This window comes from Dipteris shenzhenensis, chromosome 33 (assembly GCF_047967505.1).
Source record: "Dipteris shenzhenensis isolate YYH24624 ecotype China chromosome 33, Dip_SZ_1.0, whole genome shotgun sequence".
Lineage (NCBI taxonomy): Eukaryota > Viridiplantae > Streptophyta > Polypodiopsida > Gleicheniales > Dipteridaceae > Dipteris > Dipteris shenzhenensis.
In genome coordinates, this window is record NC_141628.1 from 41429117 (window position 1) to 41501205 (window position 72089).

Below are 72089 nucleotides of genomic sequence, written 5' to 3' on the forward strand. Positions count from 1 at the left end.
ATTACAGAACACTACAAAATATTCTGTCACTACAAAAAAACACAACTTCTGCCTCACAAGGGTAAATCTGCAAAACTGACGAAAGTGGTATTTGACCACACAATAATTCCTAGTGATGATTTTTCATCAACAGGCAATAAGGATGATTCTGCAACTCCCAATATCTCTGCGCACAGGCATACGATGCAATTTCGTATAGCTCAACACATGGCATCTCTACACTACATCGTGCATCTCAGCACTGCTTCGTGGAGTATAGTCTCTAGCTTCAGCTGCCTGACCACTTATCATCATGCAAGCTTTTGCTGCAGCTTTGCCACCTATCATTGGGCACCACATCCATATAGCTGATCATTAAAATTGAAGGTTGGCTTGGAGAGACCACCATACTAGTTCTTGGTGTAAAAATGAGACACAATCTATCATTCTAAACACTATTGTTGCACTGATCACCTATCATCATGCAGCCTTTTGTGGCAGCCTTTGCTAATGCAAATCATAGGTTGGCTTGGAGAGACCACCACACTAGTTTTTGGCATAATAATGAGATGCAATCTATCATTCTGAGCATCACCTCAATGCAGTCTTTGGCCTGATGACCTGTCATCACCAAAAATTCAAGGTTGTCTTGGAGAGACCACCGTGCTGGTTCTTGGAGTTATAGCTCCATTACCTATTTCTATGTATTACACAAGGAGGTCTATGATGACAAGCACACTAGCAAATAGAAGGAGATCTATGACAGCCATTGCGCTGGTTCTTGGAGTTATATATTTTTGTACCAAGAAAAATGTATTTCCTTGTGCAATCAAGCAAAATTTAATTGATGATATTGTTAAGAGTTCACGCTCAACATCATGTGATCATGTGTGCATAGCACCATCATGTGATCATATGTGCATAGCACTAACCATATAGAGTGCTATAAAGGAAAGGGTTAGATCCCCTAACCCTAACCCTAAATGGGTTTGTATACATTCTATTTTTTCAACTAAATCTAGTGTAGAGTTAGTCATTTGTGGTGTGCTCTCTAGTTGTGCCCTCTCTCCTCATCTCCACTCTTCTCCTCTCCCTTCTTCATATTTTGTCATGATATCAGAGCTTCCTTGCCTTCCACTGAGGCATTGAGATCATTGTGAGAGAGATTGAGTGATTGTGAGTTCTCTTGAGTGTTCTCTGTGTGAGAGTTCACTTCCGGTGAGAGACTCCCATCTACTTTCATAGAATTTCGGTTATACAATTCCGTCCATGTGAGAGAGAGAGACTTCTATTGATTGAGAGGTCTTCAAAGGTTTTGTGAGAAAGATAGGGAGTGTCTTCTTCTTGCTTGAGAGAAAGAGAGTGATTCCTTCATAATACTTTGTTCTTTTCTTCCATGTGAGAAAGAGAGTACCTATTCATTCTGAGAGAAATATTGAGAGAGAGATTTAGATAGATATGCTGTGTGAGAGAGAGCAACTACGTCTCCTACATAGTAGATCTACTACAACAGATCTACTACACTGTAGCCCCATGTGTCTTCTTTGCAACGTCTTCTGATTGCAAAGGAAGCCCAGCACCGCCTTTGCATGCAACGACTCCAATGAAGCTCCATAGCTACCGACCAAAGCTCCAACAGCAAACTATCTACTCAAAGTGCCTTACCTACAGCAACAACAACATACGACACCACAATAGATCCCCAACTATCCTCAACGATTGGCTATTGAGCCTCGACTCCAAGCCTTTAACGGCTGCTCGCACTCAGGTCCTAAAGCAGTTCATCTTTGGCTCCCTACACTTCTACAGTTTCTCCATCCTATGATGACTATGTCGACTTTCAGTGCCTCCAAATGACGCCTCCAACATTGGCATCCTCTAGCTTCTCAACGATCTCCTACAATCGTGCTCTTTCATGCTCAACCTTTGCATGCCATCACTCCATCAACGACCTTTATAAAGAGCTCCTTGCCACCACCAAGCTGGCCAACCGGCTCTAGCTTCAAGCACTGCCTCTCCAAGCCTCATCTTTCGGCTCCTTCATGCCTGCTGATGCCTACGGGCTCCAAGCCATAGCACGGGACATCCACAGGCTCCTTTGCCTACCTTGCAACTCCCAAGCACAACTTGGTAGGGCTCCCGCAATGACCAGTGGCATAGCATCTGCTAATCCACTGTGCTATGCGATCCGATTACTATGATGACTCCAGCCTGCAACGCCGACTATCTCAGTTGCTCAAAGCCCAAAATCTCCAGATGCGCAGCCACCATGATTCCAACGGATGACAGTGAGCAAGGACCTATGGACAATAGGCTCCTCCATCAACGCTGCACACTGACCTCACGTCTAGCCAACATAATCACGAAACTGACGAACGAAATCTCCAAAGATTTCGTCGATACCCAATTGGCTATAAAGGAGACAGATGGCCTTAACCTTATCCTCACCAGGATCACAAAGGGTTGATCACCCTTCTACCACGTGGCAGGTCATCCTCAATCTGCCATGTCACCTAGCTAACATGTGGCAGCAATCAACTACCATGTCAGTAATCTTATCTACCACGTCAACATTACCACATCATCCTGCCAGCTCATCAACCATGTCATCACTGCCATGTCAGTAGGCTACGTCATCTGGTCACGTCATCCTGCCAACTCATCAACCACATCATCATTGCCACATCAACTACCACGTTAGCATAGCCACATCACTTGCCACATCATCAATTCCATGTCATTTGCCACATCACCATTGCCACATCATCTATCGACATCATCATCTGTGCCACCTCAGTAGTGCCACCTCAGCTATCCAGTCAGCACTGACTTCTCTAGGCACACACAGTGCTCCACAATCACTTCATGTGACCACTCCTGCCACCTCAGCACATGGCTCCACTGGCACACCTCTTGCTAGGCATAGTGCCACATCATCACTGCATGTGACCCACAGTGACACATCATCATTGAGCACCATTTGCACTCCTTTTGCCCCTCCACCTAGATCAAGTCGTATCTCTTGATCCAGGAAGAATTTGAGGGCGTTCCAAAAAGAAAAGTCGCTCATTTTTTTGTGCTCTTCATGCTCATCACATCATGCACACATTTCAATGCAAGTTACACTCACATTTGAGCCTCACCCTTGTGACAAAACCACTTTCTTCATGCACATTTGCCTCTACATCGATGCATCTGACCCAACACTTAAAAAGAACAAAAAAAAAGGAATTAGTTGTTGTTCTTTCATCGATCGGTGGTTGGTATAGATCTAGATCAGAGTAGAACCAGATCTCCATAGAGGGAACGCTTTGAATTTCCCCAAGTTGCCAATCGAAGCCATGCCCAAAATTCTCGACTAGTACCTACTCGGAGTCAGTTCCTATGCTCACATACGGTTTCACATCATTACATTACTTGAAACCTTACATTCATTAGTTTAGTGAGAAGACTTCAGAGAGTACAGAGGCATTGCCGATTGTTTTAGTGGGCAAATAGCACTTGATTTCACACACACATGCCACCATTGTAAAGCCTATTCGGCTATCTCATGGCATCGTGCACATCATTTCAGCCTTGTAAAGCCTCTTGGCTATTCTTGGCATCATTGCCACAAGACTTGTAATATAGATCAGATTTTATATATTGTAGTTCTATCTTCACCAATGGCGGCTCAGAGATTTCACTTGGCATAGTCACTATATTTGTAGTTGATTCATACAGAGATTTTCATGACACTTTTGAGTACATTTGTTGCACCATGTTTATGACTAGCAACCTCCTAGCAACCTCAATCGAGAGGCATCTGCTAAGTTAGACAACTTCAATTATGGTACATGGAAATACCAAATGGAGACCATTCTTGTACTTCAGGACAAATGAGAGTATGTCAATGGGTCTACACCTAGACCATTGGCCAATCCAGCCATTAATAGCACTACTCCATCTGTTGTCACAGCACTAGCAACGGGATCTACAGCTACACAAGCAATTTTTGCACTAGTAGCAGATCCTGCCATTGCCCGAGCTCAGGCAAAATGGGATGAGAAAGGCAAGTATGCCTATCATCTGATCAACAAAAATGTGCAAGATGTCATGCTAGGATAGCTGAACACAGTCAAGAAATCGAAAGAAGCATGGGATATGTTTGTAGCTCTCTACGAGTCCAAGAACACATCTAGGATTCTCACTATGAGAAACCAAATCAACCAAAGTTTTTGCAAATAGAAGTGAAACCGGTCATGCTTATGTACTCCACATAAAAGACTACAATAGTCAACTTGCATCGTAGGAGAGAGTATGAACCTCACAAAAATGGTTCAAGTAATCCTGAATGGACTAGGAGAGGGATACGAGAATCTAGTCTAGAGTATTGCCATCCAACGGCAAATTCCAACACTTGACGAGCTTCAATTAGTCCTACTTGGTGAAGAACTCAGAACTCAAGCTATTCAAGCACGTAAAGGTCATTCTAATGATCAGGCATTCACAGCTTCAGACACAAGTAGAGGCAGAGGTAGAGGCATAGGTAGATCATACTAGAAAAGTGGTCATCATCAGCAACAACATCATCAAAAATCGGCATCAGCATCAGTATCATCCTCAGCATCAGAATCAGCAAAGAGAAAATCATTCCAATCGAGGAAGATTTCAAGGACAAGGGAATGCATCCACCAATGTGTCAAACATCCAGTGCAACTACTGTCACAAGTTTGGACACTATGAAAGAGATTGCTGACCGCAAGAAGTAGTATGACCAAGGTGATCAATCTAGCAATAATTGAGGGAATTTTCACGGCAGAGGAAATCGTCGTGGTGGACATTCTAGTCACAGTCAATTTGCAAATGAACATGGAAATATGTTTCTTGCAAGTGAGGACATGCATCAGATTGATACAGCGTACCCAGACACCGATTACAATCCCAAAGAGGATTTCAACTATCAAGTCGACCAAGTGGAACTGGATTCTTGGTACATCGACAGTAGTGCATCATCTCACATGACAAATCATCAGGAATGGTTCACAGAAATGAAGCCATTAGAAGGACACAAAAATGTCATCTACACAGTAGACAATACACCGAATCCGGTTCAAGGGACAGGCATTATCCCTATGAATAATTTCAGTGGTACAAAAGGATTGGTGAAAGATGTGCTCTATGTTCCGAAGCTCAGCAAGAACCTTTTGTCAGTAGGTCAAATGACGAAACACAATTATCGAGTCATCTTCGATGGTGATGAATGCACTATCAAAGATAAATCCAAAAGATGTCAGCTAATAGCAAAAGGTGTCAAGGAAGGAAGCTTATATAGAATGCTAGCTATAGTACCAGATAAGCATGCCATGTCAGCTCAACCACAAAAAATGCCACTATTTGCAAAATGGCACAAGAGATATGGTCATGTCAACTTCAAGTACTTGTTAGATCTCAGGAATCAGAATATGGAAATTGGGATTACAAAGCTATTGTTTCTTGGAAAAGTTTGTGAAGCATGGTGCTTCGGCAAACAAAAGCGAACCAACTTTGACAAAAGTACCTCTCATGCACGAGGTATTCTTGATTTGATACATATAGATGTATGGGGTTATGCCCAGACCCGCAACATCAATGGTTCACTTTACTACTTGACTTTCATCGACAACTACAATAGTAGATATTGTTGGGTCTACTTTTTGAAAGAGAAATCTAAAGCATTTTCTAGATTTCAAGAATTCAAAGCCATGGTAGAAAACCAAACAGACAGAAAGATCAAGGTCATGAGATCAGATAGAGGAGGTGAATACATGTCTTTAGCATTCATGGACTTTTGCAGAACTCACGGCATTTGACGACAGTTCACATGTGTAGATACTCCTCAGTAGAATGCAAGAGCAGAAAGGAAGAATGGGACTTTAGCAGACACTACTAGAGCAATGCTTAGTGAAAAGCATCTTCCGAATTGGTGTTGGGTAGAAGCAATAGCTACAACAAACTATTTGCTTAATCGGCTTCCTACCGAACTCATATAGGGTATGACTCCTTATGAAGCATTCATTGGACACAAGCCACACATTGGGCATCTCCACATATTTGGCTACATAGCCTATGCCCACATACATGATGATCATCACAGGAAATTGGATGCGAAGTCATGCAAATGCATCATGGTTGGCTATAGTGAAGAAAGCAAAGCATATAAATTGTATGGTCCCATCAACCGCAAAGTCATTATCTCCACAGATATAATCTTTGATGAGGAATCAGAATGGAAAACCTCACCTACATAGGAGATAGAAGAATCAACCTCACAATCATCTAAAGAACAGGTTGATGTTGAAGAAGAGCAAGAATTGCCAGAAACACCCCAAGCAGATCAAGAGCAGCTCAGACGGTCTACTAGGGAAAGCGGACCTCAGCCAGATTGACATATGCTCAGAAAGGCAAAGCAATTAACGTGGAAACCACCAACTATGCTCTTATGACTACCATCATGGCTACAGAAGAGCCAGTGTACTTTGAAGATGCAGTAGACAAGCCAAAATGGAAAACTGCTATGAATGAAGAAATGGATGCTTTGTATAAGAATAATACTTGGGAATTATGCAACCTTCCACTAGGAAAGAAGGCCATAGAAAACAAATGGGTATATAAAGTGAAGTACAATCCAGATGGCAGTATTCAAAGATACAAAGCCAGACTAGTTGCAAAAGTATTTGCACAGCAATATGGTCAAGACTATGATGAGACTTATGCTCCAGTAGAGCAAAGATGGATTCCATACGGTTCTTGATATTACTAGTGACACTCAGCAGCTAGAATGTGTATCAGCTTGATGTCAAGAATGCATTTCTCAATGGTTATCTAGATGAGGAAGTCTACATGCAACAACCAGCAGGTTATGTTGAACCAGGAAAGGAGAATAAGGTTTGCCATCTTAAGAAAAGTCTCTACGGCTTAAAGCAAGCACCTAGAAGTTGGTATAGCAGAAATGCTAAATATTTTGCTAATCTGGGATACATGAAATCCAATGCAAATCATACTCTCTACTACAAAGTTCAAGGGGAAGACATTACTATTGCACTTTTGTACGTAGATGATCTAATTGTGATAGAAAACAAGGATAGCTTCATCAAAAAATTGAAACAAGATGTATCTGCAGAGTTCGACATGAAAGATCTTGGACTTATGCACTATTTTCTTGGAATTGAGTTCTGGAGAGATTCAGATAGCACATTCATGAGTCAGCTCAAGTATGTTGACAGTCTCCTGAAGAAGTTTCATATGGCAAATTGCAAGATTGCAGCCACTCCCATGGAATAGAGTTTAAAACTTACTAAAGATTTAGAAAAGACTACAGTCAATGACAGGTACTACAGGTAGCTCATGGGATCTCTTATATATCTAACAATCACACGGCTAGATATTTGTTATGTAGTTAGCTCACGAGCATAGTTTATGGCAAATTCAAAACAGTCTCATTGGAATGCATCCAAAAGACTCTTGAGATACATCAGAGGTACAAGACAATTTGGGATAGAATACAGAGGAAGTCATCCATGGTTGCATGGATATTGTGATAGTGACTATGCCAAAGATCATGAGACTAGGAGATTGACACAGGGATATGCATTTTTCCTTGGTCAAGGTGCTATAGCATATGGCTCAGAAGACTATTGCCAGAAACAAATTACTTTGATGAGTCAAAGCTAACAACAATATATTGTGATAATCAATCGGCTCAAGCATTGGCCAAGAATCCAGTATATCACTCCAGGACAAAGCACATTGATGTCAGAGAACACTTCATCAGAGAAAGAGTGTTACTTGGTGATATCACACTGCAGCATTGTGATAGCAAAGATAATGTTGCAGACATCTTTACCAAACCATGCGGTAGAGAGCTATTCGAGAAACACCGACTAGCTCTTGGTTTGACCATTAAAAGGGGTGGGATGGAATGTAATGCTCAGTCCTTCTTCGATTCCCCAGAATCATCATCTTGATGGAAGGCCTACTTCATGATGTTGATCTTGAGGGAAGGTGTTGAGAGTTCATGCTCAACATCATGTGATCATGTGTGCATAGCACCATCATGTGATCATATGTGCATAGCACTAACCTTATAGAGTGCTATAAAGGAAAGGGTTAGATCCCCGAACCCTAACCCTAAATAGGTTTGTATATATTCTATTTTTTCAAGTAAATCTAGTGTATAGTTAGTCATTTGTGGTGTGCTCTCTAACTGTGCCCTCTCTCCTCATCTCCACTCTTCTCCTCTCCCCTCTTCATATTTTGTCAGATATGGCCCTTGAGAACTCGAGGAGGGGTGTCGAGCAAAGTAATAGAGTGTGTGGAGCAAATTTGCAAAGCAAGGGTGGATGAGAGAAATGTAGTAAAATGCCAAATGCAACAGATCTTATATATTATAAAGTTTGAGCCACCATGGTGGCTGGAGCCAGGGGTTCCATCCATATTAATTGAAAGCCACTGTGGTGGAATCTTAGGGCCACCCCAAACGGGCTGGTAATTATGAAGCAGACACCATGTGGTGGGTGAGCAGGCCACCCTAATGGTTTGTGATTTACTCCTAGCCTAGTGGAATCTTAGCCACGACACACATGGCTCATGAGAGCCACCACCACCAGGCAGTAATTCCCACAAAGGTAAATCATGAAGCCTTATCACCTCTAATCACTCATTACCATGCACTCTAGTACTTTACTGTGAGAATTCGAGCCCGGTGACTCTAGTAATTTTTACTACACTCGTAGTGATCATCTCGGGGGGGTCACTATGTATAAACTCTCTATATCACGTGCGTTCAAGGCTTATTTGTAAATTCCCTTATCCATAGATTTTTCATTAATAAAATGTACCCTTTTTCTATATGAATTTGTAATTTTTTTCTTAAATCATTTTTAATACTCCCTTATGTAAGTTAAATTCTGTAAATTTTAGAAATTAAAAATATCCTTTTGTTGAACTCCCGTGATAGGGTTACATAAGATGAGTGACCCCCCGACGTGATCATGCATGCTTAACACTAGTTTGGTAGAAGGACATAAAAATCTTAGGACACTTTTATGTCATGTTAGCTTAGCAACTTCCTAGAATTATTCAAAAGCATTGATAAGGTATTTTTGGGTTTTTATTATTTTCTATAATAGCTTATATGCTGGAAAAAACATGGAATTATTATGAATTGGAACCTGCATCTATTACTTTGAGTTTTACCTAAAGTTTTAAGGTCAACCTAACACCGACATTTCAAGCTGTTTTCTCAAGTTTTAGATAAAATGTCCATACTTCTTACTTAGGATGAGTTTTCTTAGAGTTTGTAAGTCCTAGAGTCTAAAGATAACTATAACAATATGTTTATATTTCCTTGGAGTTAGATAATCATGTTCATAATGATTTATGGCCTTAAATGTAATTTTAGCGAATGTTGATGGTGATGCAAAAAATAATCTTTTACAAACAAGTTCCAAACTCAACCATACTTTGTATATGTCTTCAATAGGATATTATGGAGTAGCGTGAGTTTTTAGGGGACCTAGTGTCATGTAGAATACCAAATTCAAATCGTATATTGTTTGTTCCTTGTGCTATAATTCACGTTAAATTCAAGATACAATGGTTAAATCATATCATAAGAACCTTTATACGTTTAAATTATACTTATAGAGTGCCTCTAATCATAAATGAGTGATACCAATTAAAAAGAGTTAGATGCAGAACACTTATATACGTGATAATTCAAAACTATAAAGTGAGATTTAATGCGAAACATGTTTTGGTAGTTGATATTAGGAGCACATAATCTTCTTTAGCATTAGCCTTTATTTGTTATGTATATCATAAGAACCTTCATAATTTAAATTATACTTATAGAGTGCCTCTCATCATAAATGAGTGATACCAATTAAAAAACGTTAGATGCAGAACAATTATATACGTGATTATTCAAAACCAAAAAGTGAGGTTTAATGCAAAACTTGTTTTGGTAGTTGATATTAGGAGCACTTAATCTTATTTAGTTTCATCCTTTATTATGATGTAGTGACTTTTCCTTATGTTATAATATTGCTATAGTTAAGATATGATGCTTTGTGGCTATTATATGTAGTATATTTAAAGATGTTTATTTATAAGATGCAACTTATAATGCAACCTACTAGGCTAACCTCTCTTGTTAATTGATAAATTAATCTTGCCAAAATGATTTTTAAACAAAGTTTTGTCAGTCTTAGGTATTTGATATACTTATAAACACTTGTAAAAAATGCTCTCCTTGAAATCAATTCACTGCAAGGCATAGTCCCTTTTCCAATGGAAATACCGACCTTTTTTACATTAAATAGTTTTTTTTAAATGGGCGCAAAGGTCGACATTTACGTCGGTATAAGCATAAAAAAAGAACGGTTGCTATATAAGCATTGTTATGTAGCGACACTAATAAACATCATTATATAGCAACACTGGTAAACGTCGCTATATAGTGACGATTAACAAAAGCTTAAAAAAAACATTAGTGGGGCTAAACAGGGCCACAACAAGCCTTGTTTTGCCCCACTATTGCTTTTTATCTAGTAATTACAAAAGAATTTTTTTTGTTACAAAATTTTCCTTATGGAAAGGGTGATACAAAATCGCTCAAATGAATCGAGCGATAGAAGCATATACATGTCAAAGATATACAACATTGTTTGTTAAAAATTGCCCTTTCGAAAAGGGTGATACAAAATCGTTCAAACGAGCCGATATACAAAAGCATATACATGGCAAAGTATATGCAAACTACTACTAATACTACTAATACTAATGCTCATTTGAATCGTCTTCCTTGTTCTCGTCCTCATCCTCATCGCGCTGGTCTGATCCCTAGCCCTTGTGAGCTGCACCTAATCCCTGGCCCTCGTGAGCTATGCCTGATCCCTTGCCCTCATCGAAGCCGTGTAAGTCTAATCCCTCATCTTCGCCACTCACCTTCACTGATGGGACATTCGAGAGCTTTGATTTTAAAAGTGAAACCATATTAATTGGAAATTAAATTGGAACTTAAAGAATAAAACAATTTAAAAATGTGAGATTACAAGTAGGAGTAGACTTATACTGTGCAAGCAGCCGCCTCAGCCCAATCGACTATCGCTCCCAATGCCTCCTACTCAATAAACCACGGCTTTATTCCTATGCAAAACACATGTCTCGTCTCTGTGTCTGTAGGAAGGTGACCCATCGAATCTTAGTGTGGGCCCAATTTATGAGAGTTAGATAAAGTGCATGCAATATGTAGTAAAACAAATAGAACAATACATTATATGAGAAGAAGTAGACTTACCACGATTACCTCGAATCCCAACCGTCCGCCTGCACCAAAGTGCGAAGTACCTACAGAGTCCAACCATCTCCTTGCAGCCCTCCTTTGGTTGTTGCACACAATTGAGAGTGCGTAACCGCCTAGCCCACATGGGACACTCTTCCACATACACCATGCATGTGGGAGGATGCATTTATTGGGAGAGACCCCCTCTCTTGGCTATAAAAGGAGGGGGCTATTCCTTGATGGAACACGCTCATTCTTGTAAAGCCACCTAGCTAGTACTTTGATTTCCTCCCCCCATCCTTCCTTTCAAATAAAGCATGACTCTCTTCCCTTGATGTCTCCATCTCTACATTCCACCTCCCATCATGTACATGCTCCTCTTCCCCCTCTCCCTTCCCCCTTGTGGCATAGTCCCTCTCTTCATTCCCACCCCTCTTAATCCTTTTTCCCTATAACCTATGTTAATGCTTCTTCCCTCACATTCCCTTTTCCTCTATCGCCCTCGAGCATCGCCATGCCTTGCATCTAGCATCATGCCTCCAATTCTTTTCTAGTTAATAAAATTGGTGTGGCTGCTGGGATCAAAATCTCCACGGCTAGTGGTGTAAAATTCGTTACTCCTACGGCTGGGTGTAGTTCTGTGGTACCTTTTGTGTGTGGTTCTTTGCTTCTGCGCCTCCAATCTACATAATATCTTCTACTCGTAGTTCTCCATCTCTATGGCTGCAGAATTTCTCAGGATCTGTGCCTTTAGCCTACGGTTCTTATGCATCTTCTGGGTTCTTACGCCTTTAGCCTGCAATTCCCGTGCATCTTCTAGGTTCCTGCACAGTGCCACGCATCTTCTGATCAACCGCGTCTGCAAAACTGCTCATGCGCATCTGCAACACCTGCATGCTCCGTGGTTGTAGCTAGCGCATTTGCGCATCGTGAACAGATCACGAATCGTGACTGTTTTATGAGTTCTTGTGTCTTCTGGTGCATCTGCGTGTCGCGGACAGATCGCAACTATTTTCCTAGGTTCCTACATCTTCTGGCGCACCTGCGTGTCGCAGACATACTTTTTGGGCTCCTGCAAAAGATCTCGCGCCCCTATCCTCTTCCTCTTCTTCTCTTTTTCTACTCCTCTCCTCTCCTCTCTTTTTATCAAGGAGTGGGAATTGAACCCAATACCTCCCCATTAAGACTTACCAATGGGCTAGCAAATAGGAAGTGATGAAAGCTTGGGGGAGTCACTCATCATATGTAACCCTATCACGTGAGTTCAACAAAAGGATTTTTTTTATTTCTAAAATTTACAGAAATAAATATACATAAGGGACTATTTAAAATAGTTTTGGAAAAAATTTATAGATTTGTATAGAAAAGGGGTACATTTTATTAATGAAAAATTTACAAATAAGGTATTTTAGAAATAGGCCTTGAACGCACATGTTATAGAGGGTTTGTACATAGTGACCCCCCCGAGTCTATACCAGATGTATAATATAGGATTATGCTTTTATGACTCTCTTTCGTGTGCATGTCTTATACTAACACATTCATGCATGCGTGCAGGACTTGTTACAAGTGGGTACCATGCTTGTCTTGTTTGTGGATTGGGTTTGAAATCTGCTTGCATGATACTCCAAACATATGAGGAAAAATGTTTATGAAGGTCGTGCTCGATACCTTTCACTGGACCATCTTGCACGTGGAGGTCAGCTTGATCCACCACCACCATATTTGAAGGCAAGTGATTGGATTCAGGCTTGTAGGGCAAATGGAGAGGAACCTCCTTGTGGTATGAAGAGGCTATCAATCTTTCACGAGCTTCCTTATTGGGGTCGGTTACAAATCAATCACCTCTTGGATCCCATGCATATCTTCAAGAATGTGGGGTACTATTCGGGCACACTTGGTTGGTTCCAAAGACTTGAGAGGAGTGCGAGAAGACTTGCGTGCTATGAATAGGATGTCTCATTTGTGGCCCCAATTGCGTGCTTTGGGAAAAGTTGTCCTCCCAAAGGCAACTTGGATCCTCTCCATGAGAGAGGAGGTAGCAGCGGTCAAGGCGGACATTGCCTCTTTTCAAACACCCACAGGGTACATGCGTTGCTTGAAGGAGAATTTTCAAAGGACAATAAGCTTAGTGGGCTCAAGTCCCATGATTGGCACAAGGTCTTATAGGTATTCTAAGTTGTAGGATTAGTGTACCGATAATCATGATGCATTAGTGTAATTATGATTATGTTATATTATTGACATGACTTCTTTGTTGCTTTGATTCACCTCTAATCACTCATTACCTTGCACTTTAGTAATTCCCAAACTCAAGCCTCCTCTGTCCCTCTCAACCATTTCTATCCCCTCTTGTAATGGGCCTTGCACAATTGGAAAGCTCCTCACACAACCTTTCGACCCCCTCTACAACACAGTGTGAGAGCCTCTCCTCCCCTGATCTTGAAATCATGACATATGGGAGCTCCTCTCTCACTCTTCAAAAGACCAGTTCAGATACCCTTAAAAAACTTCCCTAGGTTGGTATAGGAGGTGAATGTGGAGGGGAAATAGTATATAAAGGTCAAAAGATTACCATCACTAAAAGCATGATGGAAAATGCTCTAGGAATTTCTAGAGGTAGTTTGCAAGCACACTTCTTCGAGAAGCAGTGGAAGAGATAGGATATTCTAGATGTATAACCCAATGCTGAGATTAGTAAAGATGGTAGAGTCAAGCTTTTTATCTTGCCAATAGACCTCCAAGATGTGCTAAAGAAGACCATTCACTTCTTTCTTGATACGATAGGAACCGTGAAGTTTTGGCAGGTTCAAGTAGTAGTAGAGCAACTGAAATGAGGTGACAAGGATGACATGCTTCGATGGTGGGTGTATTACTTAGAGTCGGCATAGATGGTGAATATTAATTTCCTTGACTATTGTTTTTCCTTCTCCTTTGAGGTACTTATCAAGCTCATGCTATCAGTTTCTTTTGGCAAGACATGATGGAGGCACGAAGATGTATAGAGTGCAAGGACCAAGATGAAGAGGGCCCCTAGAGAAAGGAGGAGTTACTATGGGTGTACAAGTCGGAAGAGTCAAGCAAGTCATGTGTAGTATGAGTGTGCGAAGAGGTCTACCAAAGTTCATCAGACTAGCCTTAAGTACTGGGAGATACTTGCTATAGAGAGGCTAAGAAGATAGTTGGGAGTTTGGAATTTTCTTGAGCCCCAAAATGTCATTGTATTTTGAAAAAGTAAAAATTTTGCAGACATTTCTTGGACTTGTGGACTTTCTCATGGTGCTCATAATACCTGATTTTTGTTGACTTAAATGTTTTAAGTAGCCCGATGGTTGAAATGTGATGGTTAAAGATAACCACTCCAAAGGGGATCATTTTAGTATAGCACTGTGCAACAAATTTTAGGATAGCATGATAGTATTGTAGGCATAGCATGGTAGTAGTGCATGATAAGTGATCGCTAGCATGGTAGTTGGTTGTAGTAGGCTATTAACAACCACCAAGTGGTGGTTTGCTTCTATTATTACAAGATGAATGGATTTGTGGTGGTGTGGATTCGCTATTGGAATCTAGTGTAGTGGTTAGTGGGATATACTAAAAACAAGCATGGTATTTATTGTTTGGGGTTTACAAAGAAGTTTTAATAAGACCAGTGCGGTGATAGTTGGGATAAACTAAAAACAAGCATGGGATTTACAAAAACAATTTAATAAAACTAGCACATTGGTTTTTTGGGATATAGTAAAAAGAAGCATAGTCTCAAAAACATTTTCCATTTTCTAGGACAAGTGGAATATTGTTTCCTTACAATGAGACTACATCTCCTTAGTACTATCTTAGTCGTCCTCGTCCACCACTCCATGACACCCCAAGATGTGCTCATGCGTGTCTAAATCCAATTTGAAGACACTCTTGCCCTTCTTTTGTTATGGCACAAGTTGCATCTGGGACGTAATAGCCCTTACTAAATGAGAGTACACAAATGTTTGTGGACTCTTATGTAGTAGCTCATAATTTCATCCTCTCTTAGATGTTTTTTTGTACCAAAAATCTCTGACTATTACATCCCACTTCTCATAGGTTCTTTCCCAATTATCCTTAATTGTTTCCTCAATCTTGTGCTTAGGTTTTTTGCAATGCAATAGAAAGTATGGGTCATCTTCCTCATTCACCCGAGATGCAACGACAACTGCAAAGTTATCCCCCTCTTCCAGACAGTCAATGAGGTCATCAAAACTCTTTTGTCTCTCCATTTTTTGTCCCTCTATCTGAAGGTAGAGGGAAAACTTCAACTCACTCCCATGTCTTCACAGTTGTAATGTTCTCACAATCGTTAGGATCCCCTATGATGCACGCACTACAGAAACAACAAAGTTTTCATGTTTTAATCAGTCGATTGTTTGAAAAGCCCCATATGTTGTACAGACCACAAATTCCTTTAATTTTCTTGCAATCGTGCCAGCTTCTTCTTTGCACTTCATCCACTTTCACTTCATGGAACATTCTACGTACTATAATATTCTTAAGGCTTTGTTTACTATATTTTGAATGCATGCCTATGGAGAGGTTGGTTGTAAGCCATGTTACAACATCATGGGCATCATTTTGTTTTTCTTGAGGGCACGCTATGGTGTTTAAACAGAGCTTGCTTAATAACAACACCGCATCCATCATGTTCACCCTTGCCATGGCTAGACCCAAACAAATTCCACATCATATCTAGACCGGTCAGGGACTTGAACCTTGAGACAAAGTATAATCCACGGGCTGATTTAAATTGAGAGGCAGCTCTTGGAGAGCAACTATAGAGAACACCTTTTTAGGTGGCAATACTCCATCTATTAGTATGATTGCATACTCCATAGAAGGCACCTATCTTTTTGTTGATGTTCACCTTGATGAAATATTCACCATTACAAGGCTTTACTCTCCTTCTAGGCTTCTTTTGGAATGCTTTCCTTTGAGATACATAATCAATGTTAGAGGAACAACATGATGAAGGCATATTGGGAAGGTCTTACCATTAATGTGGTAGTGTTTAGTCCCTTACAAAGAAGTCTCCTTCCCCAATGGTCCTTCCCCACAAGTATAATTGGTTGGAGAGATCGTTAGATACCCCAAACTCTTAGCATAAAGGAAGTACTTTGATCCTCCAAGATTAGGAGCTATAATCTGCTACTAAATCACTCTCTTGGCTTGTACAAATCAATCTTTGTATTTTTCACTTAATGAAGACAATACTTATTCTCATGTAGAGATTTTCATGTAGACAAGTATGCAAGCTGTGTAAAGTTATATCTAATCAAAGATATTCAACTCTCTTCTTGAAGACTTGGAATTCTTCTTATAATCTTTAGAATTCCGGACTGCTCACAACTCAAATCCATCATATGAAGAATTGTTGACTAAAGACTATTTGACCACTCATATATAAGTTTTGAATCAGTTACAAATGTGGTCAAAGTAATTAGACAGAGACCATATCAGTGGTCAACTAAAGCAAACATATACTAAATTTTTTGATTTTCACAAAAGTCCCAAAACATAAGTTTGATCAATCAACATTTTGATCACAAAACTATCAAAAATGGAGTCCAGCAACAGGCAAGGAATGGAGGGTGTAGTTGAAGCTGAAGAGAAAAGATTTGAGAGGGCTTTCAAATGCAAATGGATGATTGAATACCACAGAGAATCCTCACCCAAGAGAGGCACAATCTTGCGTTAGTTTGTCTATGAGAAGTGCGCCATTCTCGACTGGTTTTTTGCTAATTTCTCCTTTGTTTGTGGACTAGATGCCCTCAAATTTGAATAGAAGCTAGCTCATAAGCTCTCCTAGCCTCCCCTAAGAGAAATGAGAGAGATTTGCCTCTAGCAACTCGCAATTGGCAAAATGGCATAGACTGAGTATTGTGTGCGCACGGGCAGATGAAGTGAGAATTTGTCAATTCCTCCTAGCTAGAGGTTTTCCCTAGCATGGAGATGCTTCATCTCAGAGGATGTAGGAAATGGTTGTGTAATGGAGGAGAATAGTTCTTTGCTACTGCAAATGAGGACTAACGTTACTAGCCCAAAGCCAAGCTCTCTATAGACTACCAGGATCCACCATAGTACCCCTCCTCCGACATCGACCTTAACAGTACCATTCATTAACACCCTCAATATGTGAAACTCAAGTAGCTAGACTCCCCTCTTCAATAAAAGTGATGCTTGCCAAGACTTTTCCAAGCTCAACTTCTATACAGTTTCCACAAAGTCATTTCTACAAAATGGCCCACTGCTGGTTTCCTTTATAAACAGGGATTCACCGACTTGTTCAAACTTTTCTGTTAATTCAATTAGTTTTATTCCATTCTCTAGCTTCACTCTTCTGTCTTTTCACTATGCAAAGGGGTGTTATCAAATCTTCCACACATAGGTCGTTTCCCCTGCAACTCTAGATGGTTGTACATAGTACACTTAAGTCATTATGGCCTTTTTGGCTTCTTGACTCCCTTCTTTAACTTGTTCTTTATTCATTTTATTTCTTTTAATAAACATATTTCTAATCGTTCTCTTGTCCTTGCAGAATTATTCATCGGATAACACACTCCAAATCCAAAACTCTCAATAGCTCACCCCTAATTTCAGCTCCCACCTCCCAAACAATACATTTAAGTCATCATGGCTTTTAGCCTTTTGACTCCTTTCATTTCTCTTTTGTACAATACTATTTTATTACTCTTACCCTGTTAGTTTTTCCCTTTAAAACTCTTCTAACCTAGATTACTGTCATAATTGTCCAAGTCTTCCTTTGCTTGCCTCATGTTACTATAACCACAACTTACCCATATATCTATAAAACCAATTTGTTTCCATACTATTTATGCACCGCACTCAAGTACTTCCATTCATTTTTCATTACTTTAAATCGCACTTCTCAATGCTTGTTTTTCTCTTTGGGTAGACAGTAGGTCATCCCACTAGGTGATGACCTACTATCTCACCTAGTGTGTTGTATCCTACTGGGGCAAAGGTGGGTACACACACACACACACTTACTATCCTATTTTTTCCTATTGAACGTACTAATTACTTTTCTTACCTTTATAATCCCTTGAAAACCCTTTTATACTGCCTTTCCCCCTTTCTCCCTCTCTCTAGATTCTTTCCCTCACTCTCTCTCTACTCTTTTCTCCCCTCTCTTTCTCCTAAACTCCCCTACAACCTATCAATTTACCCCACTCTAGCACCTTTTTTAATTTTCATAGTTCAAATGTCCCTGCTTCCAAACTAGCCTCTGGAGTTTGGCCACACCGTGACAATTCTCTACTATTGCGAATGAGGGCTAGCGTCACAAGCCCACAACCCAACTCTCTATAGACTACCACAATTCACCATAGTACCCCTCCTTGGACCTCGACCTTAATAGTAACCTTCATTAACACCCTCAATACATGAAACTCAGGTAGGCGAACTCCCCTCTTCAATAAAATTGATGCTTGCGAGGACTTATCCAAGCTCAACTTTTATACAGTTTCCACAAAGTCATTTCTACAAAATGGCCCACTGCTAGTTTCCTTTATAAACAGGGATTCACTGACTTGTTCAAACTTTTCCGTTAATGCAATTCGTCCTATTCCATTGTCTAGCTTCACTCTTTTGTCTTTTCACTATGCAAAGGGGTGTTATCAAATCTTCCACACATAGGTCGTTTCCCTTGCAACTTTGGACGGTTGTGCATAGTACACTTAAGTCACTAAGGCCTTTTTAGCTTTTGGACTTCCTTCTTTAACTTGTTCTTTATTCATTTCATTTTTTCTAATAAAAATCTTTCTAATCCTCTCTTGTCCTTGCAAAATTATTCATCAAATGTCACACTCCAAATTCAAAACTCTCAATAGCTCACTCCTGATTTCGGCTCCCACCTCCCAAACAATACATTTAAGTCATCATGGATTTTAGCCTTTTGACTCCTTTCATTTTTCTTTTGTACAATACTATTTTATTACACTTACCCTATCAATTTTCCCCTTTAAAACTCTTCTAACCTAGATTGTTGTCATAATTGTTCACTTCCTTTGCTTGCCTAATGTTACTATAACCACAACTTACCCATATATCTATAAAACCAATTTGCTTCATACTTTTTATGCTCCGCACTCAAGTACTTCCATTCCTTTTCCATTACTTTAAATTGCACTCATCAATACTTGTTTTTCTCTTCTGGTAAACAGTAGGTCATCCCACTAGGTGTTGATGTACTGTCTCACCTAGTGTGTTGTATCCTACTGGGCCAAAGGTGGGTACACACACACACACTTACTGTCCTCTTTTTTCCTCTTGAACATACTAATTATTTTTCTTCACTTTCTAATCCCTTGAAAACCCTTTTATACTGCCTTTCCCCCTTTCTCCTTCTCTCTAGATTTTTTTCCTCACTTTGCCTCCAAAAGTTGAGCTTGGCAAGTAGCACTTTTATTGAAGAGGGGAGTCCGCCTACTTGAGTTTCACGTATTGAGGGTGTTAATGAAGCCTTAATGTTAAGGTCAAGGTTTTAGGAGGGGTACTATGGTGGATCATGGTAGTCTATAGAGAGCTGGGCTATGGGCTATGGGCTAATGACGCTAGTCCTCATTCACAGTAGCAGAGAAAAGGCGGCTTAAATGAAGAAGAAGGTGGAGGGTGGAGAAGAAGGTGATGAGCTGGCATATTGAGTCTAATCATTTGGAATATAGGGAAGAATAGATGCATTGTGGCAAGAGGAGTGAGGACACAAAAGATATTACAATGGATGTTCTATTGATTTGAGAGGGCAATCCCTCTTTTATAGAAATGGAGAGAGGGTGGCCTAAATCAATGGCACCTCTCCTACATCAATGGAGGTAACTCCCAAATCATAGGAACTTCACAATCATAGGCACCACCCCATGTGGGGGCCTTTGCATTACATAATCACCTATGTCATGGCCTATGGCACTAAGTGTGCCTCTCCTACACACACACACACACACAACCATATGAGTGCTAGTGGATGCACACATGCACCTAGCAATCCCTTGATCACACATACCCAACCAATCTTCCCTATCATTTGATTTAATGTAGAAATGGTATGTGCATTGCACTGACCTGGACTCGTGTGAGTCAGCAAGCAAGTGGGCAGTACGCATGGAAGAGTCAAGCAAATGACTGTACTTGATATGCAAAAGAATTATTACTTGATTGTTGTACCAGTGAGCACTTTATATCTCATCTTGTTCTTGAAATAAATAATTTTCAGCAAAATCTATGACAGAGACAATAGTGTCATGGGGAAAATTGGCAAGGCAAGTCCTGAAATGCTTATGGTGCTAGCTAGCCATGAAATTGTCAAGCACATATTTTGGGATGGATTGAACCATGTGACCTATAAGCTTCCTTGGCTAAGTGCTCTTATATGATAGTAGCCATCTCTTTGTATCGAATCCTTCAACACCAGCATTTTCAAATCTCCTCCATTTTAGAGCAACATGTTTGTCTTCCCTCATTTCATTTGGATAGACATTAAATGTCTTCTTCTTTAGCTTCAAACTGCAATGCTTGCATGTTCTATGAATGCATTCAATGCGGTGCCACTCACGGTCTCCCTTTACACAAACCACTAGCTCCCACAGAGACGTTAGGCTACAAAAATTTCCCTCCCTTGCAACACATGATGAGGATCCAGGTGACCTACAGACTGCACATTCATCGAGGAGGCATGGGCATCAATCCCCATGGAGCAATGCTCCAATATGACCAAATCTCAAGTCATTCATAGCTTGTCGAGCCAGGTCAACAACCATTTGGCCAACCAGCCCATGGAATTTGGTGATTGATGAACCTGCTTTGAAAGACCACTGCTATAGATTATAATGAAGGACTTTCCAGCAACATAATGCTTAAATTTCTCAATGCAGAACACCAAAGACAAAGCATGCTTGTCAGCCTCAGAGTAGCATCGTTTAGTTTCGAGCAATTGTCGAGAAGAAAATCGAACAAGATACATGAATCGATCCTCCCCTTGCTGGAGAAGAATACCCGCCAGAGTGTGCTCACCAAACCCAGGATTGATATAGAAAGTCTTTGACCAATCAGGATTGCATAGAATGGGTTCTGAAGCGAGAGCACTCTTGATTTGTACAAACCCATGATCATAATCCTCATCCCAAGAGAAATCAACTCCATCTTGTAATAGCATAGTCATGGGTCGTGTCAAAGCAGCATATTGATCAATGAAGTGGCGATAGTATCCTGCTAGATTGACAAATGAGCATACTTGACGTTTGATTGTTGGTGGGGAGAGCTTGAGGATAGCTTCTACCTTCTCAAGGTCAGGCTTGACACCCTCAGATGAGACAATATGTCCCAGTAACCTCCCTTGAGTGGCTCCAATGGTACATTTATCAGGGTTGAGGCTGCCATTTGCATCATTGACCATTTGGAAGGCCAACCTAACCTTCATGACGTGCTCCTTACATGCCGAGAATATATAGAAATCATCTAAAAGAACCTCCAACAAAACCCCCAAATAAGGAGCAAACATCATTTGCATATATCTTTGAAAGGTAGCAGGAGCATTGGTGAGGCCAAATGGCATTACTTTGAATGCAAATGTCCCCCAAGGTGTGGCAAATGTGGTTTTAAGCACATCATCCTCAGCAATTCTGATTTGATAAAACCCTGAGTAACCATCATAGAAAGTATACATCTCATGACCACTTACCTTCTCAAGAATGAGGTCTTGAAAGGGAAGAGGATGATGGTCCCTCTTGGTGGTTGCATTGAGTTTCTTATAGTTAATGCAGACTCGCCACTTGTTGTTTTTCTTTGGGGTGACTACCATTGGTGAAACCCATTTAGTATTGTGAATCGAAATAATAAATCCAGCTTCTACAAGTTTCTGCAACTCTGAGCACAAAGCATCGGTTTGTAGGGGCCCTAATCTTCGATACTTCTGAGCCACAGGCTTCACATCAGGCTTCAAGTCTATCTTGTGCTCTATGGCAGTCACATGGTGAAGAGGTCAGCAAAATCTTTGAGCATTTCTAGGAACTCATCTTTCTCACTTAGAGTGAGGTCTGAGGAAAGCATAGATTCAAGCTGTTAAATTTTTCGTAGGTGGCGGGGTCGGAGACACCCCCATCATGTAAACTTCCTCCTCTGAGAACTCCTCCCCCCCATTTGATTCTTCCATTGATTCAGACACCGAGGATGAGAGAGTATCACTGTCTTGCTCCTCTTCTTCTTCTGGTTCAGTGGCACCTAGTTGCACTAGGATCTTCTCCTTAGAAGCACCAAAAGACATGTGTCATGTCTTCCAATAGATGACTGCATCACTCTTTCTCAACCATGGTCTCCCGAGTATGGCTGGGTAACTCCTGCCTGTATCTTCGATGTCCACTACATAGAAATTGATGGTGGTGGTCAACCCATTGACAGTGATGGGCAAATCCTCAATGACTCCCAGGGTGGTGAGTCGTCGACCATCTACTACCTTGATTCGAGTGGAGGAACGCCTTGTGCATTTTAAATTCAATTTCTTCATGATTCGGGGCACCATGATATTACATGCAGCTCCCCCATCAACACACACACTTTTGACATGGCAATTATCTATGATGACATCTACTATATGTGGGTGCCGATCAATTTCTTCACAGATAGAAGAGACCTCTCATACCTTTCCCTTTTTCTTGCTCCTCCTTGTTGAGAGCCCTTGCTATAGCTCACGTCTCACCTTAGGGCTTAATGATATTAGTTGAGGGAGCGTGATGCTCAAAGACCGATGAGCAAGGTCTTGGACGACCGAATAGTCCTCTTGCCCTGAGCCGATAGGAAAATCCGAGGGCGATCACTTACTCCTACGAGATCTTTTAGTCTTCTCTATTGGTGGGTCTGCCATCTTAGCATCTGAGGGCTCTGAGAAGGACACCTTCTTCATGAGGCGGCCCGGTCCATGGTTTGGAGAGGGGTCCGAGGTCGTATGACTTCTTTTCCCAAGGTCAAGGATCTATATGTCAGAATTTTTGGTGTCTAATTCACTTAGAAGATTCACCCCTGGAATGTTGGGACATTCCATGCGATAATGACCCTTCTGATGGCACTCGTAGCACACAACATTGGCACGTTCTCTTAGAGGGCGATTGGCTTGATTTTTGATGCCCACCATCTCAAGCCGAAGATCATTCAGGGCCTTGGCTAGGTCATTGACTCCGAGTTCTTTAGCAGGAGGGGCCGGGAGAGTAGGAAGGAGGGGGGCTCATGGGTGAGGCTGGGGAAATCTTCCAGGTGGAGGTTGAGGATATACTCCTTGTTGACGGTAAGCATCTAAGGGAGGACCATACATTTGAGGTGGAGGCGGTGGATACATCCCTGATGAGGGGTGGGGGTATGCCCCTGCGTTAGACCCCCCAGGTTGTTGTTGCAAAAATTGAGGGGGTTACGGATGGACAATCATCTTCTTTGAAGCAGGGTCAGACTGAACTTTATCAAAATTTTGAGCAATCTCATGTGCTAGCACCATAGTTTCTAGATTCTCCCATTTAAGCTTGAGGTGGAATTCATCACTTGCTCCTGCTACAAGGTAGCCCAGCACATGCTGAGTCATTCTAGCTCGAAATATGGCATTTTCCTCCTATGTGTCAATTAAATGGTCCCGGAGCACGGTCGCTCGATCCACATATTGACGCGCTATCTCACCTTCTGACTGCTTCAAGTTTGCCACCTATAGGTACACATTCTCTGGCTCCTCTTCTTTCCCAAAATACTCAATCATCGCTATTGTTAACCTTGGCCAGCTTTGGCGAATGTCGTTGACCTGCTTCTCATACCACACTTGCGCCAACAAACCCTCTAGAAATGTGGAAAGAACCAACAGTCATCTATCTTCAGTAAGAAAGTTGAGAGAAACACAACGGTGCTTGAAGGCCACAAGATACTCATTTGGATTTTCTTCAACCCATCCACAGAACACGGGAATGTTAGCCATGCTTGAAAAATGGAAAAGAGAGAGTCGAAATGAGGCTTATCTATTGGAAAACAATGGAAAGAGGTAGCTTGAACTGAAAATCAGGTGAAGATACATCCACAAAGCACACATAGGCAGGGTAGGGTGTGACTGGTGTATTGTGAAATACTACACAGGAAGAATCTTCAGTATAGAATAGCTCATAGACAATCTTAGAAGGACCAACCCTCATGATATCGCATCCATCTTTACAAGGGAGGGTTAGAGACACGGCGCTGCATGAGGTTGTTCATTAAGGCAAACAAGAATGCCATGACAAATGTCAACAGTTGGAGGGCTTGCAAATCACCTTCAGCTTCTTCCAGTTCTTGTAATCGCCATGCTATTTCTTCAAGGGGTGTGTGGTCTGGCATTCTTCTTTTGAGCAATGTCCTTGAGGACCTTTCTGATGATCTTTTGAAGTCGATAGACTCATATCAAATATGCCCAACACTTAGTTTCATGATGACCAGAACCTTTGCATTCCTTACAAATGATCACCCTCCTTTGTGGCTTGCGGCTTTGTTGGGTCGGTGCTTCCACTCGCTTCATGCGTGATTGAAGTACAAGCTTCACGTGCCAAGAAATCAGCAACTATATTTTGAACTCTCGAGGGATATGCTGAATTTTTACCTCTTCAAATTGTTGGCAGTCTCGGTAGTCCAAGATAGGTAGAAGGAGAGGGTGGGGAGAATTTAATACTTGAGCAAGACGTTCAGTACCAAATAAACTTGCAATCCTTTGTTAATAATTTATCTTTAGAACAAAAAGAATTAATACAACTTGAAGCTCAAAATGAGGCACAAAAGGTTGATTAGATACAAAGGGATTCCTTGGTCGAAACATTACCACCAACCATAGCCGAGCCCTAGAAACCTTTGTAGTGAGATAAGGAAGAAATCATTCAAGACGAGCTTATCCACAGGAATTAATAAGCAGATGCGCCAAATGTCCCCCCAAGCTTGGAAGATACAACCACGTACCTGCGCACTCTCCATATTCTGGGTAGTCATGCATGGTCCACATCAAGATAGCCCTGACCAAAATATCATTGGTATGTCTAGGAGCTCTGGAAAAATCAAATATCTGCACTCCTCTCTATAAGATCTATAACTCCTCTATCAAAGGTGCCATGTACTCCCTCTTCATCCCACATGTATCATAAAAATGTTGAAAGCAATGAGGGAGATACTTTCCACCATTGTCAATCCGTAGGCATTTAAGCATTCTACCCCACTGATTCTCAATCAAAGCCATCTATTTTTGAAATACCTAGAACACATCGCTCTTCCAAGCTATAGCATAAGCCCATACTTTCCTAGTTGCATCATCAACGAATGTCACATAGTATTCAGCCCTGCCTAATGACCATGTAGGAATGGGACCACATACTTTTGAATGCACCAGATCATGCTTTTCAAGCTTTTTCTTGCCCCTTCTTTTATGGGCTGATCTAGTCTACTTCCATAGAGACAATGCTCACAAAATTAAAGGTTAGAAAAACTCAAATGCGGTACATAACCCAAACGGTATAAGAGTTTCATTCCATTTTGGCTCATGTGCCCCAACTAGCAATGCCACAAAGAAGTACTTGGCTACTCGGTTATTGCAACAGCATGATCAGATACCCCTGATACATGTAAGGGATACAGTGTCCCACACTTGACACCTCTTGCCAAAACCAAAGAGCCTTTCTGCATTTTCCAACTCTGAAAGCCAAAGGTGGTCTGAAAAATAGCATCATCTAGCTAACCCACTAAAATGAGACTCTTGGTCAGCTTAGGCACGTCCCACATTTTAAAAAAAAACTGCAATGAAGCACCAGAATCGAAAGTCCGATGCTAGGAATATGCATCATCTAAACTCATTTTTCTCGCTCCTTCCAAGCAGAGTCACGTCACAATTTTGGTCTCTAAAAGAGAGTCCAATAAGAAGAGAATGAGTGGAAGAGAAGAGGGATGAACAAAGCTTTGGGAAAAAGTTTCTTTGAGAGATTTTCGTAGGTGGAAGAGAAACATGAGCAAGAGGAGAGAGAATGACTAATCAAAAGTGGAATGAAGATAGTTTGAAGCCAGCTCCTAGAAAGAGGTGGGAATGGATGTTTGAAACATTTTGGAAGAGAGAGAATAGTGAGAGAGTTGGTTAGTAATTCAAAAATTGGACCAAATGGTTGAGCCAAAAGGAAACTATGAGCATAGTTCTAGTTGGGGTATAGTTTGCCATGGGAGGAAAACAAGGAGGCCTGGCATAGTCAAGGCAGGCCTGCCAAAGGAAAATTTTTATTGTGAAGCACCAATGATATTTTTTGGGATATTTTGAAAAGAAAGTAGAATTTCCCCTAGATTTGGAGACTCGCCTCTATTATAGAGAAGTCCACATGGCATAATCTCCTTCATGGATACCATATTCCCTTATAAAAGCCTCTAATACTTTAGTAATTCTCCAAAGGGCCCCTCTTTGAGTCCATAGTTTTTGTAATGCTTGTTCTTGCTTGCAATTGTAGCATATTAGAACCATCTCTCGACTTAATATCACTTTCAAATGTTCCTTTGATTGTATCAACTTCACAATATCTCGAGCCTCATGCACAGTTTCTTGGAACCATGGCACTTGCTTATGCCAATCTTTCAAGGCAAGATTTAAAGTGTGCGTGTAGCATTCAGATGCATAAAAATTTATAAACTCCCTCTACAATATTCTAACAACCTTCTTAACAACTCTTGGCATTGTCCATGATGACTTACACTAATTTATTAGGGCCTATCTCTCTTATAACCCTTGACACTACACTATCTATATAGGTCCCTGACTTTCATACATGCAAGGGCTCAAATGTCGTGTGGAAAGTCCTCCCTGCATGGTATTGGGTAACTGATTAAAGATATTTTGATGGATGTGGTCTTTGTCTTCTAGATATGCTTTGTCTAATAATGTTGTATGCACTGTGTGGTACAAATGAGAGTTGAATCCCAATCCATAGTTTGCGATGTAGTTCCATGCATCTCTCATATCCTTGTAATCCACCATACTCAATGGATATCATAAAGTAAATTTGATCTGCCAAGAATGTATTGTGCATGCTTGAAATCTTGAATCCATATGCTCTAGATGATTGTGAGTTGCCCAAAACCATGAGTCGCATGTTGGACAGCCTACATGGTTGCCACATGCTGAAAGGAGCACCAAGTGCGAGGGGTACCAATACCCCATGTTAGCCTCCTCTCCTCCCAAAAAATATCGGGAGGGATTGGAGAGGAGGGGCACAATAGTCATTATATTCAAGGCCAATGATGAACATATTTTTGCTTATAGGACTAGACTCCCCAAATGCTACGTGTCGATTGCCTAGGCATTTTTGATTGTGTATTGTCTGATTCAACTTGTAATCTATTTCTACTAGAAACATTGTCATCTCATCTCCCCCTTGTCTCCATGCTTTATTGGTGCACTAGAAGATATTCAAATGCTCACAACTTTAAACTTTAAATTCTCAACTCAAAACTCCTCAATGACAACCACATTCATTGACAATCATGTTCATGGTCCATAAGCTCCCCAAAATGTAAGGAGTGATCTAAGTAGATACCACCCCCATGAGCACAACAAAACTTGCATTCACAAAGAAGCACATGGGGTATGATGTAGAAGACAAAATAAAATTACCGCAACCAATTATAATGCACATTACAAAGTTCACAAAGATGCTCACCCGGGAGGAAGTAGAAGGAGATAGCGCAAATGAAGAATGCCCATGATAACACCATTCAAATATTGAGAAAGAATGAAGGTGGTGGTGGTTGTCAGATGAGAGTGAATGAAGATGGCACCCAAGTGACAAGTGACGACAAAAAGGACATTCTGAACAAGCAAATGTTTGGATCGCTCATTTCTGTGATCATGATAGAAAAGGACATTCAAACAAGCAAATGTTTGGATCGCCCATTTGTACTAAACTCATTGTAAAGGAAAAATTAAATTATTGAAAAGGCCACAGGAGATCCTTCGTACAAAGACTCATCCAGAGCAATATTTGTTGTAAAACTTATGACATGATAATGTAAAATTGCAAGCATAGCTATTGCTATTTTTTGGAGTACAAAAGAGGCTTCCATCATGTCTCATGTGTATATAAACCTTTTAATTTCTTGAATATTCAAGAGTGTTATAGTTTTCTGCATTGAAAGTAAAAAGAGTCTTACAGGTCTCTTATGTATACATTTTTAAAATGTTGTGAATCCTCAATAGCATGGTTTTTCATGGATTTAAACTAATAACTCGGATTTTTTATTTTAAGAATATGATTCTTATAAACAAGAAATACAAATTTAGGATTTAATAGTAGTTTTTGCATTATTTGTACAACATTGTAGAGAGATATTTTGAAATGTCTTATGTGAAAATGATAGTGCCAGAAAGTAAACTTTTGATTCTCGAATGACAGTTTCATAAAGTAAACTTTTCAGTTGGGAAGGATTTTAAGGAATAGTCCAAAAGTAGACATATGAGTCCAAAATTAATGAAATAAGTGTTGCTAATTGTTTTTTCTTAAGAAGCAATTGCATATCCATACTGTGGATAATGTTTCTTAAAAGCTTATTTGCTCAAAAGTACACTGAAATGAAATAATCAAGCGAGAATAATATAAAACCAAAATGTATCATTAAAGTGTACAAATAATTCATACATTTGGTTCATATGCTATATCAGCACCAAAACTATTAATAGTGAAGTTTCCACCAGGTTTGCATATGTTAAGCTTGTTTCATGCCATCATTAGATCTTCCTCATACATTTGAAGAAAAGGCATGCTCAATGAAAGTACAATGTCTACATATGGGCCTTTAATATGGACTGGAACTTGTTTGCTGTTGCATTGAACAATGTCTCCTGTCAAGGTATGGACTTGCATGATCCCTTCTGGGCTCTTGCAAGAGTAGCAAAATGGGTGTAGGGGATCTCTGCTCACATGGTCTCCACAAGTCTCACACATATGCTCCACAAGATCTGCATTGACATTGGTGAAGTACAATATGCCTGATATCTGCAAATTTGAATAGAAATCATTGTGTTATTTTTGTTGTGTGGGTGGAAAACAAAATTTTGTGTTAGAGTAGGCACCTTTGTTCCATAGCCAAGGCAAGAAACTTGACCAAAGAAAGCTTCTTTCAAGCTTTCTTTCGTGGAGCCATCAAGCACCTCTGCCAAAATGGTGAAGTAAAAAACACATATGGTATTCTTAGCCTTCAAGAAAGAAACATTTTTCAAGATGTACATAACCACATTCTCATCATGAAATTCTTGCTCAAGTTGAGTGAGGGTAGGTTTTCTCTCGTTCACAGATGATAGCTACAAAACCAAAGTGTTGGGACATAAGAAAAATTTGCAACATTTACTTTGTAATAGAAAACAATAGAACGAAAATACTATTAACTTACAGCAGCTCTGTCTTCATCTCGTGGTCCATCTGCAATAATTATTTGGTCTGCCATTCCTTCTTCAGTTGCAATTTTGATGATAACAATTGCAAGTGTCCCCATCACACTTGCTATGTTATGCTTGCCAAAGTTAATCATCTCAGCAGCCAAAGACACATATGTGCAAAGGGAATGATCGGGCAACAAGCTAAGATTTCCCTCAAAGGGTTCACCTCATATGATGCATGTAGTAGCATCAAGTAGCAAAGAGAATCTAGATGTCCCACCCTCAGTTGCTCCTCTCAACACAACGCTAGCTCCTTCTATTCCATAAAACTCTCCAACTTGTAAAAAAATTACAAATTGGCTAATGTAAGTCGAAGGAATAAGCAATGTGATAGTGTGCGAGAAAAATCTATCAGTGTGATCCTCTTTCAAGAAAGTTGGGTACTTAGGATTTGCTACTTTGTAAGTTCCATACTTACAAAGCAACTTCCCCTCGAAAACAAATCTTTGAGGATTGCAATCTGATAATTGTGTAATGGTGAGTGATATCAATGAATTCCCTCCCCCCTACAAAGTTCTCCTTAGATGGAATGATTGCTTTTGCATTCAATGGGAAAGAATGAGGTGATAGTCAAAAATTAATTGCAATATTAGGGCCATTGTGATAATTGACCTCATCATTCTCTTCCTTGCACATCAGTTGCTTACTTGCTGCAAAGAAAAATTTGTGACATAATGAGGTGCTATTTGTTGCAATAACACTGTTTAAACTTGAAAAAAGTACTTTTTCTCAATAAATCAAGTTGTTTACATAGTACTTTCAAATGTAATTGATATTGGTATTTATTTAATATTACCTTGAAATTCTAACATGATAATAAAGAATGTTTTAATAGACATTTCAAAGTAATAGAAGAATCAATTCTTACATTAAGATGGAAAGATTAGAACATTTCAAAGTTGTTAAATGATCAATTCTCACATTAACATGCTATTGACTTTTATAATATGTTAATAATGATCATATAACAAAGAAGTTCTCTCAAATGAAATAGCATAATATAAAAAAGAAGATTTCTTCATATGCAATAATAAACAACTCCAAAAATTGTGTTGTAGTCAACAAATTTAGAATTTAATAAACTAGACTTTGGCACAACTAATCTATCACAATAACATCAATAATGTCTTTTTTGGGTGGGGAAGTTTTGTGCTCCTCATGTTTGGATGTTTTTGATGAGGTTTTACATTTCACTTCGAGATTGAAAACTAACGTACCTCTTCTTTTCCCTTTTAGTGTATAATTTTGGGTAGCATGTCAATCACTAAAGCTAACATGTATTCTTATGATATTGGTTTATGAAAATGGGCCGGGAATGTACGGATGAGGAGGACAGGTATGCATACAACAACAACACAAAAACTCTAATGAACCTACTCGAGGAGAGAGGAGAAATTGTACTGTTTCTCAATATAAGCCCTTATTACATTTAGTTTTTTAGAAATGCTCTCAAAGATATATATACTAATCGTGCAAATCATGTGCCGGCTAGTTGAATAGGAAGACAGAGATGAATACTTAAGAGAAGCTCTCCGGTAGGATGCTGAAGCACATGGCATTACATTCTACCCATCTGCCTATTGATGACGGACATACAGAGACAGTGTAGACCTGTATATAGTGTCAATATTTTACCTCATATGATGTAAGAGGACAATTTTATAATGAAGAATTATAAACAATACAATACAATGCCCATTACAGTGTAATACATACCTTTATAAAAGAGCAAACTAGGGCCCTAAAAACATTTTGTCCAAAAAAAAAGCATCAATAAAGCTTCGAGATTTATTACCAGCAACAATATTGGCTCGGTATTGTCCTCGAAAATTGGGTCCCAGACTCGATAGTACCATCAAAAAAAGCATCAAAAGGAACCTAGAAAAAAATCAAGAAATCGTTGATGTGTGTGTCGATATTACCGCTATTACTATTAGCATCAAAAATCTATATATCGATTGAAATTTTGACTTAAATACCGATGCTAATATCGATGCTAATAAAATACTTTTTTCCATGGATATTAGAGTTTGAAAAAAATTTAAACTGTATTTACCATCAAAAAAAGTATAAAAAATGAGCTGAATTCTTGGAGTGAAGTTTAATTCAACTTGGTTTGCAAGCAACAAATTTGTCCCTTTTGTTGGTGGTGTTGGTGTTGCATGTGCATTTAATTGAGTAAAGGAGGTGTCAAGCTTGTAGAGGCCATCCTATTGGCTACAAGAGCATTTAATGCATAAAGAGGAGGGACTATACTTCCCTCTATCATACGAACTGCTTCCTTCTTTTTCTTGGACCTCTTTGCTTGATTGGAGAAGTAGGGGACATGTGTAACCATGCCCTAAAGAGTAGTTTTAATGTGGAGCAGAGAGCAACACATTCCTTGCCAAGGTGTACCACTCAATTCACTTTAGTTGACCAACCCATCAGAACTAAGGAATGAGGATCACTAAGACAAATTAGGGTTAGTGCGCATGATGCCAATGGTGTGCCGCTGGTGAAGGATTTTTTATGTAGCTTGGCACATTTTTCAAGGGTAAGAGAAAGTTCCATTGATGCTCCATTTTGCAATTCCAAAATGGAGAGTGCTCAATTTTGGCACCATTGAAAAGTTGCCTTTTAGTATTACCATGGATTGAAGTGCCTCTAAATGCTTAGGACAAGAATGGGCAAGCCAACCAGCTCTCACATACAGACTCATTGTAGAGCTCCCTCCATGTATTTAGGGCCTTAGCACCTAGATGGGGCTGGCATGGGAATCTTTTTGATGGATTTAGAATGGGAGCAGCCACTTTTTCTCCCATCCTAGACCATGGCCTCTAGACCCTGGCAACTATAATGGGTTGCCCTTTTTTAGGGATGCAAAAACATGGAAGGATGACATGTGTCCTTGTCCCCACGTGATCCCCACCTCTTAAAATTTTGAAATGATGCCATGTCTCTGACATATTGCAAGTATTAGCATCCGAAATGCTACCTAAATGATAGTCTCCTCATGAAGCAAAGAAGAGCCCAACTTTTATGCTTGTCATACCAAAATGGGCAGCATGTCAACGCGCTGTCTACTTCAGTCTCAAAAGCATCAGAATCAGCTTCTTCTTTGCACAACTATGAGGGCCACACGTGAAAGACAAAATCGAGGATTTGTCCTCTTCCGCCCAAACCCGTGCCTAGTTCTTTTTGGCCTACCCTTGGGCGTAGCCCAAGCAACGGCGCTGTTTCTCCAAAGTAGAAAATACAATTTTTCGTGAACTTTTGTGTGCTTATATTTGCATTGGTCCACATAGAGAGCCTGGCTGGAACTCTGCATGCGTGTTTCTGCATGGCGATGAATTGGGATTTGGCGAACTGTCCTCGCTGTTTACGAGACTGTGGCTGCGAACTTTCTCATTCCGTTTTCTGGTTCCATAGTTACATGGTCTCGTTCGCGCGCCATGTCCAGTATCTTGCACACTCCATGGCGGGTCCTTCATTCATGTGTTTCGTTTAATTATGGTTTCTGATAATCGGATTCTGATTATTCTTTGCATTGAAGGCAAGGAAGTATTTGACGTATTTTTGGATCCTGGCTATTTGCTCATTTGGTTCGGCGTGGTTCCTCTTGCAATGAATTCATTGTATCTCTAATCGTATTAGCTGCAAGAAGCAAACGTTTTTTTTGCGCGATCAAAACACGGAGAACTTGTGTGGGTGCAATTACTTATGGTCTTCTATTTAAGCACTCATATAGTGTGGTTGCATAGCATTGCCTCATCTCCATATCGTAGTATTCTGATCGTTGAAATGGCTGGTTCCACCGATGACATGGACACAGACAGTTGTGCATTTGTGAGAGGTTTGAAGAGAAAACTATCGCTGGACCTGCTGTTTCTCGCTTGATTTTGCTTTCACTCTTCATTTTTCTTTTCATAATTCCCGATCTTAGAGTTTCTTAGTGATTGTAGGTCTTGCTAAGGCATGTCCCGAAGTGTTGGAACGTGCTTCTACCCCTGGTCCTGCAAAACTGTGTGCTGGTGAACGATTCGAAAAGCTTGCAAATTCACGTAATGGAATCGAAGGTACCTGCATGCACCCTTCTACCCCCGTTCCTGCAAAACTGTGCGCTGGTGAACCACTCAAAAAGCTTGCAAATTCACATGATGGGATCGAAGTTATCTGCATGCACACGAATGATTAGTTATATTTATGCACCGCTTGATTAGGATTTACCTTATGGAGTCGAAGGTATCTGCATGCAGAAGATTAACTAGTTATTTGTATGCAACGATTGATTAGGAGCATGAGGACGGGTATGCAGGCAGACTGACGCAGTTCTGTTGAGTTTTCATTTCCTATCTTCTCCACGCTTCCATTTCTTCTAGCAGCCTGACAGACGACCTTCTCTTCCTATTTCCGTTTCTGGTTTTATGTTCTCCATGTTTTTGCGAAGCAGACTGACGCTTCTGCTGGTTCGCCACTTTTTATTAACCAGAGAGTCACCTCATTCTTGAATTAAAATCTCGTGCATAATATAGTACTCGATTTGTCCATTCGTTGTTTTCTCTACAATAGTATTTCTGTTTAAAAATTGGTTGTGGGGAAGCTGGCTCCTCTTATTCTCTGTCTTCTCCATTTCTCCCCTCTACTTCCGGGTCCTTGTAGGTTCCATTTCAATAAGGAAAATCCATGTTTTGTCTTCAGCTTGAAAATGAGATTTGATGGCCATGATATTTTGTACCGGCCTCAATCTAGGTGATTTTAATTCCCTTGCAAAGTATCATGGCCATCGGGTCCCATTTGCATGACTAGAATATCATCGATGCATTCTTGGGGGTCACAATGTATAAACCCTTATATATCATGTACGTTCACCTCTTCTGGTTCAAAATAAGGCACCGGTACTATTCTAGTCATGCTTGAATGAGACCTAATGGCCATAATACTTTGCAAGGGACTCAAAATCATGTATTTTAATTCTAGTGCAAAATATCCTAGCCATCGGATCCCATTTGTGTGGTCAAGGTTGAACATTTCCATGTTTTTGCCCATGCATCCCCTCTTCTGGTTCAAAATAATGCACCGGTGGTATTCTAATCATGCAAATGGGATCAGATAGACACTAAACTTTGCAAGGGACTTAAACTCACCTATTCTAGAAGATGTAGGATCTTAGAATAAAGTCTTTCTTTTGCTATGTTCCTACATGTTTATTATGGAGCTCCAGAAGATATATATGAAGAGGCAAAGGAAGACCTTAAGGAAGAATTTTTTTTTGAAGAAAAAGGCATCACTATTGAAGAGGCATTTGACCCCAAGGAATCCCTATCTATGTGCTTTCAAATAACAATAACTATCAAGGACATAGATGATGAGACCTTCAATCAAGTAAAAATGCATATGAATATTCAGTCAAAGGTACAAGAACAGAGAAAGGTAGAGAGTAGTGTGGAAGAATCATTGATCTTGGGAATGGAGGATGACAAGAACATTAAGTTACACTATCTTTGCTAAATCATTTTTATTATGTCCAGCGTAAATCTTTCTCATTATTGTTTGTTTGATATTGGCAATTGCATTTGTATATTGAAGATGATAGTTTTCTTAAAAGATCCACAGGGAGCAGAGAATGGGGACTTGGACAAATGTTGACCCTTTCATGCTATATCAAAAAAATTTCTTCAACACTTATTTCATTAATTTTGGACTCTAGAGTTTACATTTGGACTAATCTTAAAAATCCATCCCAAATGGAAAGTTTACTTTATGAAAATGTCATTCGAGAATCAAAGTTTACTTTCTAGCACTCGTATTTCCACATAATAAATTTCACAATATCTCTCTATAATATTGCACTAATAATGCAAAAACTACTATTAAATCCTAATTTTGTATTTCTTATTTTTAAGAATCCTATTCATGTTTAAAGAATTCCTTGAATTATTATTTTAAGTAAGCATACCTCACAATACCACAGATCTTGAATATAGCATTTCTAACATCTTCTTGTAAGCACCCTTTTATTGTAATTGGGAGGATGAACTATCAAAGCAACAAAGAAGTCATGTCAACAATATAACATAATCATAATTACGCTAATGCATCACGATTATCGGTACACTAATTCTATTTAGAATACCTATAAGACCTGGTGCCAATCATGGGACTTGAGCCCACTAAGCTTATTGTCCTTTGAAAATGCTCCTTTCAAGCAACACATGTACCCTGTCGGTGTTTGAAAATAGGCAATGTCTGCTTTGATCGCTCCCTCCTCCCTCGTAGAGAGGATCCACGTTGCTTTTGGGTGGACAACTTTTCCCGAAGCATGCACTTGGGGCCACAAATGAGACATCCTATTCATAGCACACGAGTCTTCTCGCACTCCTCTCGAGTCTTTGCAACCAAGTTGAAACCAAGTGTGCCCAAATAGTAGCCCCCACATTCTTGAAGATATGCATGGGATCCAAGAGATGATTGATTTGTAACTGACCCCAATAAGGAAGCTCGTGAAAGATCGATAGCCTCTTCATACCAGGAGGAGGTTCCTCTCCATTCGCCCTCCAAGCTTGAATCCAGTCACTTGTCTTCAAATATGATGGTGGTGGATCAAGCTGACCTCCATGTGCGAGATGGTCGAGCGGAAGGTATTGAGCATGACATTCATAAACATTTTTCCTCATATGTTTGGAGTAGCATGCAAGCGATTTCAAACCCGGTCCACAAACAGGACAAGCATGGTACCCACTTGTAACAAGTTCTGCACGCGTGCATGAATGTGTTAGTATAAGACATGCATGGGAAAGAGAGTCATAAAAGCATAATCGCTCATTATACATGTAGAGAGACAACCACGTACCTGCGCACTCTCCATATCCTGGGTAGTCATGTATGGTCCACATCAAGATACCTCTGACCAAAATATCATTGGTATGTCTAGAAGCTCTGGAAATATTAAAGACCTACACTACTCCTCTCCATAATATCTGTAACTCCTCTATCAAAGGTGCCATGTACATGTCCATATTTTTTGCCTTGTGCTTTTCTGGCACAAGTAGTGCAAGCATGAGGTGTCCCTTTTTTATTGTTAGACATGGTGGGATATTATAATTCACCATGACTATGGGCCATGTCGACCAAGATGTCGAGCGTAACCCGAAAGGATTCACGCCATCCATGGCGAGCCCAAGATGTAAGCTGCGTGGCTCCCTCGCAAAGTCCGGCCACTGATTATATATGTGCTTCCAAGCTGCACAATCTGTGGGAATCCTCAATGTGTCATTGTTGGACCGATGAGATGCATGCCATGTCATCAACTCCGCTATGGATTTGCATCGGAACATGTGTTGTATTCTTACAATGATGGGAAAGTGTCTCAAGACATTTACTGGTATCCGCTCACCCTCTATATCGTTGTTCTCCACACTTTGGACAACTAGCCAAATCTCCATGCTCATGACGAAAGAGAATACAATCATTACGGCAAGCATGGATGGTATCATAATCCATACCCACCGTTGTTAGCATCTTTTTCGCTTCATCTCTTGATGTGGGCATGGTATTTGGTGCAGGCAACATCTTCTGGAGCTTTGACTTACTGATAGTCCATCAACACGTGCAACACCAATGACGGGTTAGGTTGGGGCTCCTCCCCATACATCCGCAAGTGGCACATGATAATACGATGTTGATGTCGTACTTCTCGCTTGCAATGAGTGCAATGACAGTATAACCTCTCCGTAAGCCACTTTATGCTCCCGGGCATTGGCGCATCATCGGACAAGCTTCCTTCCATCTACACTTATATTAAAATCATAACATAAGTTGCAAGAAAATATATTAACAGTTCTAAAATAGAATCTATGAGCTTCTCTTCAACTTAGAACAAAAAGTGTCTTAAAGCATCGCTATATAGCGACGTTTTTCTCTGTTCCATTGCTATATAGCGACGCTTTTAATTAAAAACATCGCTATATAGTGACAGAGAAGCATCGCTATATAGCGACACTGTGGGTTAAAACCGAAACCCGACGCTACACGTGGCGCTTTCTTTGGCACTCTTTAATCTTTCAAGTAAACAAGGAAATCTCTCCTCCCACTTATTTCTGACAACCTCCCACCTTTTTCCGACAACCTCCCACTCTATTCTCCACTCCTCACCCTTCTCCTAGCTCTTGTGCTCCCTTTCCACCCTTCTCCCTCTTTGGTTTCTTGAAAGAAAGTTTTTCAAGAGATGAGTCTGTTTCAACAATGTAGGTTATTTGTTTGTTAGCTTTAGTTTTGTGAGTGCTTCTCCTTGTATTGCTAAACCTCCCCTAAACCTATAAACTAGTTTTCATGCATGTTTTCAAAGGATTGAAACAAAAAATGAGATTGCAAGAAAGAAAGAAGACTCACCTCTTCTAGTCTTTTTTGTATTTCTCTTCCTTCTCTTTCTCCTTGTCTCCTCAATCTCCTCCTTTCAAGAAGTTACTTTTGTAATCTCCTCCTTCCTCTAACATCTTATTTGAAAAATGGTATGTTTCCTCTCTTTTATAGGGCCAGTCCACAACACCGAGCGGGACGTACTATTTCAGGTAAGTGCTTCCTCTTTTTTCCATTTGTTATTTTTGTTATTTGCATTGGCCTGCAGCTAACGCTTTAAGCGCTAGCTATAGTAATGGGTATAGGAACCCTCTCTTCCCCTCTCTTTCCTCTTCTTTTCCTCTTCTCTCCTCTTCTTTCCCTCCTTTCCTTCTTCTCTTCTTCAATCTTTCAATCTCTTTCCTCCACACTTACGCTTTAGCTCAACATGTGCACTAAGAATCCTTGATACGATAACCGCCACCTTATCTTCGTCAAATCTTCTAAAGTGACAATTAGAATTTGGATCACTTTCATGGATTGTAGCAAATGCAACTACTTCTCTTTTGCAACATAAAATCACCTCCATCCCCGGAATAAATTTTGTAGCCATCTCCTTTGTGAGTTTCCTTTGCAAACAAGCTGTAACAACCATTATAAAGAACATTAGTCTCTTCTCAATAATCTACTTTATTAATGATTTAAAAATCCAGAACTTGTTTGAAAATTTAATTAGACACTAACCAATAACAACCGTAAATCAATAACAACCCTAAACCCTAAAACCTAAACCGTAAACCAAAACAACCCTAAACCCTAACCAATAACAACCCTAAACCCTAAACCCAAAACCCTAACTCCCAAACCCTAAACCCTAAACCCTAAACCCTAACCCCCAAACCCTAAACCCTAAACCCTAACCCCCAAACCCCAAACCCTAACTCCCAAACCCTAAACCCTAAACCCTAACTCCTAAACCCTAAACCCTAACTCCCAAACCCTAAACCCTAAACCCAAAACCCAAAACCCTGACCCCCAAACCCTAAACCCTAAACCCTAACCCCCAAACCCTAAACCCTAACTCCCAAACCCTAAATCCTAAACCCTAAACCCTAACTCCTAAACCCTAAACCCTAAACCCTTAACCCTAACCCCCAAACCCTAAACTCTAAACCCTAACTCCTAAACCCTAAACCCTAAACACTAACCCTAAATCCTTACCCCTAACCCCCAAACCCGAAACTCTAAACCCTAACCCCCAAAACCTAAACCCTAACTCCCAAACCCTGAATCCTAAACCCTAAACCTTAACTCCCAAACCCTAAACCCTAAACCCTAAACCCTAAACCCCAAACCTTAAACCCTAAACCTTAAACTCTAACTCCCAAATCCTAAACCCTAACCCTTAAACCGTAAACCCTTAACCCTAAGCCCTAAACCCTAACTCCCAAACCCTAAACCCTAAAACCTAAACCCTAAACCCTAACTCCCAAATCCTAAACCCTAAACCCTAACTCCCAAACCCTAAACCCTAAACCCTAAACCCTAAACTCTAACTCCCAAACCCTAAACCCTAACCCCCAAACCCTAAACCCTAAACCCTAACCCCCAAACCCTAAACCCTAAACCCTAAATCCTAAACCCTAAACCCTAAATCCTAAACCCTAACCCCCAGACCCTAAACCCTAAACCACCAAACTCTAAACCCTAACCCGCAAACCCTAACCCTCAAACCTTGAACCCTAAACCCTAAACCCTAAACCCTAACTCACCAAACCCCAAATCCTAAACCCAAACCACGAAATCCTAAACCTTAAATCCTATGAGTGTTTTCAAGTAATATCATTTATTTAAGTATTAGTTTTAATTAGAATTCATAAGTAATAGTGGAATTGATAGTTGGGAGGGTGGTAGTGGGGGAAAGGGAGAGTGGGAAAGTGGAGAAAGGGTGGGAGGATGGGAGTGGGAGTTGGAGAGGGAGTGGGAATGGGGGAGGTGGGGGTGGGGGTGGGGGTGGGAGAATGGGAGTGGGAGTGGGAGAGGGAGTGGGAACTCGGGGGGGTCACTATGTATAAACTCTCTATATCACGTGGGTTCAAGGCCTATATTTAAAGTCCCTTATCTGTAAAAAAATTCATTAATAAAATGTACCCCTTTTCTATACAAATCTGTAAATTTTTTCCAAACTTATTTTAAATAGTCCCTTATGTATATTTATTTCTGTAAATTTTAGAAATAAAAAAAATCCTTCTGTTGAACTCAGTGATAGGGTTACATATGATGAGTGACCCCCCCGAGAGTGGGAATGGGGGAGGTGGGGGTGGGGGTGGGAGAATGGGAGAGGGAGTGGGAGAGGGAGTGGGAATGGGGGAGGTGGGGGTGGGGTGAGGGTGGGCGGATGGGAGTGGGAGTGGGAGGGGTGGGGAGTGGGAGTGGGAGGATGGGAGTGGGAGAGGGAGTGGGAATGGGGGAGGTGGGGGTGGAAGTGGGAGGGGTGAGGTGGGAGGATGGGAGTGGGAATGGGGGAGGTGGGGGTGGAAGTGGGAGGGGTGGGGTGGGAGGATGGGGGAGGGAGTGGGAATGGGGGAGGTGGGGGGGGTGGGAAAATGGGAGTGGGAATGGGGGAGGTGGGAAAATGGGAGTGGGAGAGGGAGTGGGAGGATGGGAGTGGGAGGGGTGAGGTGGGAGGATAAGGGTGGGAGAATGCGAGTGGGAGTGGGAATGGGGGGGAGGGGTGGGGGTGGGAGGATGGGAGTGGGAGTGAGAGGTGTAGGTGGGAGGATGGGAGTGGGTGGGAGAATGGGAGTGGGAGTGGGAGTGGGAGTGGGAATGGGGGAGGTGGGGGTGGGGTGAGGGTGGGAGTGGGAGGGGTGGGGTGGGAGGATGGGAGTGGGAATGGGGAAGGTGAAAGAATGGGCGTGGGCGTGGGAGTGAGAATGGGGGAGGTGGGGTGGGAGGATGGGGGTGGGAGTGGGAGTGGGAATGGGGTGGGAGTGGGAATGGGGTGGGAGGATGGGAGTGGGTGGGAGAGAGAGAAAAGATAATCTAATAGAGAGGCCAATGGGAGAGGAGATAATGTTATAGAAGGACCAATGAGAGAGAAGCACTTAAAACCCTAGTTTTTCTTATATATACTCTCCTTCTCTCATTGTTTCTCTCATTTCAACAAGGAAGAGCAAGAGGAGAAGCAAAAAGAGGAGGAAGAGCAAAAGCAAGCACAAGCATAGATTTCAACTTTTTTCCAGGTACTTATTTTAAAATTTGTATTCTTTGAAATTTTATTATAGAGAGAGAAAAGTGAAGGAAAGATTTTTAGAGAGAGAATATAAGAGAGAGAGTCTTGCTGCCTCGGCAGCAAAAGAGAGAGAGAAAGAGAGAGGGAGAGAGAGGAGAGAAGGGGGGGGAAAGAGAGGGGAGAGAAAGGGAGGGGGGAGAGAAGGGGGAGGGGGGGAAGAGAGGGGAGAGAGGGGGGAAGCCGCGAGGCGGGGGAGAGAGAGAGGGGAGGGGGAGGCCGCTGTCGCGGCAGCGGAGAGAGGGGGGGAGGGAGGGGAGGGGAGGGGAGAGAGAGGGGAGGGGAGAGGGAGGGGAGGGCGGGGGAGAGAGAGAGGGGGGGGCGCTGCCGCGGCAGCGAGAGAGGAGGGGGGAGAGAGAAGGGGAGGGGCCGCGACAACGAGAGAGAGGGGGAAGGAGAGAGAGAGAGGGAGGGGCAGCTGCGGCGGCAGCGAGAGAGGAGGGAGGGGAGAGAGAGAGAGAAGGGGGGGCCGCTGCCGCGGCAGCGAGAGAGGAGAGGATGGGGAGAGAGAGAAAGAGGAGGCGCGGTAGTGCGAGAGAGCGGGGGAAGAGAGAGAGAGGGGGAGAGGTCGCGACACGCTGTCGCGGCAGCGGAGAGAGGGAGGGAGAGGGAGGAGGGGGAGGGGGGAGAGAGAGGAGGGGGGGTCTGCCACGGCAGGGAGAGAGGAACGGGGGGGGGAGAGAGAGAGGGGGGCGCGAGAGAGAGGGGAGGGAGAGACAGAGAGGGGGGAGCCGCTGCCGCGGCAGCGAGAGAGGAGGGGGGGGGAGAGAGAGAAGGGGGGGCAGCAAGAGAGAGGGGAGGGAGAGAGAGAGAGGGGGGGGCCGCTGCCGCTGCCACGACAGCGAGAGAGGGAGGGGGGGAGAGAGAGAAGGGGGGGCAACAAGAGAGAGGGGGGAGAGGGAGGGGGGGGGTGGGAAGAGAGAGAGAGGGGAGAGCCGCTGCCGCGGCAGCGAGAGAGGGGGAGGGGGGGGAGAGGGAAGGGGGGGCGGGGGCAGCGAGAGAGAGGGGAGGGAGAGAGAGAGAGAGGGGGGCTGCTGCCACTGCCACGAAAGCGAGAGAGGGAGGGGGGGGGAGAGACAGAAGGGGGGGCAGCGAGAGAGAGGGGAGGGAGAGAGAGAGAGGGGGGAGAGGGAGGGGAGGGGAGGGGAGAGAGAGAGGGGGGAGCCGCTGCTGCGGCAGCGAGAGAGGGGGAGGGGGGGAGAGGGAAGGGGGGGAGAGGGAAGAGAGAGGGGGGGGCCGCTGCCATGGCAGCGAGAGAGGAGGGGGGGAGAGAGATAAGGGGGGGCAGCGAGAGAGAGGGGGGGAGAGGGAGGGGAGGGGAGGGGAGAGAGAGAGGGGGGGGCCGCTGCCGCGGTAGCGAGAGAGGAGGGGGGAGAGAGAGAAGGGGGCGGATGCGAGAGCGAGAGAGAGGGGGAGGGAGAGAGAGAGAGGAGGGGGGCCGCTTGGGGGGGAGAGGGAAGAGAGAGGGGGGCCGCTACCGCGGCAGCGAGAGAGGAGGGGGGGGAGAGAGATAAGGGGGGGCAGCGAGAGAGAGGGGGGAGAGAGAGAGAAGGGCGAGAGGGAGGGGAGGGGAGGGGAGAGAGAGAGGGGGGGGCCGCTGCCGCAGCAGCGAGAGAGGAGCGGGGGGGAGAGAGAGAAGGGGGGGATGCGAGAGCAAGAGAGAGGGGGAGGGAGAGAGAGAGAGAGGAGGGGGGGCAGCGAGAGAGGAGGGGGGGGCAGCGAGAGAGGAGGGGGGGAGAGAGAGACAGGGGGGAAGGCTGCTGTCGCAACAGCGGAGAGAGGGGGGGAGGAGAGGGAGGGGGGGGAGAGGGAGGGAGGGGAGGGGAGAGGAGAGAGAGAGGGGGGGCCACTGCCGCGGCAGCGAGAGAGGAGGGGGGGAGAGAGAGAGGGGGGGCATGGTAGCGAGAGAGAGGGGGAGGGAGAGAGAGAGAAGGGGGGGGACCGCTGCCGCGCCAAGAGAGAAGGGGGGGAGAGAGAGAGAAGGGGGTGGGAGAGGAGGGGGGCGGCAGAGAGAGAAGGGGGGGCCGCTGCCGCGGCAGTGAGAGAGAGGGGGGGCCGCTACCGCGGCAGCGAGAGAGAAGGGGGGGGAGAGAGAGAGAAGGGGGGGAGGCGCAGCGAGAGAGAGGGGGGAGAGAGAGAGAGAGAGGGGGGGCCGCTGCCGCAGCAGCGAAAGAGAGGGAGGGGGGGAGAGAGAGAGAGAGAGGGGGGGGAGAGAGAGAGAGAGAGGGGGAGGCCGCTGCCACGGCAGCGAGAGGGAGAGAGGGGGGGAGAGAGAGAGAGGGGAGGGGAGAGAGAGAGAGGGGGGAGGCTGCGGCAAGTGAGAGAGAGAGTGGGGAGCGCAAGTGAGAGAGAGGAAAAAGGTGAGGAGAAAGGGAGAGAGAGAGAGAGAGGGGAAATGAAGAGGAGGGGAGAGAGTAGACTAAGATGAGAGGAAACGTAGACTAGAGCGGAGAGGAAAGAGAGAGAGAGAAGAGTGAGAGAGATGGACGAGAGATGAAAATTTAGAGAGGGAGGACACGAGAAAGTACGATCGAGATAGAAAATCTTACCAATGAAGAGGAGAAATGAGTGGGCGACGATCGAGAAAAGATAAAGAAGCTACGATCAATGAGGCATATGAGAGGAGATTGGTGTGTGATTTAGTCGAAACTTAAACAAACAAAACTATATACCTTGGTGTTTGATGAAAATTTAGAGAGGAAGGGCACAAGAGAAAGTATGATCGAGATAGAAAATCTTACCAATGAGGAGAAAAAATGAGTGGGCGACGATCAAGAAGAGATAAAGGAGAGATGTTTTGATGGAAGAATTTGGGAGCTGCGATCAATGAGGCATATTAGAGGAGATTGGTGTGTGATTTAGTCGAAACTTAAACAAACAAAACTATAAACCTTGGTGTTTGAAAAGAGAAACGTGTGAAAACTAGAATTTCAAATTTCCCGCCTTTTTTTAAACTATGAATCCTTGTGTTTGAAAAGATAAACGTGTGAAAACTTGAAAATTGTGATAAAAGACAACCTTGTGTTTCAAAAGACAAACGCGTGGATGTGAAAATTGTGATAAAAGACAACCTTGTGTTTCAAAAGACAAACGCGTGGATGTGAAAAGACAAATGTATGCTAAAAGCAAAACTTGTAGAAACTTGAATTTTAAATTTTTCTTTGTTTTTGAATTTAAAATGAGTTTCACTTTCATTTTCAATTTACTAGTTTAATTTAGACTATAATGCATTTTTTTTTGGAATATAAAAAGTATAATTTTAATTTTATTACATTTTAAACTAAAATTTTAAAAGTAGTTTAACTTACATTCGTTATTATTACTTTAATTTATTTCTTTTTAGGGAGAATTAATATATTCTTCTAGGTAAATATTAAATTTTTAATTTTAAGTCTTGTTTTCTTTATTTTACGTTATTTTTTCATAAACTTTAAGTTAAACTACTTTATAGTTTTTATTATTTAAATTCAAATTTATTAAGATTTTAACTTCTTATTAATGTGAATGTAGGCAAATATTAAATTTTTAATTTTAAGTCTTGTTTTCTTTATTTTACATTATTTTTTCATAAACTTTAAGTTAAACTTTAAGTTAAACTACTTTATAGTTTTTATTATTTAAATTCAAATTTATTAAGATTTTAACTTCTTATTAATGTGAATGTTCAATTCTTATGAGTTGTAAGTAAATTAGTCTTTGAAAATATAAATTTTATCTTTTTTAAAATGAGAAGGGGAAGGGAGAGAGAGAGAAGGGGGGGGGCCACTGCCGCGGCAGCAAGAGAGAATGGGGGGGGAGAGAGAGAGAAAGGGGTGGGAGGATGGGAGTGGGAGAGGGAGTGGGAATGGGGAAGGTGAAAGAATGGACGTGGGCGTGGGAGTGAGAATGGGGGAGGTGGGGTGGGAGGATGGGGGCGGCAGCGAGAGAGAAGGGGGGGGAGAGAAGGGGGGGAGAGAGAGAGAAAGGGGTGTGAGTTTAAAAAAGATAAAATATAAATTTTATCTTTTTTAAACTCACAACCTTAGTGTATTAAAAAGAATAATGGAAAATAGATCATTTTTTGCTTTTAATTCGCAACCTAAGGATATTAAAAAGAACAATGGAAAAGAAATTATTTCTTGCTTTTCTTCGCTTCGACGGTTGGTGTAGTCTAGATTAGCATAGATTAGTTTGTCCTTAGAGGAGAGAACTCCAAAAAAACCAATCAAAGCCATGCTCAAAATTTCCCGACTAGTTCCTAATCGGAGTCAGTCCATTCGTTCACATTCGGTTTCACAGTCACAACAACCCTACCATTTAAGCAACGATTAAGGTTTTTAAACTTTCAAGATGATTGAAAGTTGTATCAGTGGACATGACAGATTACAGTTGTGGAAGTTGATAGAGCATTTTGCACTTATATCAGTTGCGGGAGTTGACATAGCATTTTGCACTTATATATGATAGACTTCAAATTTGTATTCAGAGATCATTGTAAATCCTTTTTCTTTTTCACATTTATGCTCTAAGCCTTGTAAAGCCTTTTAGGCTATTCCCAAAGCATTTATGCTCTAAGCCTTGTAAAGCCTTTTAGGCTATTCCCAAAGCATGAAATTGATACTTATATGATTGGGAAGAATAAAAACTTGAGTTGTATTAATGGGACTCATTGTACTTTTGATTTTTCAAAGTAATTGTAGTTTGTCAAAGTACTTAAAATTTGTGTTGTGCTTGAATACAGGATGGATCTTGAGGCTACAGCATTTCTCAATGGTATGACACTGAAATACAATGGAAGAATTTATGCCCCAAAGGACTTCACAAACTGGACAGTTGTTTACACAACAAAGAAAGCATGGTTCTTGGTCTTAAGTAAAGGAAATCTCATTCTAGTGATGACAAAGAGAGAGTTGGAGAAAGATGAGTGGGCATCAAATGTATCTTTCTCAAAGAGCAATTTGATTCAAGGGGGCACCTTAGTAGGAATAAAAATTGAAAAAGACAGCAGTACAATGATGATTTACACAAAGTCAAGAATGAGCAACAAATCGTTTCTTCTTTCTAAGAAAGATGCAATGCACTTTGTGATGCCGCCGCCAAAAGCACCTAGATTTCCTGAATTGGTTCCTGCATTGGAGATCCTTCAACATGTGTGGGAGGAATTTCCCATTGAGGAAGCAAGAAAAATGCAGTCAAATATTATCCTTGAATACTTTCAGGGTGTCATCCAACAAGGTTCAACTTCATTGGAGGGACCTAAGGTGCAAGAATCCACACATGAGAAAGGAAGTGATGAGACACACCATGTAGACCTGATTCATGGTAATACAAATGAGAGAGGAAGTGGAGTGGATGAGACAGAACACATTGTAGCAATGGATGAGGGTCTTGTACACGTGGATGCTTACAAGGGATCTACATCTAAGACAGGAATTGAATTGGTGGAGACCGGACATGCACATGCATCTCAGACAGAAATTGAATTGAGTGAGACACGACATGCATCAGATAAGACAGGACATGCACACACATCTCTTGTTCATGGTATTACTCACTTAGATGGTGTAACTCATGAAGTTGATGGAATAACAGAACAAGTGAAGCCCTTAAGTATACCTGAAGTTGAGGCAATAGAAGAAGAAGTAGGGCGATCTAAAGCAGTTCACATTGAGCCCCTAAAAAATAAACCTCGATGTCAAATGCAAAAGGCAAGTACTTCACGAGCTACAGTTCCAAGTCCTATAACTGGAAAAAGAGGTCGTTCATATACAAAGAAAGGGCAAAGAAGAGAAGAGGAAGAACATGAAGAGGATGCGGAGGGTCTTGAAATGGAGTCAGATCTAGAAGCAGAAATGTTATCAATGAAGAACGTAAATCTTCGCTTGAATGAGGCTATGACAGATGAGGATCCAGGATATATATGGGTCCAGAAGACTCAAGTTATACATGCTTCAACAGTGGTCAAAGCAAGTGTCTTCACCAACAGCAGGACCTTAGATACAGCCTATGCTGAAAAGATTTTTCAGGCTTTGATTGATGGAAAAAAACCAGTTGTTTCTAATTTGGTACTCCGTCCAAGAACATTTTGGCCAATCATGGGAGATTATAGTCAATCCATCAATTTCTCTCAGCCTATAGATTTTGAGATGCAATTCACTAAGTTCCTCGGAAAACAAGTTCCCTCACTTCAAGAAGGACAGAGTTCAGTGAATGATCCAGAACGACATATAAGGGATGCCAAGAGAAATTTCTTAGCTCATTGTACATTTGAGGCAATAGATGGTCAGCACTATGCCTATGCTTGTAATGAGCACTTTAGAGATGCATACAAGAAAGGAGAAATTACTTATCAAACCTTCGCGAGTGTGCCTCAATTTCACTACTATTCTGCATGCATCTGTATCTTCAAGAACGAGAAAAAATATTTGATTGAGTCAGAAAGACTTAATCATGACATTTATGCACTACGAAAAATCACCTCCACTTCAGAGATGTTGCTCAAAGCTAGGACCATATGGAAAACTTTTAATTCTCCTTTGACCACTCTCAAAAGAACTGCAACTAAAGTGGAAGCGGATAATCTTGTTGACTTCTACACATGCTTGAGTGCCATTGTACCAAGGGGAAAGCAGGAAAGAGCAGAGGTGATTACAAGCTTCAAGACAGTAAGGGATAGGTATCAAGACTACACAAGCATACTTTTCCGTAGTGATGAAGTTTTTCATCAGATCAAAGACGTGTGTCTTGCATGTGAGAAAGGAGATGTTACATATGAGGCTCCATCATTGATTAAAGAGAAGGCAAAGAAGATTGAGAAAAAAGAGATGACAGCTCGGATGTGGAGGCCTTTAAGAAACCTACCAGACAAATACGCAAGTCTTGCTGCAGAGAAATTAATGTCCAAAGAATGGTTTTTTGGCAAAAAGGATAAAGATCATTGCATGGAAGATTGCATCATCCAACAGGTCAAGCGTGATGCAGTAAAGAGTGCAATTGAATATTTATTGGGAGAAAAAAATATTCCAATTAGCCAATGTAAAATTGATCATAACATTGTGAGGCAGATGGCATCAGCTTTACCGTCAGCTAAACAGAAGGCTTGGGCGCATAAATGGGTGAAGGTAGAAGATGATGGATCTGAAATTACTCCCTCTATGAGAAGTGACATTCCGGAAAATGTGTATGCATATGCACAAAAAGTCATCAATAATCACACTCTCAGAAAAGAAAAAACTTTGAACAAGGGCTTTTATTTCATACATGAAATCATTTCAGAGTATGGAAAGAGTGTTGAGTGCAAGGGAGTTTCATTGAATGATTTTTTGTCCGACGACACTGCTTGGGAGAGACCTCAGCTTTTCTTTGTCTATGAAATATCACCGGATGACATCCTTCAACTCCTTGACAGAATATTACATACCACCATTGGTAGAGTGGGACAATGTAATATAGTCATATTTGCTGATAAAGATGACAAGGAACAAATGTCTGCTACCCTAGAGAAACAATATGGCAATGAGCTCAAGATTTACAATGGGATATACTCAAGAAAAAGGGACAAGAGAGAATGCGGTCTCAAGATACAGAGTCTAGAAACCTTTTTCTTGTGCATGAAGAGCCCTTACAATGATCACTCCTTACAAAGCAATATAAGAGGAAATGCAAAGAGATTGCAACTACTGCTGGAAGAGCATGAAGCTCCAAGTCCCCTCCATCGCAATGCAAATCACTATGAAAGGCCAGCAAAAAGTGCTGATCTTTTGATTAGTATGATGGAATTTTTTCTACCGTCCGGATGGGAAGTCACATTGTGCCGAATGGGACATCTGCTTGAAGCTCTTATCAGAAAAGGACACAATGTAAATATTATTGAGAGCCTTGCTTGCTTGGAATACCTTGATACCATGGCTTCTCTCACAATAAAGTTTTATAAGAAAGGTCCGATCTCACATGAAGAGGATGACATAGAGATGATCATGTATGATGAGAGCAAGAAAGATGATGAAAATGATCAAAGCTCTGGATATAATAGTGAGGACACCAGCGATAGCAAGGAAGCAGAAGAAGATGGATATGACACTGACCTTGCCTCTGAAGGTTACATAAAAAGACCACGAAGATATGTAGAGGTATGAAAACTTATGTTTAATTTTCTTTATTCATTTAAAGGTATTTTTAAATTTATAATTAATTTAAAATTTTGAATCTCATAATTATTTTATCCTTTTATAGGAGAAGGGAGAGGAGGAGGATGAGGAGGACATAGCTGGAGCAGAGAATATAGAAAGCTCATCTCAAGAAAGCAAAGCTGCTCTGGCTATCCGTCGGATGACTCTAGAAAATAATCATACATTGTAGCAAATGGAGAAGTCATTTCAAGTTAGGTTTCAAGTTCGAGAACAACCTCTTACTTTTATATTCGATGAAGAGGACATTTCAATCCTCATAAACTTCAAGAAAGAGGTCAATGACAAGGTTATAATAGCCATCCTCAGGTTTGACACAAACTTTTTACTGACTTTATGCTTTTGTATTTCCATTGGATCAAATGAACTAATATTATTTTCTTTTTATTGCAGTATGGTTTTACAATAGCTTCCGCTATATATACAAAGATGTGCATATATGGTCGATCCTCTTGTTTCTAGTGTACTTAGCAATAAGCAGAAGACCATAGATGATGTTTTTAAGTGGTTGCAACCTATTGATTTGACTGCGGCGTGAGTTATCTTTATCGCATATCACGAGGAGTGAGTATCAATCCCTACCTAGCTTATCTCTTACATTGTGGAGGATTATATCAAATAATAATTATTCTTAATTGATAATGCAGCTTGCATTGGAGCTTGGTAGTTGTGGACATCTTAGCCAAGCAATGCTTCTTTGTCAATTCAATAGCATCTATCCATGGCAGTGTGTCAGAGTAAGTATAACCTACTTGTGTCATAATTATGTCAATGAGATGCATGCTATGCAATGCGCACATTCATTTATGTTTTCTATTTTGATGTGTAGATCTGCTCGAAAGTTGGTAAGTGCTATAGGCTTTTTACATTAAAATTTTTTTTTTTCACGGGCGCAAAGGTCGCTATAAAAGTCGTTAAAATCGTCGAAAAAGGAGCGTCGCTATAAACCGTCGCTATATAGCGACGCTGTTAATCATCGCTATATAACGACGATGACAAACGTCGCTATATAGCGACACTGTTAATCGTCGCTATATAGCAACACTGGTAAACGTCGCTATATAGCGACGATTAACAGAAGTTAAAAAAAAGGGTTAGTGGGGCTAAACAGGGATTCCTTTTGGCCCTGTTTAGCCCCACTAATCCTTTTTTTTTTTTTGTAATTACAAAAGAAAGTTTTTTATAACAAAATTTCCCTTGCTTGCAGGGTGATACAAAATTGTTCTTGTGAACGATGAGGAAGAAATGCATATACATATACAACTGTGTTTGTAGCAAAATTACCCTGTGAAAGGGCGATACAAAATTGCTCTAACGAGCGGATATCCAAAATGCTACTACCACTACTCATGCGAATCCGAATCTGAATCGTCTTGTTGGCCTGTTCCTTGGTCCTCGACACCTGCGTCTTCTCCCTCGTCCCCGACACCTGCATCTTCTCCCTCGTCCTCAGCACCTGCGTTCGATCCTTGCCCCTGTTGATCGCTCGTCTCTGATGATGGGACGCTTGAGCTTTGACCCTAAGAGTGAACCATATAAATCGAAAATTAGATTGGAACTTAAATTAAAAAGTGAGATTACAAGTAGGAGTAAACTTATACCGTGCGAGCAGCCACCTCAGCCCAATCGACTGTCTCTCCCATTGTCTCTTGCTCAATGAACCACGGCTTTGTTCCTATCCGAAATGCGCGCCGCGTCTCTGCATCCGTAGGAAGACGACCCATCGCAGCTTGCTGTGGATCCAATTTACGAGAGTTAGAGTTAGCTAAAGTGCATGTAATATGTAAGTAAAACAAATAGAACAATACATTAAATGGGAAGTAGACTTACCACGGTTGCCTCGAATGCATACCGTCTGCCTGCACCAAAGTGCGAAGTACCTACGACGTCCAGCCGTCTCTTCGCAGCCCTCCTCTGACCCTCAAACATTTCGGGATGGTCCCTATGTTGCTTCTTGAAGTACTTCCAATCAGCTTTGTCTGCCCAGCTGGGTTTAGCCAACCCCTTTGAAATGGAAGTACGCAAGGTTGATCTGCGATGCTTTAGGACCAAACCCATGCGCTCGAGCATATAATTGTTATTAAACTCCACATTTGGCGGATTAGGATATCTTTGTTTTAACTCATCGATCACCGCCTGCTTCTTTTGGGCATCTTGATACCACCAATCGATATTTATGCCGCTCTTAAAGTGATGACTCATCAACCGCCTCATGGCGGCCATCACTGCTTTGCCCTTTTTGTCTTCTATTATCTCTCCGGTAGATGTGATTTGATAGAAGAGATCCCCTGATGAGTAAGGGGGACTGACGGTAGCAGAGTCTGAAGGAGTGGAAGCTGCGCGACCGCTTCCGGATTGAGGAGTAGCTGTGGGAGTAGGAGAGGGAAAGGGACCTGACTGATACTGTGTCTCCGGACCAAGTGGAGACCTAAAGGAGCGTGAGTGTGCTGACTCGTCTACATCTCCTGAGTCAGCACAACATGAGCTGCCCATCCTACTCTTCCTTCCCTTGCGGGAGGCATGCGCAGGTGATGATCCCGCGGTCGAAGGGGCGCGAGGGGATGGTTGGGCAGTACGTCCACCCGTCGGTGTAGGGGAAGGAATTGCGGAGGTCCTCTGAGAGAGCAGAGAGAAGAATCTCGCTGCCTCCTCATCGCTCATCTGCGCTACAAACTCGTCGAGAGTCCCGACAAAGCCATCCGCGGCTAGCAAAGTAGTCCCCTGAGGGGTAGTCGCAGTGCTACGTGGAAGAGGGGTCGGACCAGGGGTAGTCACAGTGCTAGGACCGAGAGGAGTCGGACCAGGGGTAGTCCTCGGGGTAGTCGTCTGAGAGGAATCAAAGTCCTCTGGAGCATATAGATCATGAGCTCTCCTCCTGCGAGGCTGTCCGTACTCGTCGGATGAGCGACGTGATCCCATGTCTAACATAGACACAAACACGAAAACAGAAAACATAGGCATAGGCATAGGTAAGAAGAAAGAAGAGGGAAAGGAAAGAAGAGGGAAAGGAAAGAGGGAAAGAAGAGGGAAAGATAAGAGGGAAATAAGATGTAAAGGAAACAAAAGAATGAGAATGAGGAAATAGAGAATGAGAGAAGGGGGAAATAGAGAAGGGGAAAGAGATGAGGGAAAATAGAGAAGGAGAGAAGGGGGAAATGAGAGAAGGGGGAAATAGAGTGGGAAATAGAGAATGAGCTTATGCAGAAATAGAGAATGAGCTTATGCTTCTCTCATTCTCTAAATTTTCCGCATAAGATCACGCATAAGCATGAGCTTATGCGGAAACTTAAGCATAAGCTCATGCACATGCATGAGCATAAGCATGAGCTTATGCTTAAGCATAGGCATCGGAAATAGAGAAGGAGCTTATGCATAAAATAGAGAATGAGTTTCCGCATGCTTATGCTCATGCGGAAAAAGAGAAGGAGCTTATGCAGAAAAAGAGAAGGAGAGAAGCTTATGCGGAAACTCATTCTCTATTTCCGCATAAGCTCCTTCTCTTTTTCCGCATGAGCTTATGCTTATGCTCATGGGTGAGCATGAGCTTATGCTCATGTTTCCGCATATGCTCACGCAAAAGAGAAAGAGAAAGAGCTTATGCGGAAAAAGAGAAAGAGCTTATGCGGAAAAAGAGAATGAGAGAAGCATAAGCTTCTCTCATTCTCGATTTCCGCATAAGCTTATGCGGAAACTTACGCATAAGCTCATGCTCATGCGGAAAAAGACAAGGAGCTTATGCTCATGCGGAAAAAGAGAAGAAGCTTATGCGGAAAAAGAGAATGAGAGAAGCATAAGCTCACACAAAAGAGAAAGAGAAAGAGCTTATGCGGAAAAAGAGAATGAGAGAAGCATAAGCTTCTCTCATTCTCTATTTCCGCATAAGCTCATGCTCATGCATGAGCATAAGCATGAGCTTATGCTTATGCTTATGCTTATGCTCATGCATGAGCGTAAGCATGAGCTTATGCTTATGCTCATGCATGAGCGTAAGCATGAGCTTATGCTTATGCTTATGCTTATGCTCATGCATGAGCGTAAGCATGAGCTTATGCTTATGCTTATGCTTATGCTTAAGCATAAGCTTATGCAGAAATAGAGAATGAGAGAAGCTTATGCTTCTCTCATTCTCTTTTTCCGCATAAGCTCCTTCCCTTTTTCCGCATGAGCATAAGCTCCTTCTCTTTTTCCGCATGAGCGTAAGCATGAGCTTATGCTTATGCTCATGCGAAAAAAGAGAAGGAGCTTATGCTCATGCGGAAAAAGAGAAGGAGCTTATGCGGAAAAAGAGAATGAGAGAAGCATAAGCTTCTCTCATTCTCTATTTCCGCATAAGCTCATGCGGAAACTTAAGCATAAGCTCATGCTCATGCATGAGCATAAGCTCATCATAAGCATGAGCTTATGCTCATGCGGAAAAAGAGAAGGAGCTTATGCTCATGCGGAAAAAGAGAAAGAGCTTATGCGGAAAAAGAGAATGAGAGAAGCATAGGCTTCTCTCATTCTCTATTTCCGCATAAGCTTATGCGGAAACTTACGCATAAGCTCATGCTCATGCATGAGCATAAGCATGAGCTTATGCTTATGCTTATGCTTAAGCATAAGTATAAGCATAAGCTCATGCTTATGCTCATGCAGAAATAGAGAAGGAGCTCATGCGGAAAAAGAGAAAGAGCTTATGTGGAAAAAGAGAATGAGAGAAGCATAAGCTTCTCTCATTCTCTATTTTTGCATAATCTTATGCGGAAACTTGCGCATAAGCTCATGCTCATGCATGAGCATAAGCATAAGCTCATGCGAAAAAAGAGAAGGAGCTTATGCTCATGCGGAAATAGAGAAGGAGCTTATGCGGAAAGAGAGAAGGAGCTTATGCAGAAAAAGAGAATGAGAGAAGCTTATGCTCATGCTTATGCTCATGCGGAAATAGAGAAGGAGCTTATGCGGAAACTTATGCATAAGCTCATGCTCATGCATGAGCATAAGCATGAGTTTATGCTCATGCTTATGCTTAAGCATAAGCATAAGCATAAGCTCATGCTTATGCTCATGCGGAAATAGAGAAGGAGCTTATGCTCATGCGGAAAAAGAGCTTATGCAAATGAGAGAAGGGGAAAATAGAGAAGGGGGAATGAGAGAAGCATAAGCATAAGAGAATAAGAGGGAAAGGAAATAGAGAATAAGAGGGAAAGGAAAGAGAGAAGGGAAAAGAGAGAGGGGGGAAGAGAGAAGGGGAAAAGAGAGAATAAGAGAAGAGGGAAAAAAGAGAAGGGGGAAAAATGAGAAAAAGAGAAGGGGGAAGACGGAAAGAGAGAGAGGGGAAGAGAGGGTTCCTACACCCATCACTGCAGCTAGCGCTTAAGGCGCTAGCTGCAGGCCAATGCAAATAACAAAAATATTAAATGGAAAGAAGAGGAAGCACTTACCTGTAAAAGTATGTCCCGCTCGGTGTAGTGGACTGGCCCCACAAAAGAGAGAGTATGTCCCGCTCGGTGTAGTGGACTGGCCCTACAAAAGAGAGAAAACAACCCATTTTTTCAAATAAGATGTTAGTGGAAAGAGGACATCACAAAAGCAACTTCTTGAAAGTAGACAAGGAAAGAGAAGATTGAGGAGACAAGGAAAGGAGGAGATTGAGGAGACAAGGAGAAAGAGAAGGAAGAGAAATACAGGAAGAAGAGGTGAGTTTTCTTTCTTTCTTTCTTGAAATTTCATTTTTTGTTTCAATCCTTTCAAATCAAGCATGAAAACTAGTTTACAACTTTAGCAATACAAGTAGAAACACTCACAAAACCAAAGCTAACAAACAAACAACGTACATTGTTGAAACAAACTCACCTCTTGAAGAACTTTCTTTCTGGAAACCAAAGAGGGAAAAAGGAGAGAGAGGGAGTACAAGAGGTAGGAGAAGGGTGAGGAGTGGGAAATAGAGTAGGAGGTTGCTTGGAATAGATGGGAGGTCGTCGAAAATAGATGGGAGGAGATTTTGGGTTGCTTACTTGAGAGATTAGGAATGGCTTGAGCAAAACGCCGCGTGTTTTGGCGTTTCGGGTTTTAACCAAAAACGTCGCTATATAGCGACGGAATAGAGCATCGCTCTATAGCGACGCTTACTGTTTATTTTTTTGTATGGCCTCTTGTGAAGCTCAAACATGCTATGCTTATAATTGTCAATATCTCCTCTTACTATATAGCCTTACTATATAGGATTTTTTGTTTCAATCCTTACTATATAGCGACGTCATTCTTTTTATATGGCCTCAAGAGAAGCTTAAATTAAACATGCTATGCTCATAATTGTCAATATCTCCTCTTCATGCTTATGTTGTGGTTTTATAAGTGTAGATGGAAGGGACGAGTGGAAGCTCATCCGATGATGCGCCAATGCCCGGGAGCACGAAGTGGCTTACGGAGAGGTTATATTGTCATTGCACTCATTGCAAGCGAGAAGTACGACATCAATGTCGTATTATCATGCGCCACTTGCGGATGTATGGGGAGGAGCCGGAACCAGTACCCCCCGTTGGTGTTGCACATGTTGATGGATCATCGGTAACTCAAAGCTATTTAAGTTTGCAATCTTATTGTATACCCGGAAATAGAAGATCTTCTATTTACACGAATGAGCTTATGACAGGATGAGGAGGGTGACGAGGGTACACATATACCTTCTCACTTTCAACAAGACTATAGTCTCCCGGATGACGAGGAGGGTATGGTCAACATGATGGATTCCATTTTTAGGGGCACTACATCCCACGTACACGTGATGTCAGATTCTGAGGTGAAAATGCGAGAGTTGCAATCAACACAATTGTACGAGGGTGCTAGGATGTCTAAACTACGTGCTTGTCTCTCAATCTTGAATCTACAAGTACAGTATGGGTGGTCGGATACAAGTGTCTCGGCATTAATGAGGTTAGCCCTTGCATTAATTTGACTCATTATTTGGATATTATTTGTTTTGAGAATCATCATTTGGATAGTGTCTTTGTCATAGGTTCTCCAAAAGATGTTGCCTGCACCAAATACCATGCCCGCATCAAGAGATGAAGCAAAAAAGATGCTAACAATGGTGGGTATGGATTATGATACCATCCATGCTTGCCGTAATGATTGTATTCTCATTCGTTGTGAGCATGGAGATTTGGCTAGTTGTCCAAAGTGTGGGGAACAACGATATAGAGATGACTTGCAGGGTGAGAGGATACCGGTAAAGGTCTTAAGACACTTTCCCATCATTGCAAGAATACAACACATGTTTCCATGCAAATCCATAGCGGAGTTGATGACATGGCATGCATCTCATCGGTCCACTGATCACACATTGAGGATTCCCGCAGATTGTGCAGCTTGGAAGCACATAGATAATCAGTGGCCGGACTTTGCGAGAGAGCCACGCAACTTACATCTTGGGCTAGCCATGGACGGCATGAATCCTTTCGGGTTACGCTTGACATCTTGGTCGACATGGCCCATAGTCGTGGTGAATTACAATATCCCACCATGGCTAACAATAAAAAAGAGACACCTCATGCTTGCACTACTTGTGCCAAGAAAGTACAAGGCAAAAAACATGGACGTGTACATGGCACCTTTGATAGAGGAGTTACAGATATTATGGAGAGGAGTGCAGGTCTTTGATATTTCCAGAGCTCCTAGGCATACCAATGATATTTTGGTCAGGGGTATCTTGATGTGGACCATGCATGACTACCCAGGATATGGAGAGTGCGCAGGTATGTGGTTATGTCTTTACATGTACAATGAGGGATTATGCTTTTTTTACTCTCTTTTGCACGCATGTCTTGTACTAACATATTCATGCACGCGTGCAGGACTTATTACAAGTGGGTACCATGCTTGTCCTGTTTGTGGACCCGCTCTGAAATCGCTTGCACGCTACTCCAAACATATGAGGAAAAATGTTTATGAAGGTCATGCTCGATACCTTTCACTCGACCATCTCGCACGTGGAGGTCAGCTTGATCCACCACCATCATATTTGAAAGCAAGTGATTGGATTCATGCTTGGAGGGAGAATGGAGAGGAACCTCCTCCTGGTATGAAGAGGCTATCGATCTTTCACGAGCTTCCTTATTGGGGTCAGTTACAAATCAATCATCTCTTGGATCCCATGCATATCTTTAAGAATGTGGGGGCTACCATTTGGGCACACTTGGTTGGTTCCAAGGACTCGAGAGGAGTGTGAGAAGACTTGCGTGCTATGAATAGGATGTCTCGTTTGTGGCCCCAAGTGCATGCTTCAGGAAAAGTTGTCCTCCCAAAAGCAACGTGGATCCTCTCTATGAGGGAGGAGGTAGCGATCAAGGCAGACATTGCCTCTTTTCAAACACCGACAGGGTACATGCATTGCTTGAAAGGAGCATTTTCAAAGGACAATAAGCTTAGTGGCCTCAAGTCCCATGATTGTCACAAGGTCTTACAGGTATTCTAAGTAGAATTAGTGTACCGATAATAGTGATGCATTAGCGTAATTATTATTATGTTATATTGTTGACATGATTTCATTATTGCTTTGATAGTTCATCCTTCCGATTACAATAAAAGGGTGCTTACAAGAAGATGTTAGAAATGCTATATTCAAGATCTGTGGTATTGTGAGGTATGCTTACTATCAATTCGCATTATGTATTTTCTTCATGGACATGTGAAATAGGTGGATATCTCAAATATCTTACATATGCATGGACATGTGAAATAGGTGGATATCTCAAAAAGAGATCTCTATATTGAGCATCGAGAAGGCTAGGGTGGAATCCATCGAAGCCGTATGCTTGCTTGAGAAGCACTTTCCCTCAAGCATTATGACAACTCAAGTCCACTTGCTTGTGCACATAGTTGATGAGGTGGCTATAGCAGGTACCGTTCATAATCGATGGATGTTTTTTCTCGAGCGGTTTATGAAAACTTTAAAGGGGTTTGTAAGACAAAGAGCAAGACCAGAAGCAAGCATGGCAGAGGGATGGCTTGTGCAAGAGTCATTAGTATATATCACAGAGTTTCTTGCATCCACGGATCCTGATATGCCACAAGCTTGGCACAACAAGGATGATGATCGCATCATTGGCGAGGTCCCCCAAGGAAAAGGGATTGAAAGAAAGATGAGCGAAGAGCAAATGGAGAAATTCAATAAGTTTTGTATCCTCAATAGCCCTGAGATGCAGAAGTGGATTGAGAGATATGAAGTGGCCAAAGCAGAAAGAATAAATGCAAGGACGAGATTCAGAGTAATGTACAGGCGATTACAACCATATCCACGAGATCTGGCTCTTCTCCCTACTCACATGTCACTTGATTGGCTACAACTAGCTATACGTAAAGCCGAACGTGATGGAGAGACAATAAACGAGCGCGAGTGGGAGTTATCATCTGGATGTATGGTGCATGTAAGTTTCTTATCTCTTGACGTAATTAAGTAATTATTTGTGGCAATATATGCTATAAAATAGGTGCATCTTCATTGTTTTAATGATGCTCTTTTATAGTACAAAAAGTACAGTGCATTATGGTCATATGGACAACATTTTCACGTGGAACGCATCGATTCAAAGAGAGTCACGTATGATTGTGGAGTCATGGCTAACTTCACACAAGATAGCCGAGAAAGTGCTTCGGATACCAATCTTCTCTCCTCACAGTTGGATTATTGTGGAACCATACGCGACATCTATGAAATTGATTTTAGACGATTTACTATTTTCATTCTTGATGTAAAATGGTTTAGAACTACTTACAACGGTCCCCATGCGACAGTGAGAAAAGATAGTAGCGGTCTCTTTGCAATAGACTCCACCAAACATTGGACCGATGAAAGTGATACTTTTGTTCTTCCCAAGCACTGTGAGCAGGTGCATACTAATGATTTAATTAGTCGAAGCTTTCGTTTTTTAAGTCCATTGATATATATATAATTGACGACATTTGGCACGTGATTTTTCATCTTCAATATAGGTGGTTTTTCATCTGGATCGTTCTGATCCAAGATGGTGGTACGTGATCCAAGTTGCACCACGAAGTAAGCAGATTTTTGAAGATCGAGATGTGGATATGGAGATGCCACTACCAATGCCGGATCCAATTGATGAATCTAGCGAAGAAGATGTAGATCACCATATGAGGCAAGAGGAAGATGCGCATAATGACATCACACGGGAGGAGGATGGAGATCACGATATTGACGAGGAAGACAACAATCATCAAGATCAATCACCACACTTAAGATTAATTGAAGAAGATGATCAAATACTTTTAGGTGAACGTACGATACTAGAGTACGATGATGATATAGGAGATCAACTCGGTATAGAGTTGGAGATAGACTTGCTTGGCGCCTTAGACTTGGCTCAAGATGAAACAGTTGATGTAAATGCTCTTATTTGATTTTTCTCATCTCAAACTTGGACATGAATATATGAGCTTCAAAGGCTTGATGTACATGCTCTCATTTTTTAATTCTCTATGAGCTCAAACATGTATGAAAATTTAAAAAATTTTGTCATTGGAAAAAAATAAATTTTAAGGCCTAAAAAAAAAAAAAAACCTCTCTGTAAAATGTCGCTATAATATTTTGTCTCAGTGTCGCTATATAGCGACTTTTACTAATGTCGCTATATAGCGACTTTTAGCAAAAGTCGCTATATAGCGACGATTTACGAAACCCGATTTTTATACCGACGATTAACGCTAAGCGGGCGCTAATCGCCGGTACGTAAACGTCGCAATAGGATGCGTGTGTAGTAGTGAGAGGGAAAGGAAAGAAGAGGGAAAGGAAAGAGGGAAAGAAGAGGGAAAGGAAAGAGGGAAAGAAGATGGAAAGGAAAGAAAAGAATGAGAATGAGGAAATAGAGAATGAGAGAAGGGGGAAATAGAGAAGGGGAAAGAAATGAGGGAAAATAGAGAAGGAGAGAAGGGGGAAATGAGAGAAGGGGGAAATAGAGTGGGAAATAGAGAATGAGCTTATGCGGAAATAGAGAATGAGCTTATGCTTCTCTCATTCTCTATTTCCGCATAAGTTCACGCATAAGCATGAGCTTATGCGGAAACTTAAGCATAAGCTCATGCTCATGCATGAGCATAAGCATGAGCTTATGCTTATGCTTATGCTTAAGCATAGGCATCGGAAATAGAGAAGGAGATTATGCATAAAATAGAGAATGAGTTTCCGCATGCTTATGGTCATGCGGAAATAGAGAATGAGCTTATGCTTCTCTCATTCTCTATTTCCGCATAAGCTCACGCATAAGCATGAGCTTATGCGGAAACTTAAGCATAAGCTCATGCTCATGCATGAGCATAAGCATGAGCTTATGCTTATGCTTATGCTTAAGCATAGGCATCGGAAATAGAGAAGGAGCTTATGCGAAAATAGAGAATGAGTTTCCGCATGCTTATGCTCATGCGGAAAAAGAGAAGGAGCTTATGCAGAAAAAGAGAAGGAGAGAAGCTTATGCGGAAACTCATTCTCTATTTCCGCATAAGCTCCTTCTCTTTTTCCGCATGAGCTTATGCTTATGCTCATGGGTGAGCATGAGCTCATGCTCATGTTTCCGCATAAGCTCATGCTTATGCGTGAGCTTATGCGGAAATAGAGAATGAGAGAAGCATAAGCTTCTCTCATTCTCTATTTCCGCATAAGCTCATGCATAAGCATAGCTTATGCGGAAACTTAAGCATAAAAAGAGAAGGAGCTTATGTGTAAACTTAAGCATAAGCTCATGCTCATGCAGAAAAAGAGAAGGAGCTTATGCATAAAAAGAGAAGGAGCTCATGCGAAAATAGAGAACGAGAGAAGCATAAGCTTCTCTCATTCTCTATTTCCGCATAAGCTCACGCATAAGCATATGCTTGCTTGAGAAGCCGTATGCTTGCTTGAGAAGCACTTTCCCTCAAGCATTATGACAACTCAAGTCCACTTGCTTGTGCACATAGTTGATGAGGTGGCTATAGCAGGTACCGTTCATAATCGATGGATGTTTTTTCTCGAGCGGTTTATGAAAACTTTAAAGGGGTTTGTAAGACAAAGAGCAAGACCGGAAGCAAGCATGGCAGAGGGATGGCTTGTGCAAGAGTCATTAGTATATATCACAGAGTTTCTTGCATCCACGGATCCTGATATGCCGCAAGCTTGGCACAACAAGGATGATGATCGCATCATTGGCGAGGTCCCCCAAGGAAAAGGGATTGAAAGAAAGATGAGCGAAGAGCAAATGGAGAAATTCAATAAGTTTTGTATCCTCAATAGCCCTAAGATGCAGAATTGGATTGAGAGATATGAAGTGGCCAAAGCAGAAACAATAAATGCAAGGACGAGATTCAGAGTAATATACAGCCGATCATAACCATATCCACGAGATCTGGCTCTTCTCCCTACTCACATGTCACTTGATTGGCTACAACTGGCTGTATGTAAAGCCGAACGTGATGGAGAGACAATATGCGAGCGCGAGCGGGAGTTATCATCTGGATGTATGGTGCATGTAAGTTTCTTATCTCTTGACGTAATTAAGTAATTATTTGTGGCAATATATGCTATAAAATAGGTGCATCTTCATTGTTTTAATGATGCTCTTTTACAGTACAAAAAGTACAGTGCATTATGGTCATATGGATGACATTTTCGCGTGGAACGCATCGATTCAAAGAGAGTCACGTATGATTGTGGAGTCATGGCTAACTTCACACAAGATAGCCGAGCAAGTGCTTCGGATACCAATCTTCTCTCCTCACAGTTGGATTATTGTGGAACCATACGCGACATCTATGAAATTGATTTCAGACGATTTACTATTTTCATTCTTGATGTAAAATGGTTTAGAACTACTTACAACGGTCCCCATGTGACAGTGAGAAAAGATAGTAGCGGTCTCTTTGCAATAGACTCCACCAAACATTGGACCGATGAAAGTGATACTTTTGTTCTTCCCGAGCACTGTGAGCAGGTGCATACTAATGATTTAATTAGTCGAAGCTTTCGCTTTTAAAGTCCATTGATATATATATAATTGACAACATTTGGCACGTGATTTTTCATCTTCAATATAGGTGGTTTTTCATCCGGATCGTTCTGATCCAAGATGGTGGTACGTGATCCAAGTTGCACCACGAAGTAAGCAGATTTTTGAAGATCGAGATGTGGATATGGAGATGCCACTACCAATGCCGGATCCAATTGATGAATCTAGCGAAGAAGATGTAGATCACCATATGAGGCAAGAGGAAGATGCGCATAATGACATCACACGGGAGGAGGATGGAGATCACGATATTGACGAGGAAGACAACAATCATCAAGATCAGTCACCACACTTAAGCTTTATTGAAGAAGATGATCAAATACTTTTAGGTGAACGTACGATACTAGAGTACGATGATGATATAGGAGATCAACTCGGTATAGAGTTGGAGATAGACTTGCTTGGCGCCTTAGACTTGGCTCAAGATGAAACAGTTGATGTAAATGCTCTTATTTGATTTTTCTCATCTCAAACTTGGACATGAATATATGAGCTTCAAAGGCTTGATGTACATGCTCTCATTTTTTAATTCTCTATGAGCTCAAACATGTATGAAAATTTAAAAAATTTTGTCATTGGAAAAAACTAAATTTTAAGGCCTAAAAAAAAAAAAAACCTCTGTAAAAACGTCGCTATAATATTTTGTCTCAGTGTCGCTATATAGCAACTTTTAAAAGTCGCTATATAGCGACTTTTAAGAAGGTCGCTATATAGAGACTTTTAAAAGTAGCTATATAGCGACACTAAGAAGGTTGCTATATACCGAATTTTGGCAAAATCTCTATATAGCGACGATTTACGAAACCCGATTTTTATAACGACGATTAGCGCTAAGCAGGCGCTAAACGTCGGTACGTAAACGTCGCAATAGGATGCGTGTGTAGTAGTGTGCGAGATTTATATGTCCATCAAGGGAGGGATGATAGCATGGAGCAGGATGATCTTTTTACTGCAGCATTGACTCCACTGTTTGAGGGGTGCACATTCTCTATTCTACGTTCCTCCCTTGAGTTACTAAACTTGCAAACCATCTATGGATGGAGCAATGCAAGGTTGAATGCATTACTCAAGTAAGCTTTAAAGTCTATTTTGCAAACATGGTGAATTATGCTAGTGGGTCAATTACTCGAATGCTTTTCCTCATTTATAGTCTTCACGTGCAGGCTATTGTGTAAAATGCTTCCAAGGGAGAATAAACTACCGACCTCAAGAGATATGGCAAGGCAACATGTGACCTCTCTTGGAGGATTAGATTACAAGTGCATCCATGCATGTGTCAATGATTGCGTTTTGTTTCGTGGACTATATAAGGATGCAAGAGAGTGTCCTACTTGTGGAGAGACAAGATATAGAGCAGATCTCAAAACCTTGGACGTGCCTCATAAGGTTCTGCGACATTTTTCCATAATCCCTCGCATCCAACATATGTTCAAGTGCAAATCTATTGCAGAGCTCATGTCATGGCATTCCTCCCATCGATCAACCGATGGCAAGTGGAGAACTCCCGCGGACTCTCCTGCGTGGAAGCATATTGAAGACACATGGCCAAGCTTCAAGGAAGAACCTAGGAGCTTGAGACTTGGATTGGGGATGGATGGTGTGAACCCATTTGGTCTCAAAATCACGTCTTACAGTGTATGGCCAATGATATTGGTGAATTACAATCTTCCACCCTCTATGGCTATTAAGAAAGGACATGTTATGCTGTCCCTTCTAATTCCAGGGAAACATAAAGTCAAAAACCCTGATGTTTATTTGGAGCCTTTGATCGATGAGCTAGAGATACTTTGGAGAGGTATTGAGGTGCATGATGTGAGCAGGCCTCCCTCGTCATGAGACTTCAACTGCAAAGCAGTCTTGATGTGGACGATGCATGACTTCCCAGGCTATGGCGAGTGTTCAGGTAAGCATTGCACTTCTAATTATGAATAGGCAAAGGATGTGGCACCCTAAACCCACCTTCAACTCTTAATTGTGTCTATTGTTCAGGTCTCACTACATCGGGTTACCATGCATGTCCTGTTTGTGGTCCTTCGCTAGTTGCCTCACGGGCAGACGCATTGAATAAGGTCATCTATGAGAATCACCATCAATTTCTCCCACCTGATCATCCTAGATATGTTGCCCCTTGGAATGAAGTCCTCCCACAATCACTCACCGCGGAAGATTGGATGAGAATTTGGGACGGTTCCATGACTCCTCCACCACTTGGCATGAGCCTGTAAGGGTTTGTAACTATTGGCTGGTAGTAAAGATTGGCTATATTGGCTGGAAGTATAGATTGCCCGCTAACACTTTATTTTATTTAGATACTCCATCTTTTATCGTTTACCATATTGGTCCCACCTCAAGATCAATCACCTGCTTGATCCCATGCATATCTTCAAGAATGTGGCATCTACCATTTGGGAGCATTTGAATGGGACACGAGATTCCGTAGGCATAAGGGAGGATCTACGTACCACAGGGAGGATGCGTGAAGCTTGGCCTCAAGAGAGACCAAATGGGCGTGTTTTTTTACCTCGTGCACCGTGGATGTTATCAAAGCTAGAGATGGCGACGGTGAAGCACGCTATTACTACAATTCGTACTCCCACTGGATGCATGAGGTATTTGAAGGGAGCCTTTACAAAGAGCAAGAAAAGAGGTGTAGAGCAATTATATGGCTTGAAATCTCATGATTGGAACAAGATGCTCCAAGTAAGTATTTTATGTGCATAATATCTTTTTCCTTTCAAATTTGTGAGTGAATAGGTATAAGCAACTAATCAACCACCTCCTCGTGGGTTCAATTCATACTACCTACTAGCATTTCACGTAGTGCATCGAAGAATGTGAAAGATTGTATTTACAAGATGGGTGAGCTTGTGAGGTACTTTACATGATACTACATATGATGCGTATCAATGCTCCATGCAAGTTTGAATGCATATTGCTAATATGCTATACTTTTTCATTTCTAGGTATGTCAGCTCAAAGGAAATAGATCCCACCACGCTTGAGAATGCTCGAGTTATGTCAGTGGAGGCAGTTTGTTTAGTGGAGGAGACATTTCCACGTTTTATTCTCACAAGCCAACTACATCTCATAGTGCATTTGGTGGATGAGATTGCTATATGCGGTACTATACATGCACGATGGTTGTTCTTCCTCGAGCGCTTCATGAAGACCTTGAAGGGCTTCGTGAGACAAAATGCAAGACCCGAAGGTATCATCGCCGAGGGTTGGTTGGTACAAGAGTCACTTGTATATATTTCTGAGTTTCTTGTTGATGTGGATAGCTCTCTCCCACGACTATGGAGAGATGATGAAGACCTAAGGATGACCTCTATTGTGCCTCAAGGAAAAGGACGCAACAAAGTAATAGACACGGAGTTGCATAATAGTATCAACCTCTTTTGCGTGCTTAATAGTGATGTGATGAAAAGATGGGTGACAAGATACGAGGATGCAAAGGCAAGAAGACAAGAAGAAAGGGCCCTCTTTCGTACACACCACGGATCTCGTGTGCCATACCCTCAGTATCTAAGAGAACTTCCAAAGGATATTCATGTGGATTGGCTACTTGATGAAATGGAGAAAGCAGAGAAAGACGAGGGGATGCATATCATAATGGAAGAATGGGAGTATGCTAGGGGATGCATGAGCAAGGTCGGTAAATAGAATCTTATGCATAAGTTAGGACCTTTCAATAATTTAGATTGCTTATTTAATTGATTTTTTCTTGGTGTAGTGCACTATGTTCAATGCTATATGGTGTGAGGGTGATAACAGAAACACACAAGACTGCGGCATCATTGCTAGCTTTGAGGGAGCCAATGGAGCCATGGATGATTATTGTGGCATAATCCAAGATATTATTATGCTTGACTTTCGACGCTTCTTTGTGTATGTTTTGGATGTAAAGTGGTTTAAGGATGTGGTGGAAAGAGGCCCTAATGCAACAATCAAACGCCATGCAAGTGGCTTTGTAACTATTCACTCCACAAAGTTTTGGCAAAGTAGGAAGGACACACTAGTACTACCGCAACAATGTGAACAGGTACTGTGCACACATATAAAAATACTCACTTTTAAATATTTGATGCAAGAAAAATAACATGATTGTATTTGTGTTTGAATTAGGTTGTCTATCAACCAATGTTGGATAATAATAGATGGTGGCATGTCATACCTATTATGCCACGTTCCAAAGTGATGTATAGTACATTTACTAATATGGAGCGTATGGAGGATGATCATGGCCATGGACGTGATGATGACCGTGATACGAGAGAGGAGGATGATCATGAGATAAGAGATACAGATATTGAGGCCATTACCCATGAGGATGAGCCTACCATTCGAGATGCTGATTTCGATAAGCACATGAGTGGCACAAGTAGTAGTGGGTTGAATGTATTTGTAGATCTAAACACTTGTTTGGATTTTGAAGTAGATAGTTTGGCAAGGGTTGATCTCATTGAGGATGAGATTGAACCGTAGCCCCATAATTGATATTGGCAAAATATATTACATATTGACTCATTCTCCTCATCTCACTTAATTCTTGTATATGTGGGCTTGCAAAAAATTATGTGCTTTGGTAATCATGGGCAATGTTTGGAAAGCAATGATGTACACCAAAATCTCACTTTTTGTATTCTCTGGTTTGCGTCTATCTATGCATCTAAATGCATGTCTGATTCTCAGTAAAAACGTGCAAATAAACGCGCTAATACACTCGCAAATAGACGCGCTGATAAATGTGATGTTAGACGGTCCCGTGTTTTCTCAGTTTAGATGCACAAGTAGACGTGTTAATACACGCACAAATAGATGCATTGTTAGACGCGCTTTTAGACGTGCCCGTAATTCCTCTACTAAAGCAATGCCTATAGACGCACCCGCTATTTTGCACGTCTACCAAGTGCGTCTATAGTTGCTTTGTGTTGTTGTGTAATAGTATATCTATTTGTAAGTGCAACATACAATAATGTCAATGTGAATTGTCAACTGTGTTTTTTTTTAAAAATGATATGTAAATTTAAATTAATGTTTCAAATAAAAGTGTCTTAAAAGAAAATGCACAATGTGGAACTAATATTCAGATGAAGGTCTCAATTGTTGAAGGTTTTCAAAGAAAAAGTTTGCCAATAAAGGAAAAATAATTCCTTGAGCCATGAAAAAGACAATGTGTGATGTTAAATGAGATGTTTTGGTGTAAAAATTAGTTATCTCATGTTAATCTGACTAATAAAATTATAACTCATAATAAATTCTCTCGAGCACTAGATGAATATAACTTGCCAACAGATGTATAAAGTCAATTAGGTATGTGATGTCGATATCCTCTAGTGCACAAATTTTCAAATTAGGTATGCAAATCTTTATGATGTGATGTCAACGCATCTTCATTTCATTGTTTTTTTGATACCCTGAACTCCCATGTACATTTGTAAATAAATACAACAAAAGAAACCTTTAGGTTGCTTGCTATATTGTCCGTCCAAAAGGCATTCATCTAATTGATAATAGTAACTTGCTTATCTCCAATTTTTTTTCTTTACATTTTGGTATACATTAAGTTAGTATTATATTGTGGTGTTAATGCATAGTCACTACATGAACGTTTTGATACCCTTCATCCATGTACATTTGAAATAAATCCAAAATTAACCTCTATGTTGCTTGCTATATTGTCAATCCAAAAGGAAGCCATCTAATTACAATAACATAATTTTCTTGGGTCCATGCAAGCATAGTGATGGAATTGGCATGAGTAGTGCACATATGCCATCCATCCCTATGTGGGGCTAGGGAGTAGAGGCTCCTTGAAAAGACGGACAAGCGACTCAATAGCAGTGGTCGAGTGTGAAAAACCAAGGAGTGTGGTGTGTGGTGAGGATGGAAGTACCTCAAAAGAAGGTGGAGAGAAGCGATGAGAGTTGTGCATTAAAAGAGGTGTTCTCTACCGGTGAGGCTTGTGGGCATCTTGAGGAGGATGGAGAATCGATGTCTTACATGGAAGCACTGGCAAAAAAGCTCCAAGCATTTGGAAGAAGCCAAACAGATCGTATAAGTAGAGGTTGCTTGACACATGAGGGAAGTTGCTTATTCGTGAACGGCTACTTATTCCTTCCACTTCATGTTCTCCTTTTGGTGGTAACAGTGCTATGGGATCATGCCCAACTAGTTCTAGATTTTATTGAGGTCAAGTGGGCCTTTGTTTTCTCAACAAGTCACATTTGGGCCATTCTCGTGTTCCTGCTTCATTTGTAAGCAAACGGGTCATTTTGCCAAGGAGTGTCCATAGAGGCCAACTAGCATGGCCCACGCATGAGCGAAAAAGGTCTCTTCACCATCAAATTCAAGCATGCAAGAGGGTGCACCAATCCAATCTTCTTTTAATCAATCAATCCCATCATCGCACCCAACCACCAGCGAATGCAAAAAGACAAGTGAACATTCGAGTGTAGTGGGTTAAAAAGGTAAGTCCAAAGTGGTCAACTCTAGTGAGAATCCCATGTAGAGTGTTGGCCCATTACATGAAGCCCTCACAGTTCATGATAAGTAGCTATTGGTGTTGGATTCAGCAGCTATGGTCTCTCAAGTTTTGAACACTCTGTAGATCATTTTGCATGGTGATCAAGCTCTTCTTGGTGCTAACCATAAGAAATGCCTCCTCAAAAAAAAATCTCAACGAGACCCACAGGAAGATCATCTCATGAAGTCATCGATAGTGTAGAAGGTGGGGCCCTCCTTGCACCCCCATTGGCTAAAAACTTCATGAAGAGAATCCAAGAAGATGCCAAGTCCATTGGCTCAAGAATAGAGAGGCGATATAATTTTTTTAGAGATGCCTATAAAGTCTTTTCTCAATAATTGGGGTGTCGAAAGGAGCAAGGGTTTGAGTATTGTTAAAGTCATTTCTCAATAATTGGGGTGTAGAGAGGAGCAAGGTTTTGAGTATTGTTGTAATGTGTTGGAATATTAGAGGATGCTATAGGGAAAAAAAAGGTTGTCTCGTTGTCGTGAAGAATTGGAGAACTCAAGATCTGCACCTTCAAGAATTGAGGTGCGGCCCAGATGAGAATTGGTGGTTTGATTTTCATAGGCTTGGTTTTGAAGTCTTTGCTAATTGTCCACATCAGGGTAAGGGTAGCACAAAAACCTTGTTGCAGAATAGCCTCAGCCCCAAGGAACCTACATAGATGACAAAGGCTCAATTGTTGCAGTTGCTTCATGTAGGAATGGCTTTGTGTTTAGGGTTTCTTTAGTGTATAGACCCCATTATCTACAAGATAGGATCAATTTTTGCAAACTCTTGGAGGACCGCATGGTATATGATCACTAGAGAGTCGGGTGGGATTGGAACTTTACAACCAATTGAAAAAATATGAACAGGGGAGAGGAGAAGAGTGGAGATGAGGAGAGAGGGCACAGCTAGAGAGCACACCACAAATGACTAACTATACAGTAGATTTAGTTGAAAAGATAGAATATATACAAACCCTTTTAGGGTTAGGGGATCTAACCCTTTCCTTTATAGCACTCTATAAGGTTAGTGCTATGCACATATGATCACGTGATGGTGCTATGCACACATGATCACATGATGCTGAGCGTGAACTCTCAACACCTTCCCTCAAGATCAACATCATGAAGTAGGACTTCCCTCAAGATGATGATTCTGGGGAATCGAAAAAGGACTGAGCATTACATTCCATCACACCCCTTTAATGGGAATGTCCTTCCTCTGCGTCAAACCAAGAGCTAGTCAATGTTTCTCGAATAGCTCTTTACCGAGTGGTTTGGTAAAGATGTCTGCAACATTCTCTTTCCTATCACAATGCTATAGTGTGATGTCACCAAGTAATACTCTTTCTCTGATGAAGTGCTCTCTGACATCAATGTGCTTTGTCTTGGAGTGCTATACTGGATTTTTGGCCAATGCTTGAGCCGATTGATTATCACAGTATATTGTTGTTGGCTTTGACTCATCAAAGTAATCTATTTCTGACAATAGTCTTCTGAGCCATATATCCTCACATGCACCTATAGTGAGTGCTCTATATTTTGCTTCAATCAAACACAAAGAAACAGTTGGTTGTTTGTTTGACAACCATAATATAGCACCTTGACCAACGAAAAATGCATATCCCTATGTCAATCTCTTAGTCTCATGATCTCTAGCATAGTCACTATCACTGTATCCATGCAACCGTGGATGACTTCCTCTGTATTCTATCCCAAACTATCTTGTACCTCTGATGTATCTCAAGACTCTTTTGGCTACATTCCAATGAGACTATTTTGAATTTGCCATAAATTGTGCTAGTGAGCATACTGCATAACAAATATCTGGCCGTGTGATTGTCAGATATAAAAGAGATCCAATGAGCTGCCTATAGTATCTATCATTGACTGTAGGCTTTTCTGAATCTTTAGTAAGTTTCAAACTCTGTTCCATGGGAGTGGCTGCAATCTTGCAATCTGCCATATGGAACTTCTTCAGGAGACTGTCAACATACTTGAGCTGACTCATGAATGTGGTATCTGAATCTCTCTAGAACTCAATTCCAAGACAATAGTGCATAAGTCCAAGATCTTTCATGTCAAACTCTGCAGATAAGTCTTGTTTCAATTTTCTGATGAATCTATCCTTGCTTCTTGTCACAATCAGATCATCTATGTACAAAAGTGCAATAGTAATGTCTTCCCCTTGAACTTTGTAGTAGAGAGTATGATCTGCATTGGACTTCATGTATCCCAAATCAGCAAAATACTTGTTGATTCTGCTGTACCAATTTCTGGGTGCTTGTTCTAGGCCGTAGAGACTTTTGTTGAGATGGCAAACCTTATTCTCGTTTCCTGGTTCGACACAATCTGCTGGTTGTTGCATGTAGACTTCCTCGTCTATATAACCATTGAGAAATGCATTCTTGGCATCGAGCTAATACACATTATATTTGCTGAGTGTTGCTAGTGATATCAAGAACCGTATGGAATCCATCTTTGCTACTGGAGCATAAGTCTCATCATAGTCTTGACCATATTTTTGTGCGAATCCTTTTGCAACTAGTCTCGCTTTGTATCTCTGAATACTGCCATCTGGATTGTACTTCACTTTGTATACCCATTTATTTGCTATGGCCTTCTTTCATGGTGGAAGGTCGCATAATTCCCAAGTATTATTCTTATACAAAGCATCTATTTCTTCATTCATAGCAGTTTGCCATTCTGGCTTGTCTACTATGTCTCCGAAGTACACTGGCTCTGTTGTAGCCATGATGGTAGTCATAAGAGCATAGTTGGTGGTTTCCACTTGAATTGCTTTGCCTTTCTAAGCATATGTCAATCTGGTTGGAGGTCTGCTTTCCCTAGTAGACCGTGAGCTGCTGTGGCTCTGCTTGAGGTGTTGTTGGCAATTCTTGCTCTTCTTCATCAACCTGTTCCATAGATGACTATGAAGTCGATGCTTCTATCTCCTATGTAGGTGAGGTTTTCCATTCTAATTCCTCATCAAAGATTA